At 36.4% G+C, this 72,089-nt stretch overlaps 1 protein-coding gene across 1 annotated transcript; it reads left to right on the top strand.

Moving 5' to 3' along the window:
- Window positions 1–31,560: 31,560 nt before the first annotated feature.
- On the top strand, window positions 31,561–61,685 carry LOC114315628 (beta-glucosidase 12). Its single transcript, XM_082911070.1, is given in 14 exon segments — window positions 31,561–31,783; window positions 32,230–32,299; window positions 37,784–37,842; window positions 49,510–49,585; window positions 49,920–49,997; window positions 50,143–50,230; window positions 52,664–52,919; window positions 60,171–60,199; window positions 60,201–60,260; window positions 60,379–60,596; window positions 60,683–60,714; window positions 60,837–60,939; window positions 61,063–61,171; window positions 61,306–61,685. Coding segments are annotated over 14 exon segments (1,524 nt in total). The 5' UTR covers window positions 31,561–31,615; the 3' UTR covers window positions 61,484–61,685.
- Window positions 61,686–72,089: the final 10,404 nt, after the last annotated feature.

The following is a 72,089-nucleotide window of genomic DNA, read 5'->3' as shown; positions in this document are numbered from 1 at the left end:
AAATCATGCAAAAATATGGCCAAAAGAGAGATATAATGGCAAGTAGCAAATGGAAGCCTCAAACATTGATGAGCCCTTTAACAATGTTGAATAAGGGCTCAAAATAAGCACCTCTTCAGTTTATGACATGCCTCAAAACAGATTATACATAAGCCAAAAATACTACACAAGATAATGGCATACAAGAGGGATAATGAAGCAAGTGCAACAAGGAGGCCTTAAACAGTGAGAGACCCTTAAACAAAAGTGAAAAGGAGCTCAAAAAAATGCCACTTTCAGTTAGGGCCGGAGCTCAAAACAGTAAGCATGTATGGCTAAGAAATGATATAAGAATAAGCTCAAAAGAGTGGGAATGGTACTCACCCTTGAAGACCAAACTTTGGTAGCTTCTTGGACCAAAATGCAGCACTCCTAAGCTCTGGAGAACACCCTCACACTTCTGGAATGGAGGATGGAAGGGTAGGGCTATGGGTTGGTGAAAAAATGGTGTAGGGCTAAGGGTGTTTTAGCTTGGAAAATATAGAGGGAGAGAGATATAATGCAAGGGCCTTAGAGGGAAATTTTGTAACCCTAAACCAGCGGTTGGAGCCCCTGTTATAAAGGCAAAAAGGGGGGGGAAAATGGAGGGAAAACAAACCAAGTTTCCCTCAAAAAATGCACCCCCCGGATACACAATCTGGAGGGGGAAAGAGATGCATATTTGAGATGTATCTGTAGTAAGGAACATGGCCGGCCAGTTTTCTTGGGCTTAGGTGGCCGGCCAGCCACCTCCTATGGCCGGCCGGCCAAGGGTCAAAACGGTCAATCAACATTAGTGGCTGACCACCCCAGATTGGTGGCCTCTCATGTGTGCACAACACAACCATGTGGTCAAAAACTGGAGAAAGTAAACCAGGAGAGAGAAAAGCCCACTTTTTGGAGGGGTTCAAAAGGGTCAAACATAATTAGTAGTCGACCATATGATATTGGTGGCCTCCCAGGTGTGTACAACACAAATATGTGGTTTAGAGCTGGAAAAAGTGGCCTTAAGGTGGTCAACATTGGCTTTCAAGTGAGAAAAACGGGCGACGGAGGGCGATGAGGAAATATAACTGGTTTTTGGAACAATTACTGGCCTCCCACCCTTCTATGACCTTCCTAATGATGAAACAGAGGTCCCTGCCAAAAATGAACCAAAACCGATGCAAAATGAAGGTTCGGGGGCCGAAACGCGCAGTCCGGGACCCCGAAAACTGACTGTTGGGCACCGGGAGTGGTGTGCGACCACAAAGTTGGTCTCTCAGACCGCAGTGTCCCTCAAAAGGGAGCAAATAAGATGTATGCCAAAAACCGCGGCAAACGGAGGTGGTTAGGCGGTCCCGAACTGAGGCACACGGCCAACGGCTCCGAAAAACCAGAAACCGGACTCCAAACGGGCAAAATGGCCTACGACCACGAAACGTAACCTACGGCCACTGAGAGATGATCTACGAGACCTCTTCCTCCCTTCGGGAAGAGAAAACAGAGAAAACAGAGCCTGGTTCGCAAACCGAGGCAAAGCATGAAAGAGTCCGGAAGTCCGGAGGCAAGGCTCGCAGCCGAGACTCCGAAACCTCTGAACAAGCACGATATGCAACATCACCAAGCACTCAATCGGTGACGTCTGAGTTTTAAGGTTGGTCAAAAATGGGGTGTCTACAGAAGGACTCGAACCTGGGTAGCCATCCTTTTGGGGCATCCATTCAAATTAGAACTCAGTCCCAGCAGGAAATTCCCAATTACCACGAACTTGCAGAAAATTATCATTATGCTTGTCCGAATCAGGTAAACCAGTCACCAGATGGCAATCGATTGAACGAACACGAAGGTAGTACGTGCTGTGATCCTTGTTATGTGAAAGAGTATAGCAACCCAAAATGTCCTAGATGTCAAGATTTAAATCCAACCATCTGCTAAGAGCAGAGACGTCGCAGATGACTCGGAACAGATTAATAGATACTACATAGGGGTAAGTTGAAATTGGTGCAAGAATCGACGCCCCAAAAGGTCGAGGGGAAATCGAACCCCTCCATCAACAATGGCTGCAACTGGGAAGGTAACAATACTCTTAGTGCCCATGCGCTTAGCGTCAACCTTTGCCAGCGAAAGGGTCATATCATCAAAGATACCATAGTCTTGACGAAACATGGCCATAGCCTTAGGGGTATCAACTACTGATCTAAACTTCCCTATTAAACAGATCTAATGGGACAAAAATAAAACTCAGACAAGGCAGAAAATAAAACTAGATGCCAGAAACAATGGCGCAAGGGCCAAAGAAGGCGATCAAAACATAAAAAGACAAGAAAAAGAAGAATCTCAGGGCAACTTACAAAGATTGGAACGTCAGTAACAAGCAAGCGGCACTGAAACGAGAACGACAGCGGAATGTCTAGACAGAGCATTGACGAGACCAACTCAGAGGAACGGAAAGGGTTTTGGACTCTCCAGAAGTTTGAAAATAGATAAAGGGATTTGGATTGATAAATCCAAAGCATTTATTGCACTAGCCGGCGTGAAGGTACATAAATCATGACCATCAGCATGGAATCGGCGCACTATTTTTGTACACTAGTACCACATCGCCACGTGTCACCATGAAAGGACATATGCAAGGGGCAAGTGTCAAGTTTGAACCATCACTAAGACCGAACTGGGGCGGATCCGAAGCGATGCAACGCATGGAGTACAGAGCAATAGCTCATCCCAAGGGGAACCTTAGTGCGAGCTAGGAGGCAAATGAAAGGGCTAAATATGAAATGGGTTGGATCCTATCCCTGGGTCGGCTCAATCTATTAGACTCAAGACCTGAGAAGCAGGATGAGCAAGTGGGCTAGTCGGTTCAACCCAATTACATCGTCAACAATCCACCCAAGTCCTCAAGTACTTGGGCCCAACCTGTGGTGGAAAAGTTGGTCTAGCCATGATGCTAGGCTGGGCTGAGCAGCAGGACCTAACCCTTTGAGAGAACCCAAAAAAGGCCGAGCCCACAAAAAGATATCATACTGGGCCGGTCCATTTCAACAAGTAATTCCACAGAGGACCGAGCTGGGGCACAAATTACTACACTAACTTCACATTGAAGGTAACTGATCTAAGAAAAACTCTACTCATTGAAACTTAACTCTCTGCACTTAGAGAGCACCTTTCTTCTTCTCCGATTACTCATTCCCACACCGAAGGGGTCATCCGGCCAACCCCGGTAGGGCAACTTTGACGGTGCTCCTTATTACAGGGCCTCAATTCCTGGACGGTCCAATCAAGTGCGGAGCTTCGACCCATAATCATCTAGTGCGGTATTTAGTACGCACAAATGTGAAGATTATTAGACAATTAACCTAATAATTGAATGTGAATAGTGGTGGAGCCATGAATTTAATATATGTAGCACTTATTAATTATAATCTCAAAATTTTTCTTTCCCAATCAATAACAATAGCATAATAATAATTTTTTTGAGCTAATATTAAACATTAAAAATTAATATTCATAAACAAAATATTGCATCTTTTGCTACGATAGACTCCAACTAATTAGGAAATTCACTAAACTAAGCCTGATTAAATCACCGAAATTTTCGTAGAAATAATGTTTGTGGAAAATTATGATCATGAGGTTGACAAGAACCTTTTTGTAGACATGCCCTACGAATTTGGTCTTGATCATTAGCATTATAGTCCATAATCCGAGGTCGTAGTCTTGGATCTATAGAAAGGTCTACCAATAAGTTGATTTTTATGCGACATTGTTTTGCGGAAGAATAATTATCATATTCTTCTTGAAGAATAGATGATTGCAACTTTAATTTTCTTTTGAAATATATCTCCATGATTGTTTGAAAAAACTAAAAATCAAAATAAAAACTCAATCAAAATCACAAACCCCCACAAATCAAAATCTCCAATTTTAATACATATCAAAAAGTTTAAATTTAGCACAAATCGCAATAAACCAAAATTTCTAATTTTAGCACAAATTATAACAAATCAAAATCCCTAATTTAAATATTAATCACTGCAAATTAATATTTTTAATTTTAGCACAAATCAAATCCCTAATTTTAGCGCATAAACAACAACAAACCAAAATCTCCAATTTTAATATAAATCACCACCAATTAAGATTCATAATTTTAGCATATCAAAATCTCCTATTTTAACATAAATAATAACAAATAAAAAAATTTTACAAATTAAAACGTAACAAATAACTATAAATTATTATTCATAATTTTTTTTAAAAGTAAAAATAATTAAATAAAGTTACTTGTAAATAATGAAGAGAAGTTACCAAGATTGTAGTGTAGTCCCAAATCTGTATTGTGTAATCTAAATCTGGTGAATCGTGAGTCGGTAATTTGCAAAGCAACAAAGGGAGATAAAGAAGATAAAAAAATACGAAGATACTTAATAAGTACTGTGAATAAATAAAAAAATAAAAAATTTCATACACTTTTAAGATTTTAGAATTTTAACCTTACCGTAATTGGAGTTATGTAAACTCACCTTAAAAAAAAAATTGTGTCAGTGTTTGGTTGAGATTGAGATTCAAAAGAAAAAAAAAATGTCGAGGGAGCTCGTGATGTCAATGTGGTTGGGATGCATTTGGAAGAACTGTGTAGCAGGGACACTGTAAGCAAGACCAAACCCAAACAAAAAAATAAAATAAAATTAATTAATTAATTAATTAATTAAAAACTCAGGGCACGGGACCCCTCGCCCCAACGTCCATCAGCCACTGAATGTAGAGATTATTAGATAATTATTGAATGAGAAGATTATTAGAAAATTAACCTAATAATTGAATGTGAAGATTATTTTAAGATTATGTAGCAAATCTAAAGTCTATCGTTTGAAGAGTAAAGGACAAATTTCCGGCTGCTCAAAAAAAAAAAAAAATAGGACAAATTTCCGGTCTTTGCGTATTGTTTGTGACATCAACATCAATGACAAGTTTCTCGATGTGAAGTTTTGAAAGGTCACTTTCTAAGTTGTTTTTTTTAATTAAAATCAGTAATTGATGGGTGGTTGGAGAAAATATGTGATTCAAATAGTTTAAAATATTTAAAATAATGTCGTTTTAAGTATAAAATGACGTCGTTTTCGTTTTGTCATTTTCGAGCCATTCGAACTCTATATTATGGATTATCAAACATTAATCAATTAAAATATGAGATCAATAAAATTAAATTGTTTGGAAATGGATTTTTAATTTTTGACAAATATATATATATATATATATAAAATATAGATAATAAAAATAATTTGGATAAATTACACTGATACTTTCTAAGGTTTATGTTTATTACAGTTACCTTACCTTTTGAAAATTACATCTCACTCTCTGAGATTTAAAATTTCATTACAGATTCTTTTCTCAGCAATTTAATTTTTTTAAATATCAATTTTTTCCTCACTGGGTAAATTACATTAACACCCCTCACATTTTAGAAATTACAATCCCCTCCCTAAGGTTTAAAGTAGCATTACCAATTGTCCCATCAGCTAGTATTAGTTGGAAAAAAAATCATTGAAAAAAAAATTACTTGGAAAAAAAATTTGTTAGTAAAATTTTTAAATTTATGTTTAAAAACCAACGTTAACTCATTTTTTAAATTTATGTTTTTTTCTCAAATTTACAAATTGAGACAATCATTTATTAATCAAAAAAATTATCAAACAAGTTTTTATGATAGTTTTTAAAATTTTTGTAAATAAAAATTAAAAAATGAAAACGAAATAGTTACCAAACAGGCTTCAAATGGTAAAAATGTCGTAAAATTAACAAATAATTAAATAAGTTACCAACGTAAGAAATGATTTATCAAAAGATTCTTAGGCTATGTATAGTTTGATTTTTAGAAAAAAATTTAAAAAATTAAAAATTAATTTGGTTAAGAAATAAAAAATAAAAAACAATTATCATTTTTATATAATTTTTATCTTTCAAGTGGTTAGAAATATTTTTTTACAAATTAAATTGAAACAACCATACGTATGTATATTGCCTGTCCAAAAGTTAAAATGATTATTATTTTTTACCCTTAAATGATAATTATTTTTTATTATTTATTTCTTAACCAAATTAATTTTTAATTTTTTTAAAAAAATATCTAAAAATCAAACCATACATAGCCTAAGAATCTTTTGATAAGTCATTTGCTACGTTGGTGACTTATTTAATTATTTGTTAATTTTATGACATTTTTACCATCTAAGGCCTGTTTGGTAACCATTTCATTTTCAGTTTTCAATTTATATTTACAAAAATTTTAAAAACTGTCATAAAAATTTGGTTGATAATTTTTTTGGTTTATAAATTATTGTCTCAGATTGTGAATTTGAGGAAAAAACGGAACTTTAAAAAATGAGTTTACGTTGGTTTTTAAACAGAAATTAAAAAATTTTAATAACAATTTTTTTTTCGATTAATTTTTTTTTCAAATAATTTTTTTCCAATTAATTTTTTTTTAATGAATTTTTTTTCCAACTAATACTAACCAAGGAGATAATTGGTAATGCTACTTTAAATCTTAAGGAATGGATTGGAATTTCTAAAATGTAAGGGGTGTTAATGTAATTTACCCAGTGAGGGCAAAATTAGTATTTAAAAAAATTAAATTGGTGAGGGAGAGAATTTGTAATGAAACTTTAAACCTTAGGGAGGAAGATGTAATTTTCAAAATGTGAAGGGAAAAGCTGTAATAAACATAAATCTCATGGAGTGTCAGTGTAATTTATCCGAATAATTTTTAACTTTTTTTTATGTAACTTCTGATTTTTTTTTATTATCATTAAATTTCTCATCCCAAACAGACTAAAAATATTAATCTTTATTTTACTTTTTGTAGATAAGATTCCTTTGAACTATGGTTCACAATGTGACAAATATGAATTTTTAGAACTGATGTATGAATATATCAGTTCCATACAATTTACACACGTGATAGAAACGTGCAATCGAAATGTGTCTTGTGACTAAAATAGTTATAAAAGACAAAATATACTATTTTAGCTACAACAAACAAAATATCGCATCCAACTCATAATTATTACTCTTTTCTCTCACAAAAAAAGTTCAAAAAGCTAAAAAATTAAAAAGTCCTTCCTAAATCAAACTTTTTAACCTAAACTAAAATAGTTAAAAAAAATTAAAAAGCTAAAAATCAATCCACTTCCCAAACAGAGGCATAAATAAATGAAAGATAGCACGACTTTTAGTCCTTCAATTTGAACTCATCCATTTGTTTGGGTTGAAAAAGGGATTTTGTATTTGTTGGTGTATGGAAAACATTTTCTATGGTCAGGAAACAAATTTAGTACGAGTTGAAAATGTTTTTCACTTTAAAAAGGTAGAAATTTTTTTTAAAATTAAAATTTTACTAATAACAATATGCTATCATGATCACTCATATCTCCACCAGCACACCACCCTCACCACGGCCGCCTCCACCACCCCACTATCATGCTATTACCATCACCTCCACCTTCATCTTTGTTCCACCACTACCAAATACAGAAAAATATTATTTTTTAGAAAAAAAAAAATCATAAAAAATATTTTTCTTAAAAAAATATTTTTCACCTAAATAAATGTAGCACAATGTCGAAAACAAAATTATTTTTTAAATTCGTGGATTCGAAAAGTAGGTTGGAATAAAGGTTTAAGCCTTATTGGGGAACAGACTTATTTAGTAATTTTTTGGCTATTTGACTAAAATATGAGCTAAAAAAAACTAGAAAGAATATACAAAGTTTTGGTATAGGTTGTTGGCTTTTTACGAAAAGATGTGCAAAAAGTAGAGAGAAAAAAGAATCTTTGACTTTTTGGTATAAGTTGTTGATTATTTGATTTTTTTAGTGACTTTTTGACTAAAAAAGTCACTTGTCAAACAAGGCCTAATTGACAAAGAATATACAAAGTTTCAAAATATTATTTACTTTGTTTGGGTGAGTTTCAAATTCTATTTCTTTTTTTCTTTTTTTTCAAAAAATTTAAAATTGGTGAAAACAAAGAAGAAAGACTCGTGATTTGATATGGTTTTCTTTTTTTCTTTTTCTTTTTTTAAAGAAGAAAAAAATATTTAGTGCTTATTTTTGTTAAACTAGTTTAGTTTTTTTGAAAAATAAAAAATAAATAAATAAAAAAAATCTAAGAGTGTAAAAAAAAAAAATATTAAACAAAATGGAAAGCTGCCGAACAATACCTTAATCAAAGACATTGAGCATTGAAAAAGAACAAGATAAGAAAAGAAAAGAAAATTCTATTGTAAAACAAAAACAAGCCAAAAACGTCATCAAAGACGATTGATTTTGGCTAAACTTGACAAGGTCAATAGTGTAAATCATGTTAGAATACATAATATGTGGCAGATAAAACTTTGAACTAGATTTAGAAATTAATAAATAAATCGAAACCGAAAATAAATTTGGTAAATTTAGAAAATAATTCAGAAAAAACTTACAAATATAATGTATAATTCTAGAACAAAAAATAATTTGATTAAGACTTGTGTTAGACACAATATTCATAAAACAAATTTTGCCTCTCTCTTTGGTACTCACGAGTTCAAATGGGCATCTGTCTTTCAAGATACAACAATTAAGAATCTTGGAACAACATTTCAATTTGCGAGTCTGACGAACGTTGTTGTTGATATATTTTCTCTTTTATACTAGACTTAACATAATGTATATGAAGGCTAAAACTCTTCTTACAAATAAACGTCATAGGAATGGTGTTTTGGTAGCATTGGTGACTATTTTGAAAAGTTATAACTCGTTTTATGAAGGGCTATATTATTTCATGCGCACAAGTACCTTAAAAGGTCGTGCATTTTTAATTTCTATGGAGTTAATTTCCTTTCACAATAAAATTTCTAACAAATTATGCATTCTATAGATCTTGTCGTGCCATTTTGGGATAAGATTTTTGGAAATTTTCTAAGCTCAAACAGTTTTGATGTTCATCGGGCCCTACGACGGTGTCGAACCTTAATGTTCTCATCTTGTATGTGCATTGCGTCAATAAGACTTCCGTCATTGCATAATTTGATAAAAGTACAAGGTTTAAATCATATATAGAATAAAGTATAGGGAGTTAAAGTACACTTAACTTTCTAAACAAATGATGAAAATTTAATGATATTTTAGTGGTTACTTCAATCCACAACCACAAGAGGGTTATATGGTCATTTCCAAATGTTATAAAAATAAACAGCCCATGGTTTAAACTATAGAGAGGCAAAATTAAGTTTATCGTGAAAACTATTATTGACTAATTCCAATTAAAATGACAACTAATTATAACAAAAACAATACCACAAACAAAAAAAAAAAACTACTTTGAAAAAACAAATTTTCAAATTTCTATAAATTATTTTGAATATATATATTTTTTGATCAATCAAAAAGAGAGCTTTATTGATGAATAAAAAACAATACAACATTTGAGAAATATTACATCAATAAAAGAGGAAGGAGGGGAGGAAGAGGGAGAGGGAGAGGGGTGGGGGAAGGAGCAAAAGTCATCATATCTTAAAATCCAAATCCCAACTAGGTTAGCACCCCAAAACAAGAACAATCATATGATAGCACCTAACCCCAAGTTGGTGAGGAACCAACAGAGAACAAACAACAAATTCAATAAAAAACCAACCCCATACAAACCAGCACTTACCTATACAACTAAACACCCTCAAATACATAACCGTACTTGATTCATATTCTCCACAATATCATGCACTGAATAAGGGATCGCGGGCAACCAAAACTTCATCCACAACCCAATCGCTACCTTTACAATATCACCAAGCTCCTTCATGTTTGGCTGACTCCCATTAAAAACACACTCATTTCTTAACCTCTATGTTGACTACAACATTGCAATTGGTACAAGCCTTCAAATCTTCCTAACTACTTAAATTTTGTTCCCAGCCACCATAGCAGCACTCCATCAATAGTAACAGGTGTGACACAAGATAAGCCCCACCATTTCAGCAGAGATGACCAAACCTTGCAAACCTCAAAGCACTGCAACATAACGTGATCCACTGACTCTGCTTTTAACTTACAAAATGAGCATAAATTCTCTATAGTGCTGCTTAATACCCCAAACCTCTGTAATAGACCAGTTGTTTTCATTCTCCACATCCATGCCAACTAACTCAAGAACTATAGCGACCCCGGTCTTTTTCCCATTTGATTATTGTATCCGGACTTAGGTTCCGTATATTCTGTCATTGTATAATTGTTGTTGTCATCCTTTATTTTCTCATTTGGAGTTATAGGATGTGTTGGGCAGGTTTGTTTTAGGTTGGTTGGGTTTGGAAACCAAGTGTTGCTGTCCAGTTTTTGGGTTGGTCGCTCGAGCGAGGGTTTTATTTTGTGTCTGGTGGCTCGAGCCAGCTTTTCTTCGCTCAAGTGAGCTTTTCTTCGCTCGAGCGAGCTATTGCGTTTAGTATAGACCTGAGAGCAGTGTTTCTTCGCTCGAGCGAGCATTCTATCGCTCGAGCGTGCTTCTGGGTTACAGACCTGAAGCATTGCATTCTTGGCTCAAGCGAGCTTTTCTTCGCTCGAGCGAGGGTTTCGTGTGTCTGGTCGCTCGAGCGACCAAGTGTTCGCTCGAGCGAGCCTGTCGGGTTTATATACGCAGCAGCGGTTTTTAAAACATTTTTTTCACATTCTTTTGATCCTAAAACCCTAGTCCCGAGTTCTCTCTCCCTCTACTCACCTTCTTTCTTAGGTTTCATCATCTTTTAGGGTGTTTCTACCAAAGTTGCTTCATTAAAAAGATAGAGTGAGCCGAGAGCTTCGTTTTAATCTGAGAGTTTGTAGTTTCGGAGCACTTTGGTTTTGGGTCATCATCTCCGTCTTCTCCATTCGGGTTATTTTCTTCGAGGTAAGGAATTCCTACTCCATTTTATAAGTCTTGTTCTAAGTTTTGGTATATTGATATGTTGGGGTTACTTTGGTAATTTTGGGAAAAACCCTAGTTGTATTAATAAATTAATTTGTATAATTAATTTAAGGAAATTGGGGAATTTGGTTAAATTCATGAAATTGAGGAATTCATTGATTAAATGGTGTAGTTGGATAATTTAAATCACTCGCCTATTGAATTGTTGATATATTTATTTCCAGTCTAGACATAACTGTTTTGGGCTATCGGTGGAGGATAGTCGTGATTGTTGTAGACATTGCATGTGGATTAGGAATAACTAAAACTAATCACATTGGTTAAGTCATTAATTTTGACTATTGAATTAATACAGAAAATACGTGTATTGATTGAGCATTGCATTTGCATATTGTGTGGGAGGAGATAGGGGATGTACTCCACGGTTTAGGGGAAGATAGGGGATGGACCTCTAAACCGAATTTTGTTTGGGAGGAGATAGGGGATGGACTCCATTAGCATCACTATTATGTGTGCTTATTATATTGAAGTGTTTTTACATGTGATTGATACAGCACAAAAATGTGTACCAAACGGGAAGTATGAAGCGTTTTGATATGAGCCTGAGTCTCATATGTGTTGTTGATATTGGAAGTAATGTGAATATGTTATATGGTTCACTGTTGTAAGTTTGGCCAGGTTCTGTACCTTATTGATAATAATGAGAATTGAAACATGTCATAGACGTTAGTGTCATGAGACAGTAATACGTTATAATTGATCATCTTGGTTAACCATCTATTGAATGCTATAGCTTTATTCAATGCTTATATTTGGTTTAGTATTTTTCTACTGGGCTGTGGCTCACCCTTTATGGGAACATCATTTTCAGGTCCAGGTGATAAACTACCTCCAAGGACTTAGCTTGGAAGGATTTGGATTTTGAAGACTATCTTTAGTTATTTGTTTTTATTTGATAAACATTCAAGCCTAGGGCTTTATTTGTATATGAGTTAGAACTCATGTTTGTGTGTCCAAGTATTGGCTTGGAAAGATGTTAGCCTGTAAGGCATTTAATTTGATGTTACATGTAATGTTTTTATTTAGTAATACTCTGATGAATGAATTAATAAATTATTTTCTTTAAATAATGCATGTCAATGATATACATATAATGGGTTTATTTTGAGGGCGTGGCAACTTGGTATCGGAGCATACCAGGTTTAAATACTTTGGGTACGTGGGAAGTGATTAGTATCACAATGGGTTCGTCTCGTTTGATAGAGACTCAGTGTAATATTATATGCTTACATGATAACATGTTTATGTGACTATGTGGGTATGGAATATAGTTCCTTGGATGTTGATTGGACCCTTGAGTTTCTAGTAGTCTTATTGGAAAGGCACTTGATCAATGCTGCTCCAACCGTAATTATAGTAACGCTTCGGGACTATCATCATCCAGGAATGAAATTCGTAGGTGCTTATGTGATTATGTGCTTACGTGGAATGAATTATTGTTGTCCAATGTATTAGGATGCGAGTGTTTAGCTTCGGCACATTTATTAATGTGCTAACGTCTTTGTTCCCTTTATTAGGATGTCAGGACGAGGACGAGGACGAGGACGCGGTAGGCGTGGTAAGCCGGGTAGGCAGGAAGTGCCTGTGCCAGAGGAGATTCCGGCAGTTCAGGAGGGAATTGGCCAGGCCAATGTGGCCGAGCCAGTAGGCCAGCAGGCTATGGGCACTTTAGCCCGAGAGATAGCAGGGGCATTCAGGGAGTCAGTAGGCATTCTCAGGGCTGAGAATCAAGCTCGGGTTGTTGTTGCGGATGCAGGACCTTCCGTTCTGAAGAGGGAGTTTTTCCGGTCTAATCCAGATGAATTTGTGGGTGATCCTAAAGAGCCGCTTAAGGCAGATGAATGGCTCGAACAGACAACGAAGACATTTGAGATGCTTGGCATCGAAGACGAGGGGTTGAAAGTGACCTTGGCATCTTTCCACCTGAAGGGGGATGCGGGTCAGTGGTGGAAGTTCACTAAGGGTTGTATAGGAGGCACATGGGAGGCTTTTGTGAATGCTTTCCAGGAGAGGTTCTTATCTCCAGCAGTTAGGGAGAAGCTAAGAGACCAGTTCTGCCAGCTTAAGCAGTTGAGTTCTTCAGTGGCCGTGTTTGAGGCTGCATTTACTAGCTTGTCCAGGTTTACACCTGAGTTAGTGGCGTCTGAGGAACGCCGTTGTATCGAGTTTGAGAAGAAGTTGAGGCGTGGCCTCAAGCTGAGAGTTGGGGGAACTATGATTCGGGATTATGGGCGTATGGTTGATGCTGCGGCCCACATGGAAATCATGATGCAGGAGGAGGAGGAAGGACAGAAGGGCTCCAAGAGGAGTCAGGATGGTCAGAGTGATGGTAGGAGATAGAAGGGTTTTAATCCTCAGCAGTCTCAGGGTAGCTTTTCTAGATCGACTTTTCCTGTGCCAAGTGCTAGTTCGGGGAAAGGCAGTCAGGGAGACATTACCTGTTTCAAGTGTGGCCAGCCGGGCCACAAGTCTCCAGTTTGTCCTCAGAGGGGAGGAGTGCAGAGAGCAGCATCATCTTCGACTCGATCTCAGAGCCAGAGTCAGGGTAGAGGCCAGCCACTCTCGTGTTATCAGTGTGGTCAGCCAGGGCATATGAAGAGGTATTGCCCGCAGTTGGGTGGCACACCTGGTGCATCTGGTATGAGGCAGATTCAGGGTCAGCAGCCAGCTCAGTCGGGTCAGGCCTCGAGGGCCAATCAGGGGGCTTCATCGTCCCAGTCGGTGCAGCAATCTTATGCTCCTAGGGGTGAGCAGGTTGATTAGAGGTCGTCTGGGCGCGTGTACGCTGTTACCGCGCAGGATCTTGTGCCGGCACCATCAGTTGTGAGAGGTACCTTCTTGTTTTGCAACTCGGTTGCTAGTGTTTTGATTGATACGGGTGCATCTCATTCCTTTGTGTCTGCTGCATTTGCATCTGTTTTGGAGTTGGAGTTAGCACAGTTAGCATCTCCTATTTGTGTAGTGTCACCTCTTGGGGGTGAATTGATTTTGAAACAAGGTGTTAGGGGTTGTGATATAGAGGTTGACTATCATAGACTTCCGTTTCCTTTTGTAGTTATGCCCATGAAGGGCTTCGATGTTATTTTGGGTATGGACTGGTTATCGTCATACCGGGCAGTTATTGATTGCTACCGCCAGAGGGTCACATGTTGTACCGTGAGCGGGGAGCGTTTTCATTTTCTGGGGGACCGGGTTGGTAGTGTTTTGCCACCGGGGTATGATTCGCGACGGCAGAGTGAGCTTAGTGGTCTACTTGCTAGCTTTTTAAGTAGTGAGAGTGATGAGACCCAGATTGTGTTGCCATGGGTGGTTTGTGAGTACTCGGACGTCTTTCCCGAGGATCTTATTGGTTTGCCACCGCATCGGGAGATTGAGTTCTCTATTGACCTAGTGCCCGGCACGGCGCCGATTTCTATGGCACCTTATCGTTTTGCCCCAGCAGAGTTAGTTGAGTTAAAGATTCAGCTCCAGGAGTTATTAGACAAGGGTTATATACGTCCTAGTGTTTCGCCGTGGGGAGCACCGGCCCTCTTTGTTAAAAAGAAAGGTGGTGCTTTGAGACTTTGTATAGATTACCAGAAATTGAATCGGGCTACGGTTAAGAATAAGTACCCTATGCCTCGTATAGATGATCTGTTCGATCAGTTGAAGGGTTCCCGTTGTTTCTCGAAGATAGACTTGAGATCGGGTTATCATCAGTTAAGAGTCAGGGAGGAGGATATTCCGAAGACGGCATTCCGTACGCGGTATGGCCATTATGAGTTTTTGGTGATGCCATTTGGGCTCACCAATGCACCGGCAGTTTTTATGGATTTGATGAACCGGATATTCCGGGAATTTTTAGATCGTTTTGTAGTCGTCTTCGTGGACGACATCCTTATCTATTCACCTTCTGAGGAGAAGCACAAGGAACACTTGAGAGTGGTGCTTGAGTTACTTAGAGCCCATAAGCTTTATGCTAAGTTTGGGAAGTGTGAGTTCTGGCTAGAAGAGGTCAAGTTTTTAGGCCATGTAATTTCTGGTGAAGGAGTGTTTGTTGATACATCCAAGATTGAGGCAGTGCAAGATTGGGCACAGCCTAAGAGTGTGTTTGAGATCCGCAGTTTTCTGGGGTTAGCTGGGTATTATCGTCGGTTTGTGAAAGATTTCTCCAGATTAGCTTCGCCTTTGACTAGATTGACTCGGAAAGGAGTCAAATTTGTATGGAGTGAGACTTGTGAAAAGTCGTTCCAAGAGTTGAAAGTTAGACTGACCACCGCTCCAGTCTTGATTATTCTAGAGAGAGGGTTGGGTTATGCAGTCTATTGTGACGCCTCACGAGAGGGTCTGGGTTGTGTGTTGATGCAGGAGGGGAAAGTGATTGCCTATGGCTCACGTCAGTTGAAAACTCACGAGCAGAATTACCTTACGCATGATCTAGAGTTAGCAGCTGTGATATTTGCCTTGAAGATTTGGAGGCATTATCTTTATGGTGAGAGATTTGAGGTATTCTCGGATCATAAGAGTCTGAAATATTTGTTTACACAGAAAGACTTGAACTTGAGGTAGAGGAGGTGGATGGAATTCATTGAGGATTATGACTTTGAGTTACATTATCATCCGGGAAAGGCCAATGTGGTGGCCGATGCCCTTAGCAGGAAACCTGTTGGTGACATAGCTAGTATAGCCATCCGAGAATGGGAGATGTTGGGTGCACTTGGGGAGTTTGATTTACTTCTGGGTGAATCCGTTGAGGCTGCGGCCTTGTTTTCTGTTATTGCACAGCCTACACTTGTGACTCGAGTGTTAGAGGCTCAGAGAGGTGACCTTGAGGTAGAATCTCTCCGTGAGAAGATTTCCGGTGGGAAGGTTGAGAAGGGTTTGACGGTGTATTCCGACCTGAGTGTGAGATACCGAGACCGTCTGTTTGTGCCAGAGTCTTGCCGAGAGGAGGTACTCCGAGAGTTTCATCATTCACGCCTTGCGGTGCACCCGAGAGGCACTAAGATTTATCGAGATTTGGGTCGCCAGTTCTGGTGGCGGGGAATGAAGAGAGATGTGGTAGCTTTTGTATCTAAGTGCCTTATTTGTCAGCAAGTGAAGGCCGAACATCAGAGGCCAGCGGGTTTGTTGCTACCCTTGCCTATTGCAGAGTGGAAGTGGGAACACGTCACTATGGACTTCGTTGTGGGTCTTCCGAGGACTCAGCGGGGTAGTGATGCTATTTGGGTGGTTGTAGACCGGTTGACTAAGTCGGCGCACTTTATTCCTATGCGTGTTAGAGATTCAGTCGATCATCTGTCCGATTTATATATTCGGGACATAGTGAGGTTACACGGGGTTCCAGTGACGATCGTTTCAGATAGAGATCCTCATTTTACTACCAGGTTGTGGCAGAGTTTGCAGAGTGCCTTAGGCACTAAGTTGACCTTTAGCACGACATATCATCCTTAGACTGACGGGCAGTCCGAGCGTACTATTCAGATCCTTGAGGATATGCTTCGGGGTTGTGTTCTAGATTTTAGTGGGTCGTGGGAGAGGCACTTGCTGTTGGTGGAGTTTGCCTACAACAACAGTTTTCAGTCTAGTATCGGTATGGCACCGTTTGAGGCATTGTATGGCCGACCGTGTAGATCTCCTGTTTGTTGGGCCGAGGTGGGTGATGCACCTTTATTGGGTCCGGAGTTGGTGAGGGAAACGACGGAGAAGGTTGAGCTTATCCGTAAGAGGCTTGTTACAGCACAAAGTCGTCAGAAATCTTATGCCGACCGTAGGAGGAGACCTTTGGTGTTTGACATGGGAGATCATGTCTTTCTGAAAATATCACCTAGATGGGGATTGATGAGGTTTGGGAAGAGCGGGAAGTTGTCCCCTCGATTCATTAGTCCTTTTGAGATCCTTGAGAGGATTGGCGAGGCTGCCTATCGTTTAGCTTTGCCACCGCAGTTGTCCGGAGTACATGACGTATTTCATGTGAGTATGCTTCGGAAGTATGAGCCGGATCCATCACATGTGTTGGATTGGACTGATTTAATAGTTGACGAGGATGTCTCGTATGAGGAGAGACCGGTTCGGGTCTTGGATAGGCGGGATCAAGTTTTGCGAGGCAAGACCATCCCTTTGGTAAAAGTTCTATGGAAGCATCACGGAGTGGAGGAAGCCACTTGGGAACGTGAATTGGAAGTCCGCGAGAAATATCCGGACTTGTTTGGTGATGTGTAATCATGTGTCGAAATTTCGTGATTTTAATGAACTTAAAGAACATTGTAAATGTTTTGGTTTAATGGAAGTACATGGAAACTTGCCTCATTATGGAAGTTTATGGTAACGTTGCATATGTTGAATATATATTGTTGAATTAGAGTTCTATCATGAAATTGAATATGATATTGAGAACTGATTTAAAAAAAAAAAAAATACATAATACTGATGCAGGTTGAAGTATTTGTTGTTTTCTATATATTATGAGATGCCTCTTGATAAGAGATGAAAGGACCGGTATTGGGTCAAGTTGTTCATTGTTGTGATGTTATGTTGTTGAAATTTAAAAAAAAAAAAAACCCTGTTTTCAAAAACTTATGCTTAATTTCGGGGACGAAATTCTTTTAAGGGGGGGAGGTTATAGCGACCCCGGTCTTTTTCCCATTTGATTATTGTATCCGGACTTAGGTTCCGTATATTCTGTCATTGTATAATTGTTGTTGTCGTCCTTTATTTTCTCATTTGGAGTTATAGGATGTGTTGGGCAGGTTTGTTTCAGGTTGGTTGGGTTTGGAAACCAAGTGTTGCTGTCCAGTTTTTGGGTTGGTCGCTCGAGCGAGGGTTTTATTTTGTGTCTGGTGGCTCGAGCCAGCTTTTCTTCGCTCGAGCGAGCTACTGCGTTTAGTATAGACCTGAGAGCAGTGTTTCTTCGCTCGAGCGAGCATTCTATCGCTCGAGCGTGCTTCTGGGTTGCAGACTTGAAGCATTGCATTCTTGGCTCAAGCGAGCTTTTCTTCACTCGAGCGAGGGTTTCGTGTGTCTGGTCGCTCGAGCGACCAAGTGTTCGCTCGAGCGAGCCTGTCGGGTTTATATACGCAGCAGCGGTTTTTAAAACGTTTTTTTCACATTCTTTTGATCCTAAAACCCTAGTCCCGAGTTCTCTCTCCCTCTACTCACCTTCTTTCTTAGGTTTCATCATCTTTTAGGGTGTTTCTACCCTAGTTGCTTCATTAAAAAGATATAGTGAGTCGAGAGCTTCGTTTTAATCTGAGAGTTTGTAGTTTCGGAGCACTTTGGTTTTGGGTCATCATCTCCGTTTTCTCCATTCGGGTTATTTTCTTCGAGGTAGGGAATTCCTACTCCATTTTATAAGTTTTGTTCTAAGTTTTGGTATATTGATATGTTGGGGTTACTTTGGTAATTTTGGGAAAAACCCTAGTTGTATTAATAAATTAATTTGTATAATTAATTTAAGGAAATTGGGGAATTTGGTTAAATTCATGAAATTGAGGAATTCATTGATTAAATGGTGTAGTTGGATAATTTAAATCACTCGCCTATTGAATTGTTGATATATTTATTTCCAGTCTAGACATAGCTGTTTTGGGCTATCGGTGGAGGATAGTCGTGATTGTTGTAGACATTGCATGTGGATTAGGAATAACTGAAACTAATCACATTGGTTAAGTCATTAATTTTGACTATTGAATTAGTACAGAAAATACGTGTATTGATTGAGCATTGCATTTGCATATTGTGTGGGAGGAGATAGGGGATGTACTCCACGGTTTAGGGGAAGATAGGAGATGGACCTCTAAACCGGATTTTGTTTGGGAGGAGATAGGGGATGGACTCCATTAGCATCACTATTATGTCTGCTTATTATATTGAAGTGTTTTTACATGTGATTGATACAGCACTAAAATGTGTATCAAACGGGATGTATGAAGTGTTTTGATATGAGCCTGAGTCTCATATGTATTGTTGATATTGGAAGTAATGTGAATATGTTATATGGTTCACTGTTGTAAGTTTGGCCAGGTTCTGTGCCTTATTGATAATAATGAGAATTGAAACATGTCATAGACGTTAGTGTCATGAGACAGTAATAAGTTATAATTGATTATCTTGGTTAACCATCTATTGAATGCTATAGCTTTATTCAATGCTTATATTTGGTTTAGTATTTTTCTACTGGGCTGTGGCTCACCCTTTATGGGAACATCATTTTCAGGTCCAAGTGATAAGCTTCCTCCAAGGACTTAGCTTGGAAGGATTTGGATTTTGAAGACTATCTTTAGTTATTTGTTTTTATTTGATAAACATTCAAGCCTAGGCTTTATTTGTATATGAGTTAGAACTCATGTTTTTGTGTCCAAGTATTGGCTTGGAAAGATGTTAGCCTGTAAGGCATTTAATTTGATGTTACATGTAATGTTTTTATTTAGTAATACTCTGATGAATGAATTAATAAATTGTTTTCTTTAAATAATGCATGTCAATGATATACATATAATGGGTTTATTTTGAGGGCGTGACAAGAACTAAGCTTTTGGTGGAGCTACAACTTTCCATAGCAGCCTAGGGACCTACAATCGTGGACCTTGACTCAACTCATGCCATTCTCTAATTGCTGCCATAGTAAATTGACCAGCAAGGGATGCATCCTAGCTAACTGAGTCCTGCAACCCCACATTAAGCCAATGAGCATCACTTATCAACACCTTCAGCCTACTAACCTCATTTTCCTCCAAAGCAAGGAGTGGTCATTTGAACAGTCACTTCCAAACCCCTAAGTTATCCCTCATTTGCATGAAAGAGCTCAGTGTCCCTTATTTTTCCACAGATAATATAAACAACTTGGGAAATTCCATTTTTAATCGAAAGTTCTAAAGCCATCTGTCATGCCAAAAATAAATCCTACACCCATCGCCAATCACAATCTTACAGTTAGATAAAAAAAAAATCAAATAGTCCAGAGTTAGTCCTTGACACACTTAGTAGGTCACTCCATACAGTAGATTCATTTCCAACTCCCTCCATCACTGGTAACCATCTACCTCCTACTGCCCCATACTTGTTGATAATTACTTTTTTCCACAGTGAATCATCTTCCACCCCATACCTCTACCACCACTTAGCTATCATAAAGTCATTTATATCCCTTACCCTTCTTATGCCTAACCCTCCTTGTTCTTTGCTTAGAGCAACTTCTTTCCAATTCACTAAATGAATTTTTCTTCTTGTTTCTGAGTTGCCCCACAGAAATACTTCCTTCAACTTATCAATTTCCTTTGCTACTCCTTTGGGTAATTTGAAAATGGAAATGTAAACTCCAGGGAGGCTATCTAGGATAGATTTTTATCAATGTTAACCTGCCTGCAAATGACAACATCTTTCTCTTCTATAGAGCTAACTTGGCCTTTACTTTCTCCACCACAAGCTGCCAAGTCTTTTTTCTTCTTGGATTTACTTCAACTGGTAGACCCAAGTACTTAAGATGCAACTTCTGGCATAGGCATTGCAGTTTTGAGGCAAAGACTTTCGCAATTTCATCACTAATCCCAACTCCACACACCACACTTTTGTGGAAATTTATCTTAAGTCTTGGCATAAGCTCAAAGCATGTACGAATCCTTTTGACATTCATAATCTCCTCCCACTCTATTTTGCAAAATAGGATAGTATGATCGGCAAACTGGAGATGAGACAGTTTCAAACCTGTTTGCCTAATAGTAGCTCCATTTATTAACCCCAAAGCTTTTTCTCTTTCCAACAATAGGTTAAGCCCCTCAAGTGCTATATTAAACAAAAAGGGGGATAAATGATCATCTTGCCTTAATCCCTTTTGTGGATAAATCTCTTCGGTTAGCGATCTATTAACAAGTACTAAAATCCTTGTCGTAGTGACACAAGTTCGTATCCAACCCAACCATCTCTCCCCAAGCCCAATATTTGCCATCATAGAAAACAAATACTCACAGTTGACTGAATCGTAAGCTTTTTCAAAATCAAGTTTGAATATCACTCCCTTCATTTTGGACTTCTTCCACCAATCCACTACCTTATTGGCAATCATTACTCCATCAAAGATGTTCCTACCTCCCAAAAAGGAAGTTTGCACTTCACTAATCACATATGGTAATACCTTTTCACTCTTTTTGAAAGTACCTTAGCCAATAATTTATACAATACACCCACCAAACTTATAGGCTTGTAATCTGTCAAACCTGAGGGGCTGATTTTCTTCAGAATAAGGGTAATGAATAAGCTATTGAGCCCTTTGACCGGCTTACTATTATTGTAGAACTCCTGTATGAATTGGAATAGATCACTCCTCATGAACTTCCAACATTTCTGGAAACACTCCATGTTAAACCCATCCGATCCTGGCGCTTTATTCTCATCATAACCTTTTACTGCATCCCATACTTCTTTCATTGTGAACTCTTTTTCAAGAAGCTCCGCTACTTTAGTACCAAACAATTTTGGTCTAAATGGCCAATCCTCTGAAAATGCCTTTGTAAACTGCCTTAACACTTCCTCTCTCACCAGTTCTAGATCTTCAATGCTAACACCATCAATTACCACTGAGTCCACTAAGTTCCTTCTTTGTCTTTGGCTAGCAATTATGTGAAAGAACCTAGTATTTCTATCCCTATTTTGAGCCCAGTTCAATCTAGACTTCTGGAACTAAATCCAATCCTTTTTGTTTTTTAAGGGTTGGTTTGGGATGTCCTAAAAAAGTGCACTTTTTGACTTATTGGTGGGTTTGGGTTGGGTTTGGGTTGGGTTTGATGTGATGTGTTAGAGAGGTGATGTGATTTAAATAAGATGATGTGACTTAAATAAGATAGTGACTTTTTGACTTTTTGGCTTATTTAGTACATGCCAAACTAGCCCTTAATGACCATACCAAATTCCTCACCTCCCTTCTTTTTGCAATTTCCTAAGATTCTAATTGCCTTAATTCTACCAATAAATCAAACTCATGCAACTCATCTTCAGCACTTTTCAGTTGATCCTCCACACAACCAAACACTTAAGTGTTCCACCTTTTCAATTCAGGTTTAAGACTACACAATTTGATCTTTACTCTATACCCAACCTACCCTTGCACCTATGAATCCAACCATGATTTGTGCACAACAAATGTGAAGCTTGGGTGCAGGATCCAAACATTTAGGAACCTGAATGGCCTATGACCCCAGTTTCTCTTGTCTTCTATTTCGAAAATATAAAACTCAAAACAACTTTGAAAATTTATAATCACATAAATTTTGAATTTTTAAAATTATTTTCACAAAATTATTTTTCAAAATTAATTTCAAAACTAAATCGACGTACCATGTTTCTTTGAGAAACTAACTTGTTACTAAATGGTGCGTTTGACTCAAAATTCTAACTGCTGTGCCTCTTGGATGGCACACACTCCATACATAAATGAAACAAGAGTCGACAGTGTAACAAAAATCAGTTATAGGTTATAAGGGTTGTATCGTCTTGTGCTTAGTACGCGTGTCCATTTGTCTGTCGATGATTTTTTTAGTGTTGGCCAATTTTTGAACAAGTTACCGACGATGCAGGTGGTAATGAGAGGCGACGATAGGTAGCAATTGAGAAAGTAGAAAAAGAAAAAAAAAATTAGGGTGCTTGGTTCAAAAGTCCAAATTTGATTTTCTTTTGTTCAAAGATCCAGGGGCAAAGTTTTTGTGTCCATAAGGACAAACTTCTACACAATGACCATATTACCCTTATATATATGGTATCTACGGTGAAACACAAAACAAACCCTCCTGTCTCTCATCTCTCTCTCTTTAATTCTTCTTTTCAATTGCACAGCTCCCTCCCTCTTTCTCTCGGCTCTCTCTCTTTCTCAATTTTTTTTTGTTACTTCTATCATATAAAATCTTTGATCTACCAAAATCTATTAGGTTTTAGACCATAATTCTTAAGATCAAAGTGAAGAGCTTGGCGAGAGCAACGTTTTGACCGGTGGAGATCGAAATCCAACACAACCGAAAATTGGAGTTTTTGCTTGTTTCCTCTTCTAGCTTTTGAGGTAGAGATTTTCTAAACATGGTGTATGTGTTTTAGCTTTATTATGTGTTATTTTGATAGTGTGATATTTGAAAAGATTAGGGTTTTATTAATGGTATATTAAAAGTATAAAAAGGGGGAAGTTCTCAACTTTTTTGAAAATCAATTGTTTGTTGAGTTTGGGTTTTGTATGACTCATGGATGTTGAGGAATGTATTTCATTTTATTTTTGAGAAATCTCCAAATTTTAATAGAATCTAGAAATTTAAATGTTAAGATTTAGATTTTTGGGATGAGTTTGTGAAAAGCTTACAAGAGTTAAAAATATATGTTTATTTGAACAAACGAGAATCTGAAAGTAGATGTTTATGAAGAAAATCAGAGAAAAATATCTTTTTCTTATTCAATACCTCAACCATTATACAGAGAACTAGTATTTATACAGAATGAATACACTTAACCTGACCATAACTGTCTAACTAAACTATAGTTAAACTCTAACAAACTAACTACCTAGCTAACAAACTAACTACCTAGCTTTAACAATACACATGTGATTCTGAAGCTTGTGCTTGGAGACTACTGGCTGCTGCTGTAAGCTCTGAGCAGGGTTTGATCTGTTAGCTGCGGCTTGAGCTTTGAGCTGCTGCTTATCATGCTCCCTCAAACTCATAGGATGGGGAAGAACTAAGAGTTTGCGTTGAAGATATTGAAACCGAGCCACAGACAAAGGTTTAGTGAAAATATCGACGACTTGATTAGTGGTAGGAATGTGACAAATGTGAAGCTTCTTGGCGGCAATTCGTTCTCTAACAAAATGATAGTCGACCTCAATATGCTTAGTTCTAGCATGAAACACAGGATTGTGAGACATAGCAATAGCAGATAAGTTGTCACACCACAAGGTAGGAACAGGTACAGGACAGTGCAGTTCCGCCAACAACATGCCAAGCCAACTAAGTTCAGCGGAGGTCTGGGCTAAAGCTCTATATTCAGCTTCGGAGGAAGACCTAGACACAGTTGGTTGCTTCTTGGCAGACCATGAAATTAAGTTGGGACCAAGGTAAACACAATACCCAGTAGTGGATCTTCGATCCAGCACATTACCAGCCCAGTCTGAGTCGGAGTAAGCATTAAGAATGAGAGGACCACTGGTGAAATGAAGGCCATGACCTAATGTGCCTTTAAGATAGCGGAGTAACCTTTTGACAGAGGCAAAATGACTACTCAAAGGGGCTTGCATGAATTGGCAGGCATAATTAACCACAAAGGCAAGATCTGGTCTTGTAATTGTGAGGTATTGAAGAGCTCCTACTAAACTGCGATATAGAGATGGCTGATTAAAGGGTAAATCAACATCAGAAGAAAGTCCAGGGGTTTTGGTAGCCATGGGAGAGGAGTAGGACTTGTAACCGCTCATGCCTGCTTTAACCAGAATTTCCGAAGCATACTTTTGTTGAGACAGAACATACCCACTAGAGGTTTTGGTGACAGAGATGCCCAAAAAGTAATTAATAAAGCCCAACTCTTTCATAGAAAATGTAACATGCATTTGTTGAATGAGAGAAGCAATATAAAGAGGGTCACTGCCAGTAAGCAAGATATCATCAACATATATGAGGAGAATGGTAATAGAAGTAGGGGTCTTGAGAACAAACAAAGAGGAGTCACATTGACTAGGAACAAAATTCTGAGAGAGAAGAAAGGTTGAGAAAGTAGAGAACCAAGCTCGAGGGGCTTGTTTTAAACCATAAAGAGCTTTGTTTAACTTGCAAACTAGATGAGATTGAGAAGCATTAACAAACCCCTGTGGTTGGACCATGTAGACCTCTTCATCAAGTACTCCATGAAGGAAAGCATTGGAAATGTCAAGTTGTTTGATTTGCCAATCAAAATGTAAAGCAAGACACAAAAGAATTCTGATGGTTGGTTGTTTAGCCACAGGGCTAAAAGTCTCATGATAATCCACTCCCTCAGTTTGAAGAAAACCCTTGGCAACGAGCCTAGCTTTATATCAAGCGATGGTGCCATCAGAATTCTTTTTCAGTCGATAAACCCATTTACAGCCAATGGCCTTTTTGCCAGGTGGTAAAGAAACTAATGACCAAGTACCTTGCTTGTGAAGAGCTGCATATTCATCAAGCATGGCAGCCCGCCAAGCAGAGGAAGAAGCAGCTTCTGAATAGGTTTGTGGTTCAAGAGAAACAGTGGAAGTGAGAAGAGAAACAGAATTAGAAGAGGAAGGAAGTCGGCTAGATTTAGACCTAGTAATCATGGGATGAGCAGTTGATGGAACATAGGGAAGATTGATAGAAATTGAAGAAATAGGAATGGGAAGAGAAGAACCATTAGTCAGATGATCAGTAGGCAGACGAGGAGTAGCAACTGAAGACGGAACGGGCTGCTGGCAAGGAGAAGCTGCAGGAGTCTGAGCTGCAGAAGAAGGAGCTACTTCGGCAGAGGAAAGTGGTTGGTTCTGCCGGGAAGAAGAGACAGGTTACTGCTGTGTAGAAGTAGCAGTGGCAGGAGGAGAAGCTGCTGCGGCTGCTGAGAAAAGAGGTTGCGGCTGCTGTGAAGAAGAGACTGACATTTGGAAATCAGAGGAGGAATTAGAGGAAGAAGACTGAGATGGATTAGCAGGGGAAGCTGGCCAGAAAAATTTAACCAATTGAGAGACAGTAGTGGAAGAAGAAGAAGAAGTAGAAGGAGAAGAAACCTTGAAAGGAAAACAAGACTCATCAAAGATGACATGTCTGGAAATGTAAACTTTGCCAGATTGAGGATCAAGACACCTATATCCTTTAATAGAAGGTTGATAACCAATAAAAACACAAGGTGTGGATCTTGACTGAAGTTTATGAGTAGTATAGGGCTTAAGCCAAGGATAACACTTGCATCCAAAAGATCGCAAGAAGTGATAGTCAGGTTTTTGCCTAAACAGGACCTCATAAGGAGTAAGATTATTGAGTTTGAGAGTAGGATGCCTATTAATCAAGAACACTGCAGTGGCAAGAGCATCAAACCAGTAGGAAGAGAAGAGTGATGCATAAGTGTAATAGTGGTTTCAATGAGATGCCTATGTTTTCTCTCAGCCACACCATTCTGAGAAGGAGTATGGGGGCAAGTCAACTGATGATCAATTCCTTTTTGTTTAAGAAACATCAGAAATTGAGTGCTTAGATATTCACCCCCATTGTCACTTCTTAAGACTTGAAGGTTAGTAGAGAATTGTGTCTCAACAAAAGCTTTAAACTCTAGAAATTTAGAAAAGACTTCACTCTTATAATGAAGAGGGAAGAGCCAAGTAAATTTGCTAAAATCATCAATGAACAAAACATAGTATTTAAAACCTAAAAGGGGCCCCAAACATCAGTGTGAAGGAGGGCTAAAGGTTTATTTACAGTAGCATTGGACAAGCAAAAAGGTAACCTATGACTCTTGGACACACAACAATGCTCACACAAACTAGAGCCTTTATTAGACAAAGAAGAAGAAGAAAATCCTAGGTGATGATGAGAAATGATGTGATGAAACTTCTTAGTGGAAGGATGGCCAAGACGAAAATGCCAAGCTGAAGCAGATGCTGTGGTTGGAGGAGTAGAGCAAGCAAGACAAGCTGGAGAAGAAAAGGTAGCAGCAGAATCAGAGGAAGAAGAACTGAAGGGATACAGTCTATTGGAGTAACAACCTCTATACAGAACTTTCTGAGTATTCTTGTCCTGGATAACAACAGAATTCTCATCAAAAGTAATAGTACAATGATTGTCCATGGCTAATTGATGAACTGAAAGTAAATTGGAGGAAAGAGTAGGGACATGAAGAAGTTTATTAAGTTGGAAAGGAAATGAAGGAGTTGGAAGCAATCCTTTACCAGTATGAGCTATAGGAAGTGTGTTGCCATCTCCTACTGCTACCTGATCTGAGCCCTGAAAGGGTTGATAAAGAGAAAGATTGTTCAAATCATGTGTCATGTGAGTGGTTGCTCCAGAATCAAGAAACCAACTGTTGGAGTCAGACTGGGGACTTGAGCTGGCTGCAACATATGCTTGTGGATGGCTGGGAGAGACTGAAGAACCAGAAAAATAATTCTGAGATTGAGGTTGAAATGTTGCATCTAGTCTGTACCAGCAGTCTAGAGCAGTGTGGTTTCCTTTTCCACAAATCTGACAGATCACAGGAGGACTGGAGCTTGAATGAGGACTATTCGTATGTGGACTGTAGCCGGCATTAGGACTGTTTGCATGTGTAGCTGATCTGCCTCTCTAAGATGGAGTGCTGCCTCCTTTCTGATACTGAAAACTATGACTAGGTTGACCTCGAAATCTACCCCCATCTCGACCTCTGAAAACACCTCTGCCTCTATAGGAGCCTCTAGAACCGGCCTTAGGAGAGTAATTACTTCGGTAAGCAGCGTAGGCAAAAGAACAAGGAATTTCCGAAGCATGTGCGTGCTTAAGAGCAGATTCCACATGTATACTTTCGGAACAGAGTAAGGCACTGAGTTGATCCAGTGAGATAGGTTCAGACCTAGCTCGTATGGTAGTTTTCAAAGCATTGTATTCTTCAGGAAGACCATTCAAGATCAAGATGACTAAATCTTCCTCATCAACAGGTGATGAAGCCAAGGCAAGCTGATCTGATATTATCTTGAAATGATTCAAATATTCTTCCATGGTGGATCCTTTCTTAACAATTCGATTTAGTTTGTTCTTTAATTGATAGATGTGAGACCTGGAAAGAGAAGTAAATCTCTTGGCAAGAACACTCCAGACTTCTTGACTGGTTTGACAATGAATGACAGTGGTAAAGATGGATGGAGAAAGTGTAGCAGTGATGCAGCTTAGTAAGTGTGCATCAATGGTGCACCACAGAGTGTAGTTTGGATTTAGAACTTCACGATTCGAATCTAATACAACCGATGGAGGACATACCTCAGATCCATCCACATAACCAAGAAACTTTGTGGCTCGCAAGATATTCTGCAACTGATTTTTCCAAACTATGTAATTTGAGGAGTCAAGTTTGGTGGTGACGAAGGCATTAAGATTGGAGATTAACAAGGTGAGATTTGAAGGCAGTGTGATAGATGAAGACATAGAGATTGAAAAAGATGGAACAGCAGCAATGGTGTTTGGAGAAGTCATGAAGAAACTGTTGCTGAAGGATCAAGGCTCGTAAGAGCTTAATGCTTTGATACCATGAAGACAATCAGAGAAAAATATCTTTTTCTTATTCAATACCTCAACCATTATACAGAGAACTAGTATTTATACAGAATGAATACACTTAACCTGACCATAACTGTCTAACTAAACTATAGTTAAACTCTAACAAACTAACTACCTAGCTAACAAACTAACTACCTAGCTTTAACAATACACATGTGATTCTGAAGCTTGTGCTTGGAGACTACTGGCTGCTGTTGTAAGCTCTGAGCAGGATTTGATCTGTTAGCTGTGGCTTGAGCTTTGAGCTGCTGCTTATCAGTTTATAGGGATGAGATTGATGAGAATGTTGTTGAGAATATTGAAAACCATTGAGGTTTCTTTTGAAAATTGTTAAATTTGAAAATATTGAACTTTTGAGAAAGATGAGAATATTTGTCATGTTGAGGTATTGAGAATTGTTGAAAGAAAGTATGTTATTTTTGGCATTATGAAAATTCTCGAGTTTGAATAAAAAGGGAAGGTTGATTATTTTTTTAAAAAAAGAATATTATGATTCTTGATTGAGTTGGGAAAGAGGAGATTGAATATGTGATTGTTACTCCTATGTTGAAATGATTAAAAATATGAAATTATGAGTTATATTTGTCTCTTGAAATTTATATTTTGTATAGAGATAATTGTTTGGGCAATCGTGGAGGGTTGTATTAATTATTGTAGAAATTGTATGTGTAATAGGTAAATTAAAATATTTGTAAATTTATGGATGGCATTAAATATTGTATAATTTCATGATTTAATTCATGCATTAGATTTGAGAAGTTGATTTTCAAATTGATTCATTGAGAATATTTGAAATGTGTTGAGTTATGGGGTAAATACGTTTGGTAAGTTCGGATAGGGATGTAGATTAGAATTGATTAAGTTGGCCTGAGTGTCTGAAGTGAAAGACTAAAAACACGCGCGGAGGAGGTACCATGTCCTTTCCAGTTAGTCACCAGTAAAGTGGGGTTTTGGTAGCACTAGTTATGTCTACTTACAGACACCAGCCTAGGGATTACCAGTGTTATATTTACCGCCCCTTCTTCTATGCAACGGATAATTGAATTGGTTATGCTTTTGAACAAGTGCATGGTATGAGAGTTTCAAAATGAGAAAACCTATGATTTTTGGCATTGGCATCTCATTTGCATTGCACCTCATGATATCGTTAAACTGCATGCACTTTATTTAGATTATCTCTGCTGGGCTTTATGCTCATTCCTTAGTGGAAACCATTTTTCAGGTGATTGTGGTGTGCCTTCGCCAAAGTAAAGGCGTTGAGGATCTTTTGGAGTACAAGGCTCAATTATTTATTTGTTTGTTTTCTTTGCAAGCCAAGGACTATCTATGTATAAGTTTGAAAACCACTTTGTTGTAACCGGGCAAAGCCTTGGAACTTGTAGTCATTAAGGCATTAATTTGTATTTTGTTGCTTTAATTTGTTATTATCACATGCTATAAAAATTCATGTCTTAAGGATGATAAATGTATTAATGCAAGTGATCTCTCTTTTGTGAAATCTCATGTTGGATATCGTTAATAGAAAAATGGTGATTTAGTATAAATGTTGACTGTTGAAATGTCTATATTATTCAATGTTCTTGTATGTAATAATGAGAAGTAATGAGATTTAGATTATACCTATGAGTTAATCTAGATATATTAGATGTCAATATTTTTTTGGGGGCGTTACATTTTATCTCCCAACATATGAAAAACTATTTATAATATTTGAATTCATAACACCTAAGTCATAATAAACAATCCTACTCACTGTCACATGGTTTTGAAAAAGCATGTGGAAGTGAGTAAGATTGCTACAAAAAAGGGTAAAGTTAGCAAAATAAAATGGCTCACAAGCAAGATTTCAATGTGTAGATAGAGAGAGAGAGAGCAGAAATATATCAAGAAAAATATTCAAAGTTTGAATGTACATTTCGTGTGGAACACATCAGAGTCAAATTGAGACAAATATTTTAATTTTGAGAATTTTTGTAGATAATTTTTCTACATACTTAACATCACAGGAGATCATGTATATTTTTGTGACATAATACAATGGTTCTTTTTTCTTTTTTTCTTTTTTTAAATAGACACAGATGATGGAATTTGACTAAGAAGATCAAACGAACTGTATTCTTACATAAATTATTGACTAATCTCTCAATTTATTAAGAGTAATTTTTGTATGTAGATAGAATATATGATGTAGTTCGAAATGCGAAATATTAACAATCTTAAAATCTGTTGATTCAAACAAGAATACTGGAAATAAGATTCCTCTCTAGACTCGTTGGTTCACAAACAATACTGAGAATAAAGGCTGAACAATGGTTGATTCACAAAGAATATCCAAAGTTTGAACAAAAAAGTATAAACCTCGAGTATATTAATTCTCAAAAACTATCTCCCTTACCTTAAGGCTTATATCTTTATTTATAATGAACCCAATTTTTTTTAAAATAAGAAACTAATAAAATAAGAAATAAAATCAAAACTAATAAAGTAAGAAAATTGCATCATATCAAATTAGGAAATTAAATAACTAAATATTCTATAATATTTTATACTAAATTAAAAAATTCCTAATCAACTATGAATTTTAAAATAATAAAATAAAAATATTTATTTTTTAAAATTCGGCTTGCATAATGATGCAACTGAATTTAAAAAAATATCATAATGATGCAAGCCGAAATTTAAAAAATAAATATTTTTATTTTATTATTTTGAAATTAATAGTTGATTAGGAATTTTCTAATTTAGTATAGAATATTATAGAATTATTTAGTTATTTAGTTTCCTAGTTTGATATGATGCAATTTTCTTACTTCATTAGTTTTGATTTTATTTCCTATTTTATTAGTTTCTTATTTTACAAAAAATTGTATTTATTATAAATAAAGATGTAAGCTTTAGGGCAAGGGGGATAGTTTTGAAAGTTAATATATTTCAAGTTTTGGGCTCTTTTGTTTCAACTTTGGATATACTTTGTGAATCAACTATTGTTGAGTTTTTATTCTCCGTATTTTTTGTGAATCAATGAGTTTAGAGAAAAATCTTACTTCCAGTATTCTTTTTTTAATCAACGGATTTTAAGATTGTTATTATTTCGCGTTTCGCCATATAAGTATATGCGTAATTTTTGTATGCGGATAAGGTATTTGTTATCTGGTATCTTCTACTATTGTGATTGGTTTTGAGAATAAAATCCACTACATTTATTTCAAGTGTTTAGAGAATAATAAAGAGTATACATACATTAATGATTAATAAAAAATAGTGTCACTTGTTATCCTATTAACGTACAAAAAAAATCTCATTAAAAGGACAACAATTTTTAAACTATTCTCATGGCACTATATATTTAAAGCCAAAACATGCAAGAGTTAAGAGGGTAACCAAAATCAGTTATGGGTTATATACTCTTGTCCCTCCTCCTCGTAATAGCTCAATCAAGAACAACCACAACACATGGCAGTGAAGAAGCTTCAACACATAGTAGTTATAGCAGTGACTCTCTGAATCGCACCAGTTTTTCACCCAGTTTTACCTTTGGCACAGCCTCTTCTGCGTATCAGGTTCCTATTTATCTACCTCAATCAGCGGTATATTGCGGTTCATATTTGTGCTATTTGTTATGTTGATTGGTTGCCCATCAAGAAAAAGTTATGTTGTTTGGTTTGAGCTTTTGATTTTTGTTTTTATTTTTAGAAAACAAAAACAAAAAATAAAAAAGTTTGCTGAATTGTTTCCTAAAACTTTTGGAGGATTTTGTTTTGAAATAACAATCTTATACAAAACACCAAAAAATTATCTTTTTTACTTTCGTAAACTGTTTTTGCACCAAAATTAAAAAGATCAATAGGAAAATGACATGTTGTTTCAAATAGGCATGAGTCATTAATTTTTATGGAATTTATATAGGACTCACACAAATCAACTATTTAGATGTGTCTGAAGCAATTCAGTCAAAGTGACAAATAATATTTTTCACATGCATACCTTTTTCTTTTTTTTTTTTTAGTACGAAGGTGCAGCAAATGAAGGTGGTAGAGGTCCTAGCATATGGGATACCTTCACGCATAGATATCCAGGTCTCACTTATCACATTAAATTTTCTTCTTTAATTAATCTCCTTGTCAAATTATTTCCTCTATATACTCTTCTCTCTCTGTCTCTGTCCCTCCCCCCCTCTCTCTCTCTCTCTCTCTTTTTCTCTCTCTCTCTCATTTCATATCCCCTCTTACCTATAATTATCAATCACTCATATATTATTATGTGACATTACTTATGTAATGTTTCAAAAATTAAAAAGTTTCATTTCAATATCTTACTTCTCCCATTTATTTATTATTTTTTGTTTTTCAGTCCCTTAGGTGGGAGTTAGACAAATATTGAGAATGACTTGTTTAGGATTACTCAAGTGAATTTAGTTTGCTGTATTCAGATTCAACAAATGTTCACAACTCAATTTGACTAAAATAAGTTAACTCAGCTTGATTAAAAAAAATAATATTTACTTGACAGAAAACTCAATAATCAAGCATTATATGTATCGCAAGCTCATTAATATATATGTGTGTGTGTGTGTGAATGCAATTCATAGGATTACATAATCCATGTAATAAACTTCACTTTTGTTAAACAGTGAAGACGACAAATGAAAAATTTATAAATTATGCATTCTCTCATTCAATTTTTTATTTCATATATTTTCACTTCATACAAACAAATATAAAACTCTAATATTTTAAGATATTGAAAATTTCTGGCAATCTTGTTTATTGTATATTATATCAGGTTTGATAATCAAACTTTAATCGATTGTTTTCATTGACTCAGTGGGATAAAATTTTGAGTAAAGTTCAAGTTTCAAATTTTGAAGCTTTGGTTTAGTTATTGTGATTTTTTTTTTTTTTTGTCCCCATCATATTATTATTATTGTTAGAAAATCAAGGAATACTATAACGTTTGGTAGACAAAAGGTAGTTGTTTACATAAGTTCAACATAGGCCTCATTCGTTTTGAATTTCAAAAATGCAAATTTTCAAGTTTGGAAATAGCATTCACATTAAATACTTTTTTCTTTTTTTTAAACCCCCTATTAAATGATAATGACATAAGCTCAAAGTATTGACATTTGTTGTTTGTTTGTTTGTTTTTGTTTTGGAGTTTAGATCTTGGATTTGTAAAATAAAATTCTACAAGGAAAAATAAAAAAAGGGTGAAAAAAAATGAACTTCAATTGTATTTACTTTTAATTTTTTTTCATTTTTCTTTTTATTTTCATTAATTTCACACAAATTTAAAATTCAAACCCAATATTTGAATTTATCATGCCAAATATTCCTACGATTCCTTTTGAACTATAGATTTCGATATGAATTTTTAAAGAAAAAAGAAAAATAGAGTGAAATATAAATGAATAAATTGTACTTGTATTTTTTTTTTAGATTTCTACTTAAATTTATGATCTAAACCCAACATAAGTGAAATTTTTTATTTAGAACCTCAGGTTTGGAGGTCAAATTTAAGATCTAAAGCATGGTAAGCATGGGGAAAATTTTAACAATTTCGACAAACATTATTTGTCCTATTGTGCAATTAATAAATCAACAATTTGGAATCTTTCTGTTTATTACCTTTGTAAAACCTCTCAGTGTCGGTAACTATGTGCTTTAGCTACAGTCAAACAGTATGGTCAGGGTCCAATTCGCAGTCACAAAAATCGAAGCCCCATTTTAAATTTTTGGAAGAGATAAAGCGTAAATCTTAATAAGTGAATTTATTGTTTAATAAGTTTTATTGGTTTCATTTTTTTAAAAAAATTTATTTTTTGTTTTTCGTATTTTTTTTGTTTTTACTGAAATTTTTTAATATTTTAAGCAATTTTATTTACTTTTTAGACATACTTAACATAAATATACTTAAAAAGTAAAAAAATTATGAAAACAAACTTTTTAACAATTCACTAAATATCAAAAATACAAAATAAAATACGAGAATTCAGCACTTTTTTTTTATATTTCTATGTATTTATTAATTTTTTAAAATATATTTTCATAAATTTTTTACTTTTTACATACATCTAAGTAAGGTGCATCTAAAAAAGTAAAAAAAAAATGTTTAAAATTTTAAAAATATTCACTAAAAACAAAAAAATACGAAAACTAAAAAACTTAATTTTTAAAAAACTCAATCCAAAAAACTCAAACCAAACACATTGAATATTATTTTTTTATCAAATATTATTAAAATTTATTACTAATTGTTAATCTTTAGCAACAGTTTAAAAATTTTGCCATAAACAATGTCACTAATTATAAGTTTTAGCGACAATTCAAAAAAAAAAAACATCACAAAAAAAAATCACTAATTTTTAACTTTCAGCGATAGTTTGAAAAATTATTCACAAAAAAGTCACTAATTGTAAGTTTCAGCGATAATTTATAAAAATAATGAAAAAAAAAGTCGCTAATTGTCAATTTTTAAATACATGCAAAAAAGTGTCATGAAAATTTATTTTTAGCAACTATTTTATTAAGACTTATTTTTAATAGGATTTGATGAAAATTAAATTTAATTATTATGACCTATTGATAATAACTGTTTTGTTTTACATAATAAATTGTTGGGACGAGCTTGTGCAACTTGACCAAGGCCTCATTTGGGACTCTCATTTTTATCCAAAAAGCTAAAAAGTTACTAAATTAGTCAAAAAGCAAACAACTCATACCAAAAAGTCAAAAAAAAAATTTCTCTACTTTTTGCACATCTTTTCGTAAAAAGCCAAAAAGTCATCCCAAACATATTAGTTTTTTTAGCTTATATTTTAGCCGAATAGCCAAAAAATTACTAAATTAGCCTGTTTCCAAACGAGGCCTAAATTAGCCAAAAAGCCAACAACCCATACCAAAAAGTCAAAGATTCTCTTTTCTCTCTACTTTTTGCACATCTTTTCGTAAAAAGCCAAAAAATCATCTCAAACATACTAGTTTTTTTTAGCTCATATTTTAGCCAAATAGCCAAAAAATTACTAAATTAGCCTGTTCCCAAACGAAGCCTAAAGACTAAATTTAACCGGAGTTTGAATGGCAATTCAAAAATTCGAAAAGAACACAATTTGTCGAAAATAATAACTATATGTTGAAATCAATAAATCTAAGGTGAATTATACTAGAGTAATGATTCATCCCCCCTTTTTCCCCCACCCCCTTTGACCCCCTCTCTCTCTCATTGGTCACCTTTTCTTTTTCTTTTTCTTTTTTTTCCTGCTCCACCAATCACTCCCTGCCACGTGGCAAAGGGGGGTGAGGGGGTGACCCCCAAAAGGGGGTCCCAAGCATTATTCATTATACTAACAGTGTTTATAGTTTGAGATTCGTGTCACTTTAGTTCTTAATTTTTCAATTGTGACGCATTGATCCTGAATTTTGAATCTTGTTCCATATAAGGATAATTGAAGATGCCATTGCTCAATTTGAAGGATAAAGTTATCAATTTGATAAAATATAAACTGATTTGACAAAAATAAATATTAAATTTTTTTTGAATTTCTAAAAATAATTTCTACCCACCAAAGATAAAATTATGTAAAATTGATAAATCTTTTAGATATTTATTTTATTTTTTTTACCAAATTAATTTTTATTATATAGTTGGATGATAATCATGTAATGAACATTTGTTAGACTTTTAATATGTAATCGATATATTTAATATATGAAATAGTTTTAGTTTTAGATTTTTTAATTTAATGGATTGGTTTAATACTGATATCAAAGTTGTCGCCATATTTAACTTTTGAAAAAATAGAAACTAATTTAATGAAAATAAAAAAAAACCACTCATTACATGATCATCATCCAAACACATAATAAAAATTAATTTGGTGAAAAATAAATAAATAAATGTCTAAAAAATTTATTGATTTTTCATAATTTTATCTTTAAGGGGTAAAAATAATTTAAAAAAATTTAGAAATATTTTTTTGACATTTATTTTTGTCAAATTAGTTTATATTTTATCAAATTGACGATTTTTTCCTTAAAATTGATTAATGATATTTTCAATTGTCTTCATTTAGAATAAAATTCAAAATTCAAGTTCAAATGTGTCACAATTGAAAAGTCAAGGACCAAAGTGATACAAAGACCAAACTAGAGGGACCGTTAGTGTAATTTGTCCATAAATCTATCTATCTTTTGAAATTAACCTATCTCTCTGTCTATTTAGGTCACAATTATCTTATTTAAATTACATAATCTCTCTACCACATCACTTCAAACCAAACTCATATTTTATGTTTTTTCGTAAAAAAACAAAAAGTATATTAATCTAGCACTTTTCAAACAACTCCTAAACTATCTATTAAAATATGACACATGTCACTGATTCAACAACATATCTGTTGAAATGTGACACATGTCACTCATTTAACACCACATCTATTAAATACCACACATTTCACTACTCACCACCACCACCTACTGTCGCTGGCCGCCGATCACTGCCGCCAACGACTTTTCCGATCAATTTTTTGACGACTTTTTTCGACATGTTCTTATCGCTATTATTATTATTATTATTTTAAATCTAATTCTTTGTACTCCTTTAGAATTGTCTTTTCACCAATTTTCTCTTAATAGTAAAAGCCTAAACAATTACATAACCCTGAAATTAATATATTTATTAAAAAATTACAAGATATTATTGAATGAGCAGATAATGACATGGATTCCAAACTCGTGATAATTTCTATATTCATAACGCAACCATGTCGGCAATTTGTCTCTGCTCTCTACTCTTAAGTTTATATTATGTGGTTTTGGTGTCCTGCTCCAATAGTGGTATTTGTTATAGATAAATTTTAGAATAATGCTATATGTATTAATTAGTATACTAATAGATGATGTAAACTAATTTTGGATATTTATATTTTTTATAATTGGTGGGGCCAGTAATAATAACATAATACTAGTTGATACACTAATATATAGATTAATTGATGCATGTAGTATTACCATAAATTTTATGGTATACACTCATTTTGGGTTGTGTGTCATGTACGTTTAGTTATGATTTTTGTGATTTTTAATTATAACCTATTGAAATTTTAGTTATGACTTACTTATAAATATTGTAGTATTAATTATGATTTATTATAATGTTAATTATGATATTATTTTGATTATGACCTAAGATATGTGGTATTATTATTATTATTATTATTATTATTATTATTATAGGATTGAGTTATGATATTTGTGCTAGTCAGCCTCACAAATATCATAACTTAAATATAGTACACACTATTTTGCCCGTTGTTATACAAGGGGGTGTTTGAAAAGAAAGTTGGGCTAAAATAGCCCACTAAATGACAAAATAAATAATTAATAAGATAAAATATTATATTAAATTTATAATCATTTCACTTTTTCTCTTACAATCATCAAATTAATTTAAGGGAAGTTTAGGTTAACAACTCGACTTGACATAAACAACCCTTCATCTTCACCCAACCAACAGTTGAATCTGATAGAAACCATTTATGATAAACCTTTGATGTGATGTGGCAGGTAAAATACAAGATGGTAGTAATGGAGATGTGGCTATTGATTCTTATCATCGTTACAAGGTATACATCCATCTAAGCATTTTCAAGTTGTTTCATTAATTTGTTTTCAACTTCACAAAAGCATTAAGTACATGTTGGTCCATTTAAATATATATCCTAGGCAATGCTATACTTTTTAGATAAGCTCGTTGTATTTAAATTTAGGCTTATTGTGAACGGGCTACAAAGAATTTGACAGCCTTTCAATTCCAAAACATCACCAGCAACCACCTCTAATGTTTGGAGATATTTTTTCAACAATTTTTCTAGAAAAAAACGTCCATCTCTACCATGTCTGGGGTTGCAACTTGGGCGGATTTAACTTGAGCAATCTGAGTTTAGTCTTAATTTTTTTAGGGTTTGGATACGATATTTTTGAATTCGATACAAATTTGAACAAATATTTAGAAGTTCGAATTAAATTTGGATGGGTTTGGGCAAAGACATTCCGAGCAACCTGAAACCCGAAACCCGAATTATATATATAGATATATAAAAATATTAAATATACATAAAATTATTAGTCATTACATGATATTAAAGTAATTTAAATCATTAAATTATATTGAATATATTATATACACAAGTAACACAACACAAAATCTTTTTTTTTTTTTCACTTATAAATTGTAAAGACTACCATAATGGTACCTCTCTTACATTATAAAAATTATTTGTTTTCATGTTATTAATGATTTTCTAAACAAAATTGTAAATAGAGTTTAATTTTAATAAATTATTAATTTAGTTGCACCAAAAAAAAAACACTAGAATTTATGTGCAATTTAGACAACTCAAATTTAACTCAGGTTGGGCTTAGAAAGACAAACTCGGGTTATAATTCAGGCCTGGGCGAGACTGGAGAGATCTCGGTATAATTTGGACTGAGTTTGGACAACTTCTCAACCTAACCGAACCCATCCAAGTTGTACCCTTAGCCATGTCACTACTCTCACCATCTCCTTAGATATGGTGGTGACAATAGAAATGGATGGAGAGAAAGGAAAGGGAAGAATGAAAATTTGGTAGTGATAAAATTTTACAGCAATGGTTGAGGGTCACAATTTTTGTAGCTCAAATGGCTCAAAATTACTAAAATGACGTCGTTTTCAGTACAAAACAACTTCGAAATTGCCAAAACGATGTCGTTTTGGCAATTTCGAGCCATTTGAGCCACAAAAATTGTGGCCCTCAAACATTTTTCAAAATTTTATTATTGATAACACTAATTAGTTACTTTATCTTCCTCTCATATCCACGACCACTTAGTTATTCATTCACAAAAATACAAACACACACAATTGTATTGTAACTAATAAAAAATAAAAAATAAAAGAAACACCGACAAATTTATTATTGTAATTTTATTCATTGATAAATTTATTTAGATTTTACAAACAACAAATTTGGTATTGGATCTTTACTGTGAGAGAGAGAGAGAGAGAGAGAGAGAGAGAGAGAGAGAGAAAGAGCTTTGAATACCATGTAATGGCTACATCTCGACAGCAAAGATGGTTACGGTATCAAATCAATGTCCAAAATCATAGATCGATATTGTAAATGGCGAGATTTAAATGGTTGCTCTAAAGATTAGGGATGGTGAAATGTAGATCGGTGATGGTAGAGGTGGTTAGTGAACAGTAGTGGTGGATCAACAATGATAGAGTATAGATAAGAGATGATAGTGTAGATTAGCGACAATGAATTGTAGATTAATGATTGTGAAAGTGGACACTACAAGAAAAATTACTTTTGGCGACTAAATTTTTAGTCGCCAAAAGTCCACTTTTAGTCGCCAAAAACCTTGTTTTTAGTTTTCCCGACTAAATTTTTTAGTTGCCAGTTTTGTCGCGAAAACATGGTCGCCGGAGGTTTTGGCGACCAAAAAGATTTTAGTCGGCAAAAACACAGGTCTTTAGAGACCAATAGTCAATTCCACTTTTTAAAATTATACATTTAGCGACTAATGTTTTAGTCGCCAATAGTCAATGAATGCCGACCAAACTGTTTAGTTGCCAAAAGAAACACTTTTGGCAACCAATAGATTTAGTCGCCAAAGGTTGTTCGGTGGAAAAAAAAAAAACTAACTTTTCTGCTTTTTTTGAGATTCGAACCACGAACCTTCTACCTTCTACACCTTTAGCAACACACTCCCTCCACTGTGCCACTACAACACCACATCAATATATATGTAATATATATTATTTATATAGTATATTGACGCGTATTAATATAAAACTATATATATAAATATAATTATTTTTATTCAATATAATTTATGTAAAAAATAAATTATTTACTAAAAAAAAATTGAGGTGACTTTTGGCAACTAAATCTATTTTTTAGTCGCCCATTCTATAATTTTGGGCTACTAATTATTTTTTAGTCGTTAAAAAAATAAGTTCCGCCTAAAAATAGCCACTTTTGGCGACTCAACTTGTTTTTAGTCGACAAAAACCTCCACTTTTGGTTACTAAATTGAATTTTAGTCACCAATTTTAGACTTTTAGCTACTAAATTTTTTTTAGTAGCCAAAAGTGCAAATTTTATTTTTGTCGGTAAAACACGTGTAATCGGCGACCAAACTATTTTTTAGTCGGTGGTCTGAGGCTCTTAAAGAGATAGTGGAGAGAGAAAGAGTTGTCTTTTGGCCTTCACAAAATAAAAATGAGGATAAAATAAGTATTTTATAATTTTTAGTATATTTAACAAGTGTACAAGTCTTAAAAGTATTTAAGTCCATTCAATAGAACTCACTTGTAATTTTTCCATGGACTAAATTATTACATGGCTCATATTGGATTCATTTATATTATTACTCACAAGGCTAATGACCATGAGACAAAGGCTAGTTTGTGAAATAATTATTTTATTTTTCAAGAATTTCATATTAGCTGTGTGTCCAATTAATAGTAGGAAGATAACTGAATAAATGACCCAAATAACAAAGAGAAGGTGAACATATTATAATATATCATTGACTAAACACATGAAGATATAGTTGCACTAACTTACTAGATAATTTCTACAGTTTGTCAAAGTCATTACACTACTAGAAAATGCCTTTTTGCATCGGCTAGTGGCGAGGTTTGGCAAACGCAACATTTGACTCGCTTTGTGTCAACATAGAAGGAACTCGAATATGGGGTGAAAAAACAAAAATATTTGTCGCTGGAGTTAAGCCGTAACTAATTATTAGATACCGCAAGGCATACTTTTCATGTCGCCAACTTTACAGCCAAAAAAAGTTCTTAAAAAATATGTAGTGTGTTTGGTTTCAATTTTTTGAATTTAATTTTTTGCAAATTAAAATTAAAATTTTTCGTGTTTTTTTATTTTTAGTAAATATTTCTTAAATTTTAAGAATTTATTTTTATTTTTTTAGATGCACCTTATTTAGATGTACTTTTAAAATATTTGTGAAAAAATATTTTAAAAATTAATAAATACACAAAAATATGAAAAATGTACTGAATTTCTTATTTTTTTATATTTTTGGTATTTAGTAAATTTTTTAAAGATTTTTTTCACAAATATTATACTTTTTAAATGTATTTTATTATGTGTGTCTAAAAATTAAAAAAAATTACTTAAAATATTAAAAATAATCATTGAAAACCAAAAAAAAAAAAAAACGAAAAATAAAAAAGTTGAATTTTCTAAACATTAAAATTGAACAAGTTGAAAAATTTTATTTACGACCACCCAAATGCCAATGAAAAATATACCTTTAGTGTCAGCAAGTGTCCGGCCACGAAAAGTCCAATGTTTATTTGCGACCACCAAATTGCCGACACCAAAAAAAAAAAAAAAAAAAAAAAGCCACAAATACTATCCCGTAGCAACTTTTGTGACCACTTTTTTGTCACTACAGGAAAAAGCACATTTGGCGACCAAATTTCTTGACTAAAAAAAATTTGGTCGCTGAAAGTATAGCTTTTGGCGACTAAAAAAATTTAGTAGCCAAAAGTATAGTAATTGGCGACTAAAAATCTGTTTGGTCGCCGATATATGACTTTTACCTACTAAAAAATTTTTAGTAGCCAAAAGTTAGGCCCTTTGGCGATTAAAAAAAATTAGCAATCAAAAGTGAGGCATTCGGCGACTAAATTGATGTTTGGTCGCCAAAAGTGAGGCTTTTACCGACTAAAAAAATTTTGGTAGCCAAAAGTTAGGCCCTTTGGCGACTAAAAAAAATTTAGTAGCCAAAAGGGAGGCCTTTACCGACTAAAAAATTTTAGTAGTTAAAAGTGAGGATTTTTGGCGACTAAAAATAATTTAGTAGTCAAAAGTGAGGCATTCGGCGACTAAAAAGAAGTTTAGTCGCCAAAAGTATAGAATTGGCGACTAAAATTATGTTTAGTCGCCAAAAGTAGTCTCTTTTTTTTCTAATAAATAATTTATTTTTACATAAATTATGTTCAATAAAAAATAATTATCTTTATATATATACTTTTATATTAATATGGGTCTATATACTATATAAATAATATATGTTGCATATATAATTATATGGTGTTATGGAGGCATAATGGAAAGAGGGTGTTGTATAAGGTTTATGGTGTGGGAGGTTGATGGTTTGAATCTCCACAAGAGCAGAGTGTAATTTCTTTTTTTTTTTTTTTTTTTTCACAAAATCACTTTTGGTGGTTGATTCCTTGAGTATTGGCGACAAAATCACTTTTGGCGACTAAAAGGTTTGGTGGCTGATTCCTTGAGTATTGGCGACTAAAACATTAGTCGGTAAATGTATAATTTTAAAAAATATAATTGACTATTGGCCACCAATAATTTAGTAGCCAAACATTGGTAAAACATTGGTCGGTAAATGTATAATTTAAAAAAAATATAATTGACTATTGGCCACCAATAATTTAGTAGCCAAACATTGGCCCTTTGCCGACTAACTAAAATTTAGTAGCTAAAAGGTAGGTTTTGCCGACTAAATAAAATAGTAGCCAAATGTTTCACTTTCAGCAACACACGTTTAGTCGCTAAAACATTCGCCGACAGGGTTTAGGCGACGAAGTTGGCGACAAAAAAATTTAGTCGCTAATTGGTTTCGACGACTAAAAAAGTGACCTTTGGCGACTAATATTTTAGTCGGTAAAACTGTTATTTCTTGTAGTGTGTGGTCATAGCAAATAATTAATTTTATTATACAAAATTAATTAGGGATTTGTGACTAGAAGAAAATCCATCGCAAATATCCAACAAATTTTATAAAAAAGAAAAAAAAAATTGAACCTATACTACAAACATTTACTTGTAATTATAGATTAATTAATCAATAATGGTAAATAGTTACTCCTTCCATCCCAAAATATTAATCACTTATTTTGAAAAGTTCCAACATTCATACGTATATGTGTACTATACCATGACCCATTGATCAATCATTCTTCCAATACATGTATAACTAATAATACAGAGTACTAAGAGATCAAAGTTTCCAAAAAAACAAAGGTGTGGGGAAATTACAGTAATCAATGGTAATTTGAAATAATTATTACATATTTATAAATAAAAAAATTATAATTATAATTATTAATATTTATAAACTTTACTGTAATTAGTTTTTGAGTTATACACTGGTATGAAATTTTCCCCCAAAAAAATTGTGATGGGGACAAGATAACTATTTTGGGATGAGGATAAGGTCTTATCCTTGATTGGAATAACTCATCCAAGGGGGCACTCAACCCAAAGTTTGATTGATTTTATCCAAAATCCAAGTTGAAAATAATTCAAAAAAAAAAAAAAGGAAGAAAAAAAAAGCGATAATTCGAGGAAATATCCATTTAAGTGGTAATGTTTGAGAAAATCTATGAATGGACAACTCTTTGAAAAAATAAAAAAACTATTTTAAGATGTTAACTATAAAAATCCATTTTTCTGGATAATTTAATAATTTTCTGAAATAGTTCATATAATAGGCTAATCACCACTCTTGATTATTACAATTTTAATAAATACAACAAAAATAATCCAAGAGTCTCAATAAGTAACCAATTACTTAATAGAAGTCCTAAAAGGACACTACTACCTAGTCTTGGTTTCAAATTGGAATGAAGTGAATTTTATATCATTGAAAATATTTTTAAAATGGTTTTGGTAAATTTAAAAATTTAGGAAGTTTCCATGTAAAATTGCCTATGAAATCCAAATTCACCTTTGGGTTTAGAAGTTTCATATGAGGCTCAAATAAATCGTAAAGAGACTTACCATGGCTTTATGTTTGCGAAGGTTCTCTTGATCCAGATGTAGTATTTTGAACCACTTCAAGAATTTCTCGCAGCTTGGATCGTTTCCAGCTTTTTTTTTTTTTTTTGATCAGCGAAGAAAAGGAAGCTTTATTGATGAAAACCGAGTAAGGAAATACATCAATAAGGAAGAAGGGGAGGGGGAAGGGAAAGGGGAAAGATGGTGAGTTGGTGAGTATCCAACCACAAACAACAAACCCAAACCACAATACAACCGAAATGAGAAACAAACCAAAGCCAACAAATAAAAAATACAACCAGCCAAAAAACAAAACAAAACAAAGACTGAGGGAGATCAGCAAAAGCAAACCATGTTTCCCTCTGCTGGAGCATCCAGACAGCAGACCACACACAGTAACAAGAATCAGACCAACAGTGAGGCAGGAAGATCAGCATCAACACAACAATTCAAACCTACACCCAGAACACCTTTGCTACCAGAGGGCAAATGCATTGCCTACCCAGACCAGAACCAAGCAGGCCTCTGCACTGCCTTGACAGACCCGAAGCTGGTACCTACCACTCTGCAACCAAGCTGCATATATACCAATCTGCTTCAAACCCATCTGCTAGCATTCTGCATAATGACATAAGTTTCACTTACAGGAGCTTCACTGGAACCAGACAGAGAGCTTCAGACCAGCCTTCTACAAACACATCTGCTACTTCCCTCACTGCTACCACTCTGCATAATGACAGAACAAGCACAACCTACGAGATACAACCTCTCACCTGCTTCAAATTTGCGACAATATCATGCACAGTGTAATTCACCCCTTTAACATATGACTTGATCCATAATGCAATTCTTACTTTCATTAGCTCTACTATCTGTGCAAAATCTGCACTACCATTGTTAAATAAGCATTCATTCCTAAATTTCCATACGGACCAAAGCATGGCCAAAGGGACCACCTTCCAAATGTTGAACTCCTTCTTCCTAAATTTCATACCAGACCACCAGTCAAGCAAAATAACCACAGATCCTGGTGTTACCCACTGCACTTCCCACCAGTTTACCAACTCAGACCATAACTTCCATACCAATGGGCATAAAAGCAACACATGATTTATGGTTTCTACCTCTGCTTTGCAAAATACACATAGTGGGCTGACATTGGCAGGTATAACTCCAATCCTTTCCATGAATTCTGCTGTTTTAAGTCTCCCTTTCCAAGCTAACCAGCTGAAGAACTGAGCCTTCGGGGGAGCTGCATTTTTCCACAGGAGCTTTGAAATGGAAACTGTGGGTCCATTAACTAATTCCAACCGTTTCCACACTGATGCCACAGAGAATACTCCAGAATTACTTGCTCTCCACAAACAGTAATCCTCAGTTAGAGGATTTAGATTAGGTACCTCTGCTAGTAATACATTTAGCCTATGAGCTTCCTCCTCCTCCCAAGCTAAAAGTGATCTTCTAAATGCCAACTTCCAATCACTGCCCGGCCCTTTCCGGTGGTAAAAAAATTGCAAGGAACCTTCCTTCTCCACTGATAAACTAAATAGTCTAGGAAATTCACTCCTAAGACTCATATCATTGAACCATCTATCCGTCCAAAAATGAATTCTTTCCCCATTTTCCAAAATAATCCTGAAGTTTTGTGAGAAAAACTCTGTCGCTACACTATTTGCTGAAGGTAATGATACAATGTCCTTCCACACTGTAGATACCATTGCAGCTGACACTGTTTCTGGTTTCCACCTGCCCCCATTCCCACCATATCTGCTACATACCACCATTTTCCATAGTGACTGTTGTTGATGACCATACCTCCACCACCATTTTAACATTAAACAGATGTTAACATCACTGAGACTTCTCACACCCAACCCCCCTTGGGCTTTACTTTTACACACCTCTTTCCATTGGACTAAGTGAATTTTCCTTTGAACTTCCGAACCACCCCACAAGAAGTTTGATTGAATCCTATCAATTGTTTTAGCAACACCAATAGGCAATTTGAAAATAGATAGAAAATACACTGGAAGATTTGACAATCCAGACTTAATTAGGGTCAATCTACCGGCAAAGGACAAGAATCTCCTCTTCCAAGATGCTAATTTCTTTTTAAACTTCTCCACCACTGGTTTCCAAGTACTTATTTTCCTTGGGTTGGCCCCTAAGGGTAAGCCAAGATATGACAAAGGTAGTCTCTGGCTGAGGCAATTCAGGTTGTTAGCAAACTCCTTAACTAGCTCCTCTTCCACTCCAATTCCACAAACAATACTTTTATGAAAATTAATCTTGAGGCCTGACATGACTTCAAAACACCTCAAAATTCTTTTAAGCACCCTGATTTCATCCCAATTGGCTTCACAAAAAATAATAGTGTCATCTGCAAATTGTAAATGAGAGATTATCAATTCTTGATGACCAACTGAAGCTCCTCTGATCATCCCCTTTTCTTTGGCTCTCTCTAACAGAATATTTAGACCTTCTGCAACTATAGTAAAAAGGAAAGGCGATAGTGGATCTCCTTGCCTTAAACCCCTCTGAGGAGAGAACTCTGTTGTGGGTGACCCATTTACAAGCACTGAGATCCTTGACGTAGAGATACAAGACCTAATCCAACCCACCCATTTATCTCCAAACCCAAAATTTTCCATCATTGACAACAAAAACTCCCAGTTAACTGAATCATAGGCCTTCTCAAAGTCCAATTTAAGAATGATTCCTTTTTTCTTGGACTTTCTCCACCAATCCACCACTTCATTAGCAATTAAGACCCCATCAAGGATGCATCTACCCGAAAGAAAAGCAGTTTGAACCTCTCCTATGAGTTTTGGGAGCACTTGTCTTATTCTTCTGGACAACACTTTAGCCAACACTTTATAAATTGAGCTAACCAAACTTATAGGCCTAAAATCACTCAAGTCTAGTGGGTTCTTCTTTTTAGGAATCAAGGTAATGAAAGAGCTGTTTACCCCTTTGGCCAACTTCCCATTACGATGAAACTCTTGGAACAACTGCATGAACTCACCTTTCATTATAGACCAGCACTTTTGAATGCAATGCAGATTGAAGCCATCAGGTCCAGGAGCTTTATTCCCATCACAATCTTGAATGGCTGCCTAGATTTCTGCTTCACTAAAATTAGCCTCCATCACTTCCTTTGAATCAACATCAGTAATGGACAAAAAGGACCCTGCCAACTTAGGCCTACTCTCCCAGCTTTCAGCAAAGACCCTTGAAAAATCATTCTCCACTACTTGCTTCACTATGCTTGGGTCTTCCACCGCAACACCATTTACCTGAACGGAGTCCAATAAATTTTTCCTCTGCCTGTTACTTGCCATCAAGTGAAACAGTCTAGTATTTTTATCCCCATGTTGTGCCCATGACATTCTAGATTTTTGTAGCCACATCCTCTCCTTACTTCTACTTAGCTGCCAAACTTGACTTCTGATCTCACGTCTTCTATTCACCTCTGATTCCAACAGGGATCTAGATTCCGCCTTCAAGTCCCACTCATGAAGTTCATCTTCAGCTTGTTTAAGTAGATCATCAATATTACCAAAGACCTCCATATTCCACCTCCGCAGATACGCTCTCAGTCTTTTGAGCTTAATCATGATTCTAAAACTAGCCCATCCCTGAATTTGTACCTCCTCCCAGACCTTCTCCACTTCCTTCTTAAACTGAGGATGTGATGTCCAAGCATTAATAAACCGAAAAGGTTTTGGCCCCCAATCCCTGCCATCCTCCATAAGCAAAACTGGACAGTGATCTGAAATGACTCTAGGCAATCCCCATTGTTTAAATTTATACCTCTCCAGCCAAACAGGATCAAGCAAAAACCTATCAATCCTACTCCACCTCTCCCCATCCAATGCATTACACCATGTGAATAATCTACCATGCATATTCAGATCAATTAATTCCAAGCTCTCTATAAAATTGTTAAAGTCTTTCATACCCCTTTCCCTTCTTGAGCAACCTTTCCTCTCACTCATAACTCTAATCTCATTAAAATCACCACCCAAACACCAAGGGTTAGGATAAGAGAGTTTAAGTTTTACAAGACTCTCCCAAAGTTTCCTCCTCTTCAATGCATCAGTCGGGGCATAAATATTGCAAATAACACAATGAAATGATTGAGATAAGATACCTGAGAGAAGAATGAAGTTCCTGGAACTGCAGCATTCTATCAATTGAAAAATTTGGGTGTTCCAAATGCAAAGGAGGCCACCTGCACTTCCTTCTGAACCCACCTCCATAAATCCCATATCATCCACGGGCCATAAGGACTTGACAAAAGTACCATCAATAACTTCTCTCTTAGTCTCCTGCAGCATCAAAACATCTACTAATTTTGCTCTCACCAAAGCCTTAATTTTACTCCTTTTTTCAGGTTTTCTAAGACCCCTAACATTCCATGACATGATCTTCATTAAACAATCTTCAACGCAGCCTCTATTCTCCTTCATTTTTCCAGCAGCTTAATCTGCCTTTACCCTTCCTTCAGCTCTTTCCATATCTTTCTCCTCCAGCTCCATTATTTTGGCCACCACTTCCTCTTCCTTCCCTTCACAGTTGAGCCCTAATGCCTTCCCGACCTCAATCGTAGCTTGGGCCTCCTTGAGTATCTTTCTTCTCCTTTGGGAACTGCTGCTTTGTGACGCTTGTAGAGACATAGCAGCTGCTGCCGCTCGAAGGATCACTCCACCTCTGAGACAGTTGCTGAATAGGATCCCTTTCTGTTTTGGTTTGCCACCCTGCTTCATTCTTTCTTTCCCCTTTTCACCGCCTTTCCTCTTCAGGTCAGACTTCCTTCTTGATCTAGCCTGAGCTTGCTGATATGGGCCCCCCTTCTCGTGATTAGCTTTCTGGACTTCAGCTTCCTCTACTGCCATAAACTGTGACTGGGCTATGCAATCACTTAAATTAGAATTAACTTCCCATCTTGGCCCATTAATTATAGGCTGAGCTTGGGCTCCTTGTAGCACCACTTCTAAACTTATGTTGGGCCTGCCGCACTCCAACCCAGATGAACTATACATAAAACCTTTATTACATTCCGGATTTTCCACCCATTGCTTTATCCCATTCTCCACAGCCCTTGAGCAGATCGTTTCCAGCTTTTAACATTGGCCAATAATCCAATGATGGACTTCAACTATTATAGCTAGTTAAAATGTAGTGTATACACTTACATGAATACTGTTTACATAAATCTCACACCTCCTTTTTTATTGTATCTTTTCTTTCCTCATTTATTTTATCGATAAAATTCTCTTTGCTGATAAAAAAAAAAAAAAAAAAAATCTCACTGGCTTATGGTACTTGGAAATGTTGTAAATTTAACTAGAAAAATATAACATTTTTTCATAAGTAAATTTTAGTTATACAATTGAATTAATTTTTTGCAAAAAAAATAAAAATAAAAATTATTGGTTAATTTTTTCTCTAATGATGTTACAGGGAGATGTAAAGATCATGAAAGAAATGGGTCTAGATGCTTACAGATTCTCTATCTCATGGTCCAGAGTATTACCACGTAAGATGATCAATTATACAGTTTCTCTAAATATTGTCAAATATGCATTATATATACATGGAATAAGGGTCCTATCTAAAAACACAAGCAAATGAAACCACAATTGTGACAAAGAACATGTGGAAAATGGGCTCAAATGAAGGTGTAAAAACAAAGTGAGACCCAAAATGAGATTATAATCATTTGATTTGAGCAATCCTTGGCATTTAACAAAAAAGGGAAAAAAAAATTAATAGAAGTTATGAACTAGGATGATCCAATCAGTGGTTACCATACTATTTTTTTTTTTACCTATATTTGCATAATTTTTGGATGATACTTGTAATATTTCTAGGTGGAAAGCTAAGTGGTGGAGTGAACAAGGAAGGAATCAAATATTACAACAACCTTATAGATGACCTCTTGGGAAAAGGTTATGATTCAACTCAATGATGTCATCATTAACTATCTTGTTTGATTTATATAGAGTTCTCCTCAGAAGGAAAATTTTGAATTTCCATAAATTTCTAACCAAGTTCATATACTTGTAATATTTCTTCTTATGCTGACATTTGTAGGTATAAAGCCATTTGTGACCCTTTTCCATTGGGATCTTCCCCAAGCATTGGAAGATGAGTACGGCGGTTTCTTAAGTCCAAAAATTGTGTAAGTAAAGATATATTCATCTAATGATTCAATTTTTTAGCTAGTCAATTTGTGATATTTGTATATATTGAAACTAGATAGAGCGTATGAAAATTCCCTAGTTTTGTTTTTAAATTAAATTGTTGGTTCATACTGAATATATATATATACATATATATATAAAGGGAATAAAGCAAATTGCTTTTTCTCTTATAGTTTTGAGATGGTTAATCTCTTCATTTAAAATCAAAAAATGTTCCTAATTGTTGAGTTTTTGTTTTTCACCTTCTTTGTTTTTGATGGTTGTCAAATGGTATATTTAAGTCAAACTAGGGTGAGCAGTTGAATCCTTTATTTTCATCGCAAAGCCTTGCAATGAGATAGCTCAATTTATTTTTTAAGAATTAAAAAATAAAAATCATAAAATTTGATAAAAAAAAATTAGATTACTGTACTCCAACGGACATGGGATGCCTGCTGCACCGCCGGGATGCTGTACTCCAAAAACGGCACCGTTTTGTTTTTGCTCTGTTTCTTTTTTTTTTTTTTTTTTTTTTTTTCTTTTTTCCTTTTAATTGTTTTCTTTGTGCGCTCTATGTATGGCATTTTTTTCACTTTTGACCTTTAATTTTTTTTTTTTGAACCATGACTTTTTAATTGTAACACATTTGATCATGAATTTTAAATCTTGTTCTAAATAAAGACAATTGAATATATCATTAGATTTTTCAAGGGTAAAATCGTTAATTTGATAAAATATAAACTAATTTGACAAAAAGAAATGTCAAACAAATATTTTTAAATTTTTAAAAATTATTTCTACCCACTAAAAATAAAATTATGTAAAATTGATAAATTTTTTGGACATTTATTTTTTTTTCCAAATTAATTTTTATTATGTGTTTGAATGATGATCATGTAAAATTAATTTTTAAAAATTATTTTTATTAATTTTTATCAATTTTACATAATTTTATCATTGGTGGATAAAAATAATTTTAAAAAAATTTAAAATATTTTTTTGACATTTATTTTGGTCAAATTAGTTTATATTTTATTAAATTGACAATTTTGCCCTTAAAATTAAATAATGGTATCTTCAATTGTCTTTATTTGGAACAAGATTCAAAATTCAGAGTCAAATGTGTCATAATTGAAAAGTCAGGGACCAAAGTGACACGAGTCCCAAATTATAGGGGCTGTTAGTGTAATTCGCCCCCCCCCCCCTTTTTTTTTTTTTGGCACTTTGCTCTACATGCTTTAAGTTTTTGTTCAAAATTAAACAAAAAATGTTACGTTAATTGACACATGATAAAAAATATATTATTATAATTGAGTTTGGATTTATATTAAATGTGTGAGTTATAAATAATAAAATATTTTTATGTCACATGACTGTTAATATATCATTATATATATATTTTTGGACAAAAGTTAGCTTTTAGAGTATTAAAAAAAATTTAAAAAATTGAAATATGAAGAGCCAAAGTGGGGGATAAAATTTAAGGAAAAAAGTGAAAAAAATGACCAAACTTAAAGGGACAAAGTGTATTTACCTTAATTGTACACTACAAATTTAAATTATGAATGTATTTCTTAGTACATAGTATTTTTTTTAATACACTAAAAGATATGCATAATTAAAAATGTACAAATCATATTATCTTGAATGTTGCACACTAAATTTAAATCTGCACCATACAAATTTTTTTTTTAATAGTTGCACTGCATATTCAAATTTTGAATAAATTTCAAATAGTTTTTCAAATATTATTCTTAGTACACTACATTTCTTTTAATCTATTTGTAATCTTTCTTTATAATTTAATTTTCTTACTGTATAAAAAATTAGGGTCATATTAATGACAATTTAAGAAATTTTAATAAGAAAAAGAAAGCCTCAAAAAATTGAAAATTTCAATACAATTTTTACATATATCATTTTTTTTTTTACATATCTAATAATATTACACAAAAAAAGTAGGTGTAAATTTAAGCATAGTGTGGTGTAAGGTATATTCAAAATGAATATAGTTCATAAATTTTGAATTCTAAATACTCTTTTTTTTTTTTTTTTATTTACAATAATATTATGCACCAAAAAAAGTGGTGTAAATTTAAACTTTTACTATTGTGTAAAAAAGTTGAAATGTGGCTATGTATGTGGATCCTTTCATGAGAAATGGAACCAATGCATAGTTATTTTAATTAAACAAAAAATAGGATTAAAAAAACAAAAGAAAAGAAAGCAAAACGGTGCTGTATTAGGCCACAGCACATCCTGCTGTGCTTAGTACACAATAAGGACCCCGTGTCGGACTTTAGCATCCGATGGTAACCTAGAAATGGAAGTAGTCATAGAATTGAATTATTAATCATGAAGTCCTGAAGTTAATATGTAAAACATTGTAATGTATTTGTGTCATATTCCAACATTGATGATCGACTTTATAGGGATGATTTCAAAGGCTTTGCAGAACTTTGCTTCAAAGAATTTGGTGATAGGGTGAAGTACTGGATCACCTTGAATGAGCCGTGGTCATATAGCATGAGTGGGTACGCAGTTGGTAGCTCTGCACCAGGTCGATGCTCTTCATGGCTACAATTAAATTGTACTGGTGGGGATTCAAGCACTGAGCCATATATTGTATCACACCACGAACTTCTCGCTCATGCAACTGCAGTAAATTTGTACAAGCGAAAGTATCAGGTCTCACTTGAAAACCCAAGGAAACTACATATATAATTCACATTATTATCAAAGAGTTCTCAAGTATATGCTAATTTTAATGCTACTTTTTTTTTTTTTGATCGGCAAAAGGAAAACTTTATTGATGGAAAAGGAAAATTACATCAATAAAGTGGAGCTTGGAGCTAAAACAAGCTCCAACCTCCAAGTTGGTGAGAAACCAACGAGCAAACACAACAGAGAAAAAAAACCAAAAAAATCAGATAGCTTAGGCACTACATCACCAAACATGGCACAGATATTCTGAGCTATATGCCATGAATTCCCACAGCTCAAACAAAGCATGCCAAACACTTTGCCTTGAACAGCTGTTAAGATGCTTCAAATAAGAACCCAATGCTTCAACCCACTCATCTCTATTGAGATCTGATGGGATAACAGCCAAAAACAAGAGATTCTCCTTGGAGTATATAACAGCAGCAGACCCACTGTGTGTATCAAATATCAGAACCAGCATGCACCTAATAACTCAATTAGAACTACAACCCCCAGCTAACAACAGCAGACCCATTGTAACCCATTGTGACTATCAATTAATTTTGAATCTTCCTCCTCTGCACAGTCCAACCCAGAAACAGAATTAGACTGCAAAATTCCAGCAAGAGTCAACCTGGGAGCTAAGAAGGCAAACTGATAGTAACAACCATAAAGTAGCCCAAAAACCAGAACACTGAAACTGATGAGCACCATAACAGAGATAGGCTTCCCAAACAAAACAGCCCATGAACCATTTGCCTTCCAGATGTATACAAAAACAGCACAATCAAGCAGCCTTCCCACCATAGCAGACCAAAATTCATCCATAGCAGACCAAAATTCAAACACAAATAGATCAACACAGCACATCCCCAGAAGGCACCATAGCAGAACAACAAACTTCCAAAATTGTTAAGCCTAGTTACTCCACACAGCACAACCCTCAGGTGGATTAGCCCCCAGCTGGCAGAAGAGGATGGGGAGACCACCTTTCCTGTCCACAGCAAACCAGTGCACAGTCATCTGCTAACCACTACTACAACACCATTGGCTGAGATTGATCAGCAAACCAATTCAGACCACCAATTCAAACCACCTAATATGTGTTAGCCATCAGAAGCAAACCCATCAGCCAACAGCCAACTACAGCAGTGCAATAGCTCCAACTGCACTCCAGCCATACGGCATTCAGAGCATAACAGACTATTCTTCCTCCCACACAGATCAACCAGTAACAGACCATTTCATCACACCAGCAATTGAAACCTCCTCTGCTTTACCCCACCAAAGCTGCAGAAAGTCACAAAGATCCCATTCAATCTGCTGCAGAAACTCCTAAGCCAAGCATCTTCTAATCTGTTGCAAATTATGCACTAGGTCATTGACAGTGAAGTTCAAAGCTGGGACATAGGACTTAATCCACAAAGCAATTCGAACCTCAATAGATTCACACAACGCTAGAAAATTAGGCTCCACCCCATTGAACACAGAGTCATTCCTCTGTTTCCATATGGACCAGAAAATAGCATATGGAATTACACTCCACAGCTTCTTTTCCAGTTTCCTCATGCTACAACCCGACCACCACTGAATAACACTCTGAACAGAACCTGGTGAAGCCCATTGCCACCCCCACCTTCTGACAAAATAAGACCAGATCAGCCACACACGAGGGCAGTGAAGTAACACATGGTTAATAGTTTCCTCCTCTTCTTTGCAAAAAACACAACAAACATCGACATTGGCATTTAGGATACCAATTCTGCGCAAATAACTAGCAGACTTGATTCTGCCCTTCCACACCAACCAACCAAAGAATTGTGCTCTTGGTGGAGCAGGAGCCTTCCACAAAACTCTAGAGATCAAACTATTAGACCCAAAGCCCAACTCAAACCACTGATAAACAGATGAGACACTAAAACAACCAGCTGTATTTGCATTCCAAGTCAAACAATCGGCCACATTAGCTCTAAGCAAAGGGGGACTACTCAGAAGTACTAGTAATCTACTCAATTCTGCTTCCTCCCAAGCAAAAAGAGGCCTCCTAAAATTAAACACCCAATTCCCATATACATCTCTATTGCTGTGAAACATGAATACAGACTCTTCTTTATCAACTGATAGAGAATATAGTCTAAGAAACTCATCTCTAAGACATACACCCTCTGTCCAACAATCAGACCAAAATCTAATTCTTCTACCATCCCCAAGCTTGACCACAGCATTACTCCTAAAAAATTGCAGCAGATCTGCCCTAGAAGCCACAGTGTAAATAATATCAGCCCAAGTTTTAGACAACCTACTAGTCCTCTCAGTGGAGGGATACCATGCCCAACCTGTCTCCCTGTACTTTCCACATATAACATCCTTCCAAAGAGAGTTCTCTTCAGCACCAAACCTCCACCACCACTTCAGTAGAAGGCATACATTCATGATTCTAATTCTCTTAACACCCAACCCTCCTAAGTTTTTACTTTTAGAAACATCCTCCCATTTCACCAAGTGCACTTTCCTCCTCAAATCTGAGCCACCCCAAAGAAAAGTAGATTGAATACTTTCCATCTTTTTTGCTACCATCTCAGGCATCTTAAATATTGAGAGATAAAAAATAGGTAGGCTAGTAAGAACAGACTTAATCAAGGTCAGCCGACCGGCAAAGGATAGATATCTTCTCTTCCAAGAAGCAAGTCTTTGCTTACACTTATCAATCACTGGCAGCCAAGTTCTGCTACTACTTGGGCTGGCCCCTAATGGCAACCCCAAGTATTTGATGGGCAATTTTTGAAATTTACAATTCAACCTACTTGCAAAATCCTGGCCCAGCTCATCTGGAATCCCCACCCCACAGACCACACTTTTGTTAAAATTAATTCTAAGTCCTGACAAGACTTCAAAGCACCTGAGGATTCGTTTTATATTTACTATTTCCCCCCCAATCAGCTTCACAGAACAAAATGGTATCATCCGCAAATTGTAAATGCGTAATCCGCAGACTACTAGGCCCAATAGATGCCCCTGTAATCAGTCCCAAATCTTTTGCTCTACCCATTAAGATATTAAGTGCCTCAGCCACAATAATGAACAAAAAAGGCGACAGTGGGTCTCCCTGACGAAGTCCCTTCTGTGGACTAAATTCAGGAGTTGGAGACCCATTAACCAACACTGAAGTTCTTACAGAAGTAACACATACCTTCATCCAACTCACCCATTTAGTACCAAAACCAAATTTAACTAACATAGAGAACAAAAATTCCCAATTGACAGAATCATAAGCTTTATGAAAATCCAGTTTAAGCACAACTCCACATCCTCTAGCCTTCTTCCACCCATCTACTATCTCATTAGCAATAAGTATGCCATCTAAAATGTTTCTGCCCCTCAAAAAAGCCGATTGAGTTTCACTTATAATCCTAGGCAGCACCTGTTTCAACCTATTTGATAGTACCTTGGCCAATATCTTGTACATGGAACCCACTAAGCTGATGGGCCTATATTCATTTAGGCTAGCTGGGTTCTCATTTTTTGGGATTAAAGCTATGAAGGAATTGTTTAACCCTCTAACCAACTTGGCATTTTGATGAAAGTCCCTCATAAATAGCAAGACATTCTCCTTCACTATATGCCAGCATTTCTGAAAAAAGCCCATATTAAATCCATCAGGCCCGGGGGCCTTGTTTCCCCCACAAGATTTAATAGCACTTAAGATTTCCTCCTCTGAAAATTCCGCTTCCAAAAATCCTGAATCATGGCCTTCCCCAATTGACTTGAAGGGGCCATTTAAGGTGGGCCTAACCCTCCAAGACTCCTCAAACATATTGCTAAAGTGTTTGAACACCTCAGCTTTAATGGCTAGAGGCTCTTCTACAGTAATTCCACTCACCAAAATGGAGCAAATGGCACTCCTATTACTTCTACATCTAGCCATAGCATGGAAAAAGGAAGTATTTCGATCACCCAATAATGCCCATTTAAGTCTAGATTTTTGAAACCACATCCTCTCCAGCATTTTACTTAGCTGCCAAGCATCACGTTTCAGTTCTCTCTTCCTCGCTATTTCATCTGCAGATAAGACCCTTGCTTCGGCAACTAGATCAAGGGCATGAACTTCCTCATCTGTAGCTTTGAGCTTGCTCTCCACATTTCCAAACACCTCCTTATTCCACCCCTTCAAAGCTGATTTTAACCCTTTGAATTTGACTAAACATCTGAATCCAGCCCAACCCAACACATTTAGAGCAGCCCAAGTTTGTTCCACAAATGGCAAGAAATTTGGATGCAATGACCAAGCATTTATGAACCTGAATGGTCTAGGACCCCAATCCCTCTCATCCTCCATCAGAATAATAGGGCAATGGTTAGAGACCAGTCTAGGTAAACCCCAAAGCTTAAAATTGAAAGTCTGCAACCATTCTGGATTTAATAGAAATCTGTCAAGCCTGCTCCATCTATCGCCCTCTTGTGAATGACACCAAGTAAACTTCCTTCCACACATAGGTAGATCAAAGACCTCTAGTTGCTCTATCAATTCATTGAACTCCCTCATACCCTTATCCCTCCTAGAGCAACCTTTTCTTTCAGAAATGCTTTTAATTTCATTAAAATCACCCCCCAAGCACCATGGTTCCAAGAAATGTGATTTAAGATTCACAAGAATATCCCACACCCTTTTTCTTCCTACAGGATCATTTGGCCCATAAACATTAACAATTACACAGTTAAAGGAAGAGAATATTGAACCTGCTAGGAGGATAAAATTGCGATTGCAACAACAGTTCTTGAGCTGAAAAACTACAGGATTCCAGATACAGAGAAGCCCACCAGCAGACCCTACTGAATCAACTGACATAAACTCCATTTTTTCCCCAGGCCAAATAGTTTGCACCAGCTCTGAGTTAACTACCTCTTTTTTGGTCTCTTGCAAGAGAGCTATGTCTATTTTCCTCTCCTTAAGCACCTGCTTAATTTTCCTACACTTACCAGTCCTACCTAACCCCCTAACATTCCATGATAAAAGCTTCATTTAACAAAAGAGCACACCTTAGCCTCCTAGAAGAAGTCAATTAACTGACTACTCCTTTACCCTTCTGGTGCACCTTGTCCATATCCATGGACTCTAATTCCATAAGCTTGCTCATGACCTCCTCCTCTTTGCCTTCACAGTTGAGCCCAAGTACTCGCCCCATCTGTAAGGTTGCTTCAGCCTCATTGAGTAGCAATCTACCACGACTGGATTCACTTGCCATAGACAGCGAAATAGCAGCCACTGCAGACCTAAGAATTGCTCATTTCTTGACTTGTACTGATGGACCAATTCGGTTATGAAGCTCGAGTCCCCCTTTCTTATTCCAAACTCTCCTCCTCATACATTTACTCTTCTGTTTCCTGTGGGTTTTTCTAACCTGATGTGAAGGTCCTGAACACACCCCGGCCTTACCCAAACCCACTCCACTGGCTGACTCAATTTGTAGTTGGTGCTGGGCCGAAACCCCACAAATAGGCTGAAAATAATTGTCACCATTAGTTGGACTTTGTAAACATCTAGTGACACCAAGGCTTTGGGCCTGATTAGAATTATTCCCCCCATGTTGGGCTTGGGCTTTGCCCAACACTACCTCAAGATTTAAACCAGCACCTTGACAAACAGAACCACTCAAGCTTCGAATAAAACTTGGCGTGCATACTACATCATTGACCTTTGCATGATCACCACTCACACCTTGCATAGAGCCCACCAACTTGACTTCGGGGCTGACATTACGTACTCCACATGCCACCTCCAACCTACTGATTGTCTCTTCCACCACAGAAACACTCTGCCCACTATTTACCTTTCCATCATCCTCTGACACAGTACGCTCCCCTGCTGCGGCAGCAACTCTATGATCACCGACCCCTTTCTTGGCAGCCTCATCGACCCCCTGCACCATCGGAAAGTTGCCCAGATCTGAATCGGAAACCTCATCAGCGGCCTCATTGTTTGAACTCTGGCTGTCTCGATCCCTTTGGAAAGACCGACAGCTGCAATGTTGCATTACTACCTTAGAAATAACAATCTGCTCCTCACAGATCTTGACTGGGTAGAATACACCTTTGCAATCTAAGATAATGGACGCGTTAATCGATTCCATACAGGATGTGGCTATCCTTACCTTACCACATTGCAAGTTTTTTAACTGCAAAGTGTTATCATCTAACTCAATAACTTGCCCCCATTGCCTCCCTATGCTGTTAAAAGTATTAAAGCTCCACAAGTTAGGGGGCACTCCATAACAGCTTAGCCACACAATACGTTCTTGATCCAAGGTCATACCTTGTTTCCAGACTTTTACTGAGTCAGTCCAATCCTTAATCCAACCTTCCATTTTCATCATTTCCTGTTGCATCATCTTTACTGAGTTAAAGGAGAGTATCACATCTCTACCCCCACCTATTGTAAATTTCACAACCCCCAAATCCCTGATCAACAACTCCTTCTGAAAATCAGTTACAGAACAAGAGGATTTCAACCTGACTATTACACTCTCATATAACCAGCCATTTCCTTCTTCAAGTGCCCTGACAGTGATTGTTGATTTTGACTTTGATCCACCTTCCCGCAGAGCCTGCGCATAAGACATATTCCTTCTGTGTGACCCTGGGACAGCAATAGACTTACCTCTATCATCTGTACCAACATTTGGATGTGCTGAGTTATGCTTCACAGCCTCCTCCTTCCCAAACTGGGCCATCTTGACCTTCAAAGCTTTATCGTCACACCACATCCCATCTGTTTTTTGAAGCGCCATAGTTGCTGCCACTAAGCAATCATACCGAACAAAACCAAACCTGGTACGAGACATTTTTCTTCTCTTAAAGGGGATGAAGACATCCCTTACCACACCAAAATTTGAATATAGAGAATACAACCTCCTCGGATCCATCAAGTCAGGGATGTCATCGACGAAGATAGTATGGACAAGAGACTGATCCCTCCTACGCTCGGATCCTTGCCCTCTATGTCTACGGACCACTGGCCGCCAATCTCCTAGCTCTCTCTCTTTTCTTCGATCCATGAAGTTGTTGGAAAGTTACAACTCTGTCCTAGTTATGTTCTACCTTTTAATGCTACTTCCTAACCATAGTCGATGGAAACTAAAGTAATTTTATGTTTAAGAATAGATTTGCTACATATGATAAATTCTTGATACAAATATATTAGATAGTTTTGAGTTACTCAAATGATGGAAATGTAAACAGACATCACAAAAGGGAAAGATTGGAATTACACTCAGAAGTAAGACAAGACCGCACTGCTGCACTAAGGGCCCTTGATTTTATGTTAGGATGGTGAGTGTTTTATAATTGTCCTTTTTGTGATAACGCATATGGTACTGAACAATATTGTCATAAGTAGGGTCATCAATTTATGATATGTCCTAACTATGTTTTTCCTTGTGTATTGGAGGTTTATGGACCCTCTAACAACTGGCGACTATCCACATACAATGCGGACTCTTGTGGGAAAAAGACTTCCTAAGTTCTCCAAAGAACAGTCCAAGATGTTAAAAGGATCATTTGATTTTCTCGGACTGAACTATTACACCGCTAATTATGCAGCATATGCACCAAACTCCAATAGTGTAAATGCCAGTTTTTTAACAGATTCTCAGGTTAACCTTACAAGTAAGTTCAAAGTTTTGTACCATTAATTAAAAACATTATTATAACTTAATATGTACTAACTAGACATGATTCTTTTGTTATGCTAGCTAAGCAGAATGGCGTTCCTATCGGTGCTATGGTAAGAAGTAGAAATTTAAGCAATTCTTCTTGTGGAGCTTGTTTAAATTTAATATATTCACCAACTTGCATATGAATAGAAAATATTCATAATCAACTCTATAACTTTACGTGATCTTACAGGCTGCTTCAAATTGGCTTTTTGTTTATCCAAGAGGCATTTATGATATTCTTCTCTACGTGAAGAAAAAATATAATAATCCTCTTATTTATATCACGGAGAATGGTAATCAATTCATTAATAATTTTGCATTAACATAAAATTGTTTCATTTAGTAACATATAAATCTAATAAATTTGTAATTACAAATTAAGTTTACACTAATCATTCTTAGCCCATTCATTTCAGGGATTGATGAGGCAAATAATGCTACATTATCACTTGAAGAAGCCCTTGCCGACAACATGAGGATACATTACTATTATCACCATCTTCCTTTCCTTCTACAAGCAATCAAGTAAGTTCTGAAGGTGACTAATAAATAATGTTGCATTTACAAAATATATGAGTGCGAAAGTTACACTTCAAGAAATTAAAAAATAAATAAATTATTACATATGAAGTTTGTTGTTGATTCTGTTTTTCATATAGGGATGGTGCTAATGTGAAAGCATATTTTGCATGGTCACTGTTGGATAATTTTGAATGGAGCTCGGGTTACACAGTTCGTTTTGGCATCAACTATGTAGATTACAAAAATGGTTTGAAAAGATATTCCAAACTTTCAGCCAAATGGTTCAAGAATCTTCTAAAAAATGGAGACATATGATTGAAAATGTAATTCTCCAATAATTTTACATCCTACAAATGTATTAGTAAAATAGGTTAGATTCTTCTCTACACTTTGTAATGATCTCTAGCAACATTGTTTATGCTTTTAAACATAATTTAATGGTGATGCAAGAAAGAGATGTAACCGAAATAAATCAATAACAGTTATCAAAAAATCTTTTACATTTCACAAACCAAAATTATCAAGAATAGACCAACTATTATTATTAGAATGCATATAGTGATCACGATCACAAATTTAGCTAATACTAAACAAATTTGCCTTCAAAATAAAGAATATTCTCCAGTCTAGATAGACCAAGAGAAACCATTGTTCACTTTTTCAAGGATTCGTGCACGATTGCCATTTTCAAAGGTCACATTCTCATGACTTTCCTTGAAAAAGCCAAACAACTAAGGAGCACTAACAGGTCAGTTTGGCATTCTTAGGCATTTTGGTTTTGCCTATTAGTTAGTTTATGATTTTCTAAGTTCGAAATTTTCTTATGATCCAAAAAAATTTATTTAAGAAGAAAATTTCTTGTATTGAATAATTACATGAACGAAGATGATGCAATAATAAAATAATTCAATATTTCATGTATGACATTATCCGTCAAGTGATGCTAAGGTTTTACTTATTGTATTATTGATTACTTCTAAAAAATTGAGAATAGATTAAAAGAGTGTTGGGCTTAGATTACAAATTTTTAGAGTTAAAAGTTATTGGGATAATTTTTTTACAAATTTGAGCAACCTTGCTGTAGACTTGCCTTTTTCCGTGCCCCCTTTCGGAAGGTTTGAAAAGAATGCCTCACAGTTCGGACTTCCGCGGTTCTAAATCTAGTCTCACAAGTGCAATGGGAAACTGATAAACAGTAAAGAGTCCAAATCCGGCAAATCTTTTTGGAAAATCTATTTTAAATCAAATAATGCCAAAATTAGACAGCTTTGCCAGATACAGAATCACCACCTAAATAGTTTTAAATTTGGAAAAATTTAGAAAATCCTGACTTGTGCCAAAGGCTACGTGTCCGTTATCACCAAAGTTGCCTCGACTCGGGAACTTGGGCACGAAGGGGAAAAGTCATGAATTGAGCACCCCTTCTCGCCCGATCAAAAGATCATCCTTTACTAATCATGATATGATTTTTATGTACATTACGTGCTTTTGTTCCGATTATTAGACTAGCTTTACTATGTGATATGCACAAGCAAGTATAGACTAGTTTGTTCAATTTGAAATAATTCAACTCATATTTGTTTATGAAAATAGTTTGAATTTGTCACTTTAAGTGGGCTTAAAAGTTGCAGATTTGCCACCAAACATAATGGACTTAAAACATGATTTACTACTCAACGAAGTAGGCTTAAAACGCACATTTGTTGAATCGTTCCAATTCAAACAACAAGCTTTCATCCACAGGCATTCATGCAGTTTAGCAGTTAAGCACATAGCCTCATGGTAAGCATGCTAATCATCGCAACATTGACATTCATGCGAGTATGCTAAAGCGTAAAACTCACCTAGTACTCCAAGCTAAGAAAATATGAGTTAGTGAAATATGCATGATTCCTAACTATACAAGATGCCTAATGCAACATATGCAATATGCAATTAATAGACTCGGCTACTAATATGACATATGGCTTGATTTGAACAACATGTGATCGAGCATATATTCAAATAAGTATATTGAAATGACAATACAGTTTGAATGATGCACCGAGCATCGGTACATGCAATACAAATGAATGGATGCAAGCATAAGGCATAAGGTATGCTAATTGAAATATATCCATAATCTAACTATCGAAAGCGATTAAATAAAATAGAGAAAGATGTGGGGTTGGAAAACATATGCACACGCACGCACACTTATTACAACATTATGCCCTCGCGAATGAGGGTCCGAATAAATAAGAGCTAAGCTAATCTAATTAAGCTAATTAGACTAATTATTACAAATCAAATGAATAACTAGTTAAGCTAATCACTAATTATTACAACACTTTAACTAACTAGCAAACTAACTACTCCCTCTACTCCAAAATAATGGTCCCTTTTGGGGAATGTAACTTTTTTTGATAGTATAATTATTGCACTTTAAAAAAGTTGATTTTCCAAAATTACCCTTTTGATAGTACATTTTTTGGGAATATTAATGTCATAATTGTACTTTTCATATTGTTTATTAATTTAAAAGAAGGGCAAAATAGAAAATTTATATTATTTTTGTATTTGATTTTTGAAGAGGGACTAATATTTTGGGATAATAAAAAATGGAATAAGGGACTAATATTTTGGGACAGAGGGAGTAATTAATTTACAACACAAATACGAGTAAACAAAGCAACTAACATTCCTAACTATGCTACCACTACTCCGCCTCGGGAAGTGGAAGATGCACATGCTCGGTTTTGGCCCGAAAAGACCTTCGTTTTGCTCTTGAAAGTCTCTGTTTGTAGGGTTGAGCATTTCTAGAAATTTTCTTCTTCACCTTATCAAATCTTTGCTGAGATTTACATCAGTGGCCTACCGGCTATGGAGGGAAGCTGCCGGCCAAGGAGGTGTCTTGTCGGCCAGAAATGATGCACTGCCGGCCATAATGGTGGCCTGCTGGCCACTGATGCATTGGATCACCATGCTGCAACAGAGCACAAACAGAGCAAAAAGAAGATTTTTCCAAGGCTTTGTTTGTACTGTATCCCTCCTTATTATCTCAATATCTCAAAGAAGTGACACATTTAGATCCAAAAACCACCAATCAAACAAGTTCATTGCATGATGGCCAAAGATCCAAGTTGTACAATTTCGATAAATGCACAAATATGATCGACAAGATCACCACCCTATCATGCATGATCAAGGGCAATGGAGACCTAGGAAAGTGGCACATTTCATCACTTTTGAGTATGAAATGTCCCATTTTCTTTGTGTTCAAATTAATGTCCGATTTGAACACATACAATGCAATAGAAAGACATGCTTATCTTGTCACTTTTACTTGTCAATTTTGTTTACATATTTTAATTACCAAATCATTCTTTAATCAATTTGTCCATTGGTGAGTATCCTCTAAGATGAAGGAAATGTCAACCAAGGGATAATGTAAGGCAAGAGAGAGATCATGCCTTTGATAATGAACCCTAAAAAAGGATTAAACCATTGAGCATGACCTCAATCTCAAGCTTAAAGGATCCCAAGTTTGAAACAACCCTAAAAAATAAGTGAAAGAATGAAATAAATGGGGAGGTTGTAGAGATTTAGGTGCTGAAATTGAGTGATAAAAACACTAAAAACATGTAGCCAAGTTACACCAATGATGTTTAAAGCCTTAAAACAACAAGCTAGTGCAAGGATTTACACTACAACTACACAAAACAAAGTTCAAATGAACCAAACAGTCCAAAACAGAACTAAAACAGGCTATTTCAGAGGCTAAAACATGCTAGACTTAAGCTAAGTTAAGCTAGAAAAACATACTAACATGTAAGACTAACTAAGCATGCAAACAAGACACAAGGAGGGGAGGTTAACCCCTCCAATTTTGGACTTCAAAATGAGATTTTTGCCACTAAAAAACCTCTGAAATTCAGTGGTTAATAGGCCTAAAAAGGTTGGTTTGAAAATGATGGTTAAAGACACAAAAGCTTTATAAACTAAGAAACAAGAAGGGTGAACCACCCCCTAACTGAAAAAGGGCTCAAACCACCATTTTTAAGCCACAAAAACAGAGCTTTTTACAGCTCAAAAACAGCCCAAAAACAATTGAAAAAGATAGAAAAACAAGTATTGAAAACAAGATAACAAGACTAGTATTCTACCTCTTAAAGAAAAGAACACTTTAGGCACAAGTTCAAGCCAAAACCATCTTCAAGAGCTCCAAGAAGGCCCCAAGGAACCTCAGCTCAAAGGTGAAAGGATTTGGTTAGGATAAGTAGGCAAAAGTGTAGAAAAACTAGGCAAACACACACAATTTTGCAAGAGAGAGAGAGAGAGAGAGAGAGAGAAAATTTATATGTCTCAAATTTTTTTAACCCCCACACATGAGAGAAAGGGGTTCTATATATAGAAAACACAAATTTTCCTCGTAAACATCCAGCCACACACGTGTAAGAAGATGTATGAATCTATGCAAATAGCTTGCACAAAATATCACAAAATATATGCAGCATACAATGGTGGCCGGCCGGCCATCAGTGGTGGCCGGCAAGGCTTCATTGATGGCAGGCAATGCACATCAATGGTCAGCAAAGGAGAAGTGGTGGCCAGTAGGCTCCATGGATGATCGGCAGGCTATTAGAAACTTCAAGCTGAAAAGACCCAGGCCTGGTCCAAAGATGAGACAAAATGGATACAGGGTTTGAAATGCTCAAAGCTATGTGTAGACACCCCATTTTTGACTACCTTTAAGACCTGGACGTGACTGATGGTTTACTGGGTGGAGAAAGGTGTACAGGGGAAAGGTGCAATTTCTTCGGCAAAGAGAGAGTCAGATCTCAACTTCATACCCCTGTTCTGGACCAAAACAATCTTGATCAAAAGATTTTAGTCTTAAAACCCTCTCTCTCAAAAACGTTTTTGAAATAAAGTTCCTACGATGTTCTGACGCTCGCATTTAGTTAAAAGTTGTGCTTTTCGGTAAACCGAGCAAGGTGTAGACGTCCCCGAACGCCCCGGGAGGAACGAGCTCCCGTTCTGTTCGATATTGGGCTCACTACAGCTCAGGACTATAAAATTGTCACGGTTCGTAATCTGAACCAAAGAGTCCAAATCCGGCAAATCGTTTTGAGAAAACAAATTTTGAAAGAAGTGCCAAACATGGACTGCTTTGCCAGATACAGAGTCGCCACCTAAATATTTTATTTTGGGGAAATTTAGGAAACCCTGACTCGTTTGCCTAAGGCCACGTGTCCGTCATCACCAAAGTTACCTCGGCTCGGGAACTTGGGTACGATTGGGGAAGGTCACTTCGTGAGCACCCCCGCTCGCCCGATCAAAGATCGGCCTCTACTAACCATGATATCTATTTTTGAAAACATTATGTGTTCTTATTTCGGTTATTAGCCTAGATTACTATGTGATGCGCACAGCATACAAGTATAGACTGAGTCGCCTGAATTGGAACAAAACATTTCATGTTTGTTTGTTTGAAAATGGTTTGATGGTGCTACCCGCAGGTAGGCTAAGACGTGGATTTGCCACCCTCGGGTGGGCTTAGAAAACAATGGTTTTGCCACTATCTAGTGGGCTTAAAACAAACATTTGATGAATTGTTCCAATCCAAATAACCCAACCTTCACCCACAGGCATTCAAGCAGTTATATCACATAAGCAAATAGCCTCATGGTAAGCATGCTATTCATGGCAGTCACTCACACGCATGCAAGGATGCTAAAGCATAAAACTCACCGAGTACTCAAGCCAAAAAAGAAGCTTATTAGAAATCCATGCATGATCCTAAATATGCTGAAATGCCTAATACAACACATGCAAAATGCAACTATAGCAGGCTCGGCTATTTCTAAACATGGCATATGAAATGCTACGGTTAACATGTATTCAATTTGGAATTGAAAATACAATGCAGTTAGTATGATGCGCCGAGCCCGGTGCATGCAAAACAGATGAATGAATGCAAACATGCTATCATACTGTATGCTAATTGAAACATGCCCTAATCTAACCATCATAAGCAGGTAAATAAAAGGGAAGAAAGACGTGGGGTTGGAAGACATACATCACACTCACCCACACTTATTACAATTATGCCCTCGCACAGAGGGTCCGAATAAATAATACAGTCCCGAATAAAAGAATATTACAGTCCAAACAATACAGTCCAAATAATGTACAAATTCCTAATTAATTAACAAATTAACTAAGAAAATAAATAAACTGGCATGCAAGCCAGGGACTGCCTTGATTCCATTCCGGATGATGAATGATGCATGCCAGGGTTGCCTTTGCGCGAAAATCCATGACGATGCCCCAATTAGCCTCTGTTTACACTTTTTCTTGAAATGCGCGCCAAGCCTCGGAAGACCGCTGATTCTTGATTTGTTGCAACAGAGAGCAGGAAAGGGACATAGCAATGTATTTTCACAGATATATGCATGCCTCGATCCTCGTGCCACCAATCACGCATATCGATGCATGATGGCCGAGGAGTCGAAATGTGCAACTCAATATAGAATGAATGCACGTTTAAACACAACAAGAACCTAACTCCATCATGGATAATCCGGAGTGTCGGTGACTTGGAATTGAGACACGTTCCGTCACTCGGAGTACGAAACGTACCTCGTTTCCCGTGCCCGGGCTAACTCCTATCCCGAACACGATGCAATATGCATGACATGCATGAATTGCAACTAAGATACAATTCTAACATACACAATGTTATGGAATGGCATACACGCTGCACGAGGTAATACACAACCGAGCATACATAATGCCATGGATGAAATGGCATACGCAATGCAATAATGGGCTTACACCAACATGAGAGAGCCTCAGCCACACTCACATAGGAGGCCATCAGATGAAAATAAGACAACTCGAAATGCGTGCACGCGTGCACGCAAACCGAGGACCGACCCTTAGGCACCGAAATGCCACTCTAATGAGACATGGCAAAGACATGGAATATGGCACACTATAATGCAAAAATCAGAGGTAAAATGAGATGCAAAACAGCCTCGAAACCCGGTAAAATGAAACCCGATGCATGGAACGAGCCCCGAAACATGGATTTTGGCGCATGAAATGGCCTATAGCTATGCAATGCATGCACAATTTGAACATGAGATGAAAAGGAAGAAGCAAGGCAGCCCCTAGATAAGCATTTTTACAGTTCAAAGCATGGCCAAACAGCAAACAAAAATAGGGCAAAAATAGCATGCAAAAATGGCCCTAAATGTGAGATAATGAAACAACTCACAGCTGCTGACCCCAAACAGATTAGGGCCCTTCAACAAAGTTGAAGAGGGGCCCAAAATATGATCTTTTACAGTTTATGGCAAACCACAAAAACCAGCATAGGTATGGATAAACTCTCATGCAAGAAATGGGCCAAAAGATGGCCAAAGAAGCAAGTAGTGGTTGCTGGCCTTAAACACAAAGGGGCCCTTCAACAATGTTGAAGAGGGGCCAAAAATAAAGCATTTTACAGTTGATGGCCGGACCCAAAACAGTATGCAAATATGTCTAAGATGCTATGCAAAAATGAGGCCAAAAAGGGAGATATAACACAAAGTATATAAAAGATGCCTCAAATCATGAAAGGCCCTTAATGAAACATGAAGAATGGACCAAAATAAGACTGTTTTCAGTTCTATAAAAAGACCAAAAATAGAAGCATAATGGGCTAATAAATCATGCAAAAATGGAGACCAAAGAGGGATATAATGACAAGTGGCACATGGAGGTCCCAAACAGTAAGAAGGGCTCAAAATAAGCTCACTTATAGTTTAAAACATGCCCCAAAACAGATTACATATAGGCCAAAAATAACATGCAAGATTGTGGCATACAAGAGGAATAATGAAGCAAGTGCAAGATAGGGACCTCAAATGCCAAAATTCCCTTAATGAAACATGAAATAGAGCTCAAATAAAGGGTACTTTTAGTTTTGGTCGGAGCTCAAAACAGCAAGCAAAATAGCTAAAAAAAAGTTGCAAGATTAAGCTCAAAAAGAGGGAATTGGTACTTATCCTTGGAGATAAGTCTTTAGCAACTCTTGGCTTGAGTTTGCAGCACCCCTAAGCTCTGGAGAACACCCTCAAACTGCTGGAGTGGAGGATGGAAGGGTAGGGCTTGGTGGTGTAGTGTAAAATGGTGTAGGGTTTGAAGAATGGAAGCTTGGAGATAGAGAGGGAGAGAGATATAATGCAAAGGGCTTGAAGGGAAATTTTCTAACCCTAAACCAGCAGCTGGAGCTGGTGATATATAAGCCAAGGAGGGGGAAAAAATGGGGGAAAAATGGAGGGAAAAATGAGTCAAGTTTCCCTACAAAAGTGCCAAACCCTCGGACACGGGTGAAGTGTAAAAACAAATACATGGCTGGAATGCACACACAGGGGCAAAAATGGCCGGCCAGTTTAAAAGGGAGAAAAAAGTCATCCACCAGGTAAGTGGCCGTCCGGCCAGAAAAAGTGGCCGGCCGGCTAGGTCAAAGGGAAAAAAGTGGCCGGCCACCCCCTAGGATGAAGCCCCAGAAGTTAGCTTTCCAATGGCGCAAACCTTGCATTAAAATTCCTCTTGTAGAAAAAGTTATGCCCTTTTCCGTGAAGTCGCGCAGATTCGGTCCAACCAGACTTCAACCAACCACATCTCCCCCCCCCCGACTTGGACTTGGGAGATTCTTGAGTGAAAAATGAAGCCCCGGAAGTAAGCTTTCCAATGGTGGTGGCCTCATATCTTAATTTCTCTTGTGCAAAGAGTTACACCCGTTTCGGTGAAGCCGCGCAGATTTTTCTCCTTCCCAGATTCATGCTGAACCACTTTTGACCAAAAAGAAGTTGGCTTTTCAGCAAAATTGCTGGCCTCCCACCCTCCTACAAGCTTTCTAACAGTGAAAATAAGGTCTCCACCAAAAATGAGCCCAAACCGATGCAAAATGAAGGTTCGGGGGCCGAAACGCACAGCCCGAGGCCCCGAAAACTGGCTGTTAGGCACCGGGAGTGGTGTTCGACCACGAAGTGGGTCTCTCAGACCTCAGTGTCCCTCAAAAGGGAGTAAATAAGATGCATGCCAAAAACCGGAGCAATAGGAGATGGTTAAGCGGTCCCGAACCGAGGCACACGGCCTGACGGCTCTGAAAACCGGGAACCGGGCTCCAAAATGGGAAAAATGGCCTACAGCCACAAAATGTAGCCCACGGCCACTGAGAGATGGTCTACGGGACCTCTCCCTCCCCTCAGGAAAAGAAACAGAGAAAATCGAGCCTGGTTCGCAAACCGAGGCAAAGCACAAAAGAGTCCGGAAGTTCGGAGGCAAGGCTCGCAGCCGAGACTCTAAAACTTCTGGACGAGCACGATATGCAGTATCACCAAGCGCTCAACTGGTGATGTCTGAGTCTCAAGGTCGGTCAAAAATGGGGTATCTACACAAGGACAAAGTGGAATTGAATGAAGGAGAGATGAAATCTTTGAAAAAATCTTTCAAAATACCTTACTTAGGGGTTTGAAGTTGAAGAAAAGAGGAGAAGAGGGAAGAAGTCCAGTTGGGGAAGAAAATGGGCATGAATCGTTAAGAGAGAATTGAACAGCCATCGCCGAATCGGGCCTATTCATTCACATACTTGGAATCAAGCTATGAGGCCACCACCGTTGGAAAGCTTACTCCTGGGGCCTCATTTTTCACTCAAGAATCTCCTAAATCCAATTCCGGATAGGGTAGATATGGTTGATTGAAGTAGGGCATCACTCCGGCTGGGACCGAATCTGCGCGGCTTCACGGAAACGGTCATAACTTTTTCCACAAGAAGCATTTTAATGCAAGGTTCACTCCATTGGAAAGATAACTTCTGGGGCTTCAATTTGGACACTTGAATGGCCACCATTGGACTTCCCAATCACCCACCGGCCACATTTCTTTTTGGTAGCCCAATTTTTTCCCTGAAAAGTAGCAGGCCGGCCAGAAATGCCAGAAAATGTAGCAGGCCGGCCAAAAAAGTCAGAAAAAGTAGCCGACCGGCCACATTTTTCTGGTGGATGATCTTTTTTGCCCATTTAAACTAGCCGGCCATGATCCTTGTCCCAAATACATTCTAGCCATGTATTTTGTTTTACACTTCACCCATGTCCGAGGGTTTGGCCCTTTTGGGGGGAAACTTGATTCATTTCCCTCCATTTTTCCCCCCATTTCCCCCCCCCTTTTTCCCTATATAAACCAGCCTCCAGCTCTGGTTTTAAGGGTTACAAAATTTCCCTTTGAGCTCCCTTGTTGTATCTCTCTCTCTCTATACTTCCAAGCACTAAACCTCTCAAACCCTTCACCATTTCTTCACCAACCCATAGCCCCACCCTTCCATCCTTCATTACAGCAGCTTGAGGTTGTTCTCCAAAGCTAAAGAGCCATCAAACTCAAGCCAAGAGTTGCCAAAAGATTGGTCTACAAGGGTAAGCTCCATTTCCCCCTTTTTGGTCCATATTTTGCATGCTTTCTTAGCCATACTTGCTTGCTGTTTTGGGCTCCGACCCTAACTGGAACTAGGCTTATTTTGAGCTATTTTTCATGTTTCTTTAAGGGTCTTTCATTATTTGAGGCATCCTTTTTATACTTTGTGTTATAACTCTCTTTTTGGCCTTATTTTGCATAGCATTTTGAGCATTCTTGTACACTGTTTTGGGTCTGGTCACCAACTAAAAAATATCATGTTTTGAGCCCCTCTTCAACTTTGTTGAAGGGCCCTCTCAGGTTTGAGGCCAGTAGCCATGACTTGCTTCTTTATCTCACATTTAGGGCCATTTTTGCATGCTAGTTTTTCCCTATTTGTGTTTATTGTTTGACCTTGCTTAGAACTGTAAATGTGCTTATTTTTGGGCTTTCTTGACTCTGTCTTTACATTCCATGTTCAAATAATGCATGTTTTGTA

Source organism: Camellia sinensis, unplaced genomic scaffold (assembly GCF_055761805.1).
Source record: "Camellia sinensis isolate YWXY unplaced genomic scaffold, ASM5576180v1 Unanchor1, whole genome shotgun sequence".
Classification (NCBI taxonomy): domain Eukaryota; kingdom Viridiplantae; phylum Streptophyta; class Magnoliopsida; order Ericales; family Theaceae; genus Camellia; species Camellia sinensis.
This window is presented reverse-complemented; position numbering and strand designations above follow the sequence as displayed.